Below are 72,089 nucleotides of genomic sequence, written 5' to 3' on the forward strand. Positions count from 1 at the left end.
CTTAAAGTTATATTTTGATATGTTTGAATTTTGTTTAGGTTCGTTTTTTTGGCTGTACCCCAAAACTGTAGTCCGTATAACCAAATTGGCTTTAGCAGTGATTTGTATATTAATAATTTAGTTTTTAAACTTGACCATTTATTATTTGTAATTAAATTTTTAAGTGAGCGGGAGCGAGAGTTTAAAATTAATCTTTTTGATTTGATATGTTGGTTCCAAGTTAGCCTTTTATCAAGTATGATGCCAAGATATTTTATTGAGTTGGACATAGGAATTGGTATATTGTCAACTGTGACAGGCGGACAAATACCATGTTTAAGAGAGAAGGTAGTGTGAACTGATTTACTGTGGTTGAGTTTGATTCTCCATTTGGTATACCATCGGGAGAGTAGATCAAGATGGGATTGCAAATTGGCTGAAGCTGTAACTGGATTTTCATGGATCGACATTATAGCTTTATCATCAGCATAATCGGCGACTAGGGTGTCTTGTGAAATGGGTTGATCGGAGTAGTATATATTGAAAAGAAGAGGCGATAAAATGGCTCCTTGGGGTACTCCTGCATTGATTGGGGCTAAATCGGAGGTGCACGAACCGAGGCGAATTTTGAAATATCTATCTGTTAAATACGATTTAATAAGAAGAAAAAGTGGCGAGGGGAGAAAATTTCGAAGCTTGAATAGAAGGCCATCGTGCCAGACGCGATCGAATGTCTGGGATATATCTAGGAATGCACAGGTACAGTATTGTTTGCGTTCGAGAGTTATTGAGATGGCATCAACTAGTCGATGTATTTGGTGGATTGTACTATGGTTGGTGCGGAAGCCGAACTGAGATGGAGGAAGGATGTTATTGGTGATAATATATGGGGAAATGCGCTGAAGTATGAGCCTTTCACAAATTTTTGAAAGGAACGGTAAAAGGCTTATAGGCCTGTAGGAGCCAGGAGAGTCAGGTGGTTTATTGGGTTTGGAGAACATAACGATGTGAGAGAATTTCCATAGTAAAGGGAAGTAAGAGAGTCTTAGAATTGCGTTGTAAATGTAAGTTAATAGTATGATTGCTTTTTTCGGTAGACACTTGACGACTTCTGCGGTTATTAGGTCGAAGCCAGGAGATTTTTTGTTAGAGTATTTTAAAATTGTGTTTTTCACCTCGTTAGGAGTGTAGTATTTTGTAGGAGGTCCTATTGATAAGGGGGAATCTAGAAATTTTTTAATGTTACACATGTGTTGGTTATCAACAATATCAGCGTGGGGTTGGAAAATATTTGAAAGGTGTGATTGAAACACTGCTGCTTTTTCTGGATCACTAATAGCTAAGGAGTTATCTTCTTTTCTGAGAGGGGTTGAGATAGATTTATAATTTAGTAACCTTTTGGTTTCACGCCAGAGACTGCCATCTACAGCCAACAAACTGTGTAATTTCTGTTCGAAAGTATTTGATTTATGTTTTGCAAGAACTTTTTTTAATGAGTTTGCAAGTTTATTATATTTTATTTTATGCGATGGGAGATGGGAGGCCTGGTACCTTGCTCTTGCCCTGCGTTTTTCGACAATCAGATTACGGATTTCTTCTGGGAGAAGGTGTGGCTTGGAATTTGAGTTTCTATTTTTGACGGGCTTGGTGGTTGCCCATGCTGTCGATTGAATGAGATTTGTTAGATTATAGACTACTTCGTCTATATCTGTGCTGGACTTAAGTTTAATATTTAAGTTTATTTTTTCATTAATTAGATCGTGGAATTGTTTACGATTAGTTAAGGGAGAGAATAGTTTGGGAGGCTCGATGTGAACTGACGGTATTGCAGAGATCGAAAGTAATACGGAGGAGTGGTCTGAGTGTAAGTCTTAAGTATTATAGGTAGATCAGTATAAGTTGCCCGGAATTTTAGCTGAGAAGATATCTAAAATATCTGGGCTTTTTTTAGGAGAGGTAGGCCAATAAGTAGGTCCAGTTGGTGATAAAATTTGGAAATGTCTTTCGTTGGCTAAGTTGTAAAGTACGGTGCCGCGAGGATTGTTGGCACGACAGCCCCAACTCTGGTGCTTGGCGTTGTAATCACCACCGACAATAAAATTATTTTTAATTGTATTTAAGTAATTTGACAGAATTTCTTTAGTGATCTTGTGACGAGGGGGAGAGTAAAATGCGCCAATAGTAAGTGGTTGTTTAATTTAATTTGGATAGAGCAGGATTGTATATGGTCGAAACTATAGTTAGGAAGTGGTTGATAAAATAAGGAAGTTTTAACTAGAATTGCTACACCACCGTGTGCGGTATTGTCTGGGTGGTTCGATTTTAAAGAAAAGTAACCTGGGATATTTATAAAGGAGTATTTTGTGAAATGGGTTTCTGTAATTAGTGCGATATCTACCCGTTTATTATATAAAACTGTTTGTAATTCATTGATATGGTTTTTGAGACCGTTGGCATTGAAGAGAAGAATTAGGAGTGAGTTATTTGTGGCATTATTATTCATTTTTTTTATCTAATAGACTTGAGATTACTTTTGTTAGTAGAGAGATTAGAGGATTAATTAAGGTTTTGAAATCATTCAGGAAACTTGTCATTAAGAGTGTGATATTGGATTCTCAAGGAGAAGAGGTATTAGGTGTTGAAGGTGGTAATTCATGGCGAGCTGTCTGGTTGGCTACTGCCTCTGCGTAGGATTGATTTTGCCCCTTGGGAGAATTAGTAGGAGTAGGACCTACAGGGTGATTATCTTGTACATAATTAGACTTAAAATTAGTATCTTTAGTATCGAAGAAAAATTTGTTATTATTAGAGTTTGATTTCTTACGGTGTTGAAGCTCTTTGTAAGTAGAACAACCGTTGTAGCTCGCCGGGTGGTTTCCGTGACAGAGTGCACAGCAAGGAGGTTCATCTCGAGATTTTGGACAGGAAGAAGAGAGGTGATCTTTTCCACAGCAGACGCAGCGAGGTGGGTGGCCACCATATGCCTTTGTGTGCCCATAGTCCAGACAATTAGTACATTGGGCGATCGTTTTGGTTTTGTAGGGTTCTTCAACCTTTACTTTAGTATGAAGAAGAGAATTGAGTTCGAATATTTCATTTGAGTGGGTCGTTGGTTCTAAATCCACAAAAAACAGTGGAAGCTGTTTTTTGTTTAGTCTGTGGAGTACCTGAGAGACTTGACGGACTTCAAAGAGACGTGTTTCCAGTTCACTTTTAATTAAACTAGTTGGTGTAGTTGGATGTAAGTTGCGGATCACCACGCGAGTTGGTTTATTCTCTTTTAATTGAAACGTGTGAAATTGTGCTTTAGCATCTCTTAAGTACCTGACTAGCGTTCTGTATGCTTCAGGATTTGATGTTTGGATTTTTAGTTGATCTGGCGTTGACTTGCACTGAAAATTATCAACACCAATTAGCCCGCAGAGTACGGTGCATAAACCAGGGAAATCCTCTACGCATTTCATGAATATAGGAGGGGGAGGTTTGATAGACGAGGGAGCGTCTGGTTCGAAATTTGTATCCTGCGAGACTTCAACGGGAGGTTCTGCCGTTTGTTCTAATGAACTAAAACTTCGTAACGATTATTCGTAATGAATAATTTTTTTTTAGTTTTAGCAGGGCGTAATTGTGGAGAGGTTGGTGAATCCGGATTAGAATAACTGGAATTGGAGTGATTCCTTTTCCTTTGGGTTGACCAGTCACTCGATGGTGTGACGTTAGACGAAGAAGCCATGTAATTAGAGTTTTTTGTATTTGTATTTACATTGAGTTTTTGTTTTGCAGGTTTGTTGGTCGGAGGCATATCAGCGTTGTTGTTTTTGTTCGTAGTTGTTGACATTTGTGGTCGATGCGGAGGTGGTTAATTAATTAGATTAAACGGTCCGTCGAAGACGGTCCGCAGATAAGGAGACGCCGATCGGCGTGTTACGTAATAGAACAGCAGTTGGACTATTTATGAATATAATTATTTTAAAACTGTGTAAAATAATATTCATTCGTACGTACGACTGTACGAATGCGTGGTAAAACAAAATATAAGTAATAACTAATAAAAAATAGGTTATTTTTGTTTATTTATATGTACGAGAGACATTAAAGAAGTTGCAGTATTACGTTAATATTTAATATTAAATGCGATGTTTAATTAAGCACTAATTGGCAGGCGAGGCACGACGACGTTGATAATATGCGTGTGTATCGAACTGCTGCCGCATCGGAACTGATAATATGAATATAAAATATATGAATATAAAATATTTTCATAATTTATATAACATAATTTCTTTTTGATAAAAAAAGTAAAAGAAAAACTTACTCTAATGATTTAAAATCATCTGAATTGTTACCACACTTCTGAATTATTTTGTTTTCTTCATTTAAAAGAATCTCACTATTTTTGGACCTAAAATATTAAAAACAAAGTAACATAATATAATTTAATTAAAAATGTTGTGTAATAGGCACTATAATAAGAATATAAAATATTTTCATAATTTATATAATATAATTTCTTTTTTATAAAAAAAGTTAAAGAAAAACCTACTGTAATGATATAAAATCTTCTGGATTTTCACCATGTTTTTAAAGTACCTCATTTTCATTATGCATCTGCATATTAGATGATGAACAATTGTTATTGGCTGAACCATCTGTGTAACTATCTATTAAATTCAAAATATTTCTTATAAAAGATATCAATAATTATTGAATTAGTATCAAAGGTAATAACATTATATTTACTTTTCACTGAGTTATTCAATTGATGAAACATTTTATCAACACTGTTGAAGTTTTTTATTGTTTTATCTAGCTTCTCTTTTATCTCTTTAGCTATCTTACGGTAATAAGCACCACTAGGTTTAATTCTTTTATGTATAGGTGCCATTATTAGAGGAGTATAATTTACCTGAATAAATATAAATTAAAGATTTCTTTTTTCATTAATATATGAATATTATAAACTATAGATATATATCACAAATGTCCAATAAACAATTTAAGAACCAATATTAATAAAAAAATAATATTTACCTATGTATAGGTATTGTGTGATTATACAATCTGTAGGTATATAATGTATTAATTATTATTACTATTTATACTAAACTAGTAACAACTACAAATAGTTTAAACCGTATAGGTAAAAATAATAAGACTTACCTTGTTATATAATATAATATAATATAAATGTAATATATTATATCAATTTACAATTATCGATGTATCAATTCATCACAATTTCATACTTTTTACAGGATACACGGTAAACACATGGAAAATAAGCATAACACAAGAGTACATAACAATTAAATATAAGTCATGGGCGTATAACGTATCAATAAAAATATATTAATACCACAGATTATATGAAAACAGATTGTGCACTTAAATGTAAACAAAAAACGGCCTGATATGATCACCGCAAGAATCAATGTGACCATTTCAACGAACTAAAAATATTTGAAACTTGTCATATACTGGTGGCTGTGATGGGGACAGTTGGGTCCCGTGATAAGAAATTATAATTGATAATCTTAATCAATAGGCTCACCTGATAGTGATAACAGAGTATATGACAAAAATTTATACATAATGGAAATAGTGTTAATCCAACTCCCATACAATTCATCTGGTCATTTAAACAAAATTTTTGTCTTAATTATTTTACTCACTCAGACAATGCCAATTGCATAACAGACTTGGATGAAATTTTATCTAAAATAAATACTGATTCTTTTAATGACGAAACCATAAAAATAATATTTCAAGATAAAAATCCATTTAAATTTAAAAATACACTTAAAATAGATACCCCAGATTATAGGAACTTATCGATGCCTGAGAAAAATGCTTTTATATATGTTTGTGGGTTTTTGATGAAAAAATGTTTTGAAAAACATAGTTGCGAAGTTTGTATTCATTATGCAAAATCACAAAAAAAATTGGATGACTCTTTTACTTTGTTATTTCAAAGTATATGAAAATTCAGAAAAATCAATGTTTGGCAATTTAATGATGCCACAACATGAATTTTATGTTTTTATAGATGAGTTAGAAAACATTTTTATAAATAGGTTTCCACAATTATCTATTGAAAATGAAGTAGGTATTAAGTTAAAGTTGAGCATGACTAATGTTGCATTTCGACATCCGTGTCCACTATTTAATAAAGAGTATTTAATTAATTATTTTATAAGATTTGGGATTCATGCTGCTATTAAATTTTTAAATAGGAATTTAATATCAGAAAAACAAAAAAAAAAATAGAAAATTGTGTATATTAAATATTTTATAAATAAATTAGAAAGAAAGCCATTTGTAATAACATTTTGTACTTAATTATTTTTATAATTTATAATATATTTAATTGTTTATAGTAAAAAGTATAAGGTATTTGTAATTTACCTACATTCTAAATTTTTTTAATTGTAAAAATATTGTTTGATATTGTGATAAATTTAAATTAATATATTTTTGGAGACAACGATTTGCATTTTTTACATTTCAATTACAATTACCAAAGTACAATATTATGAACATTGAGTAGCAATTGAAAAGTTCACTTAGCTTAATTCAATAATTCAAATATCAATATAATGGTATGTAAGTATATACAATAAATTAGCATTGGTATTTGTGGTCACACTGATTTGGGAGACAACCAATCAGAACACCTTATTCATTTTTTACATTGCAGCATAGGAAGTGCACAATCTGTTTTCATATAATCTGTGTTAATACTGTCGTCTATCACATATTAGTATTTACAATGCAATAACCATTGAATATCGATATCATTATACAATTATCATTGTTTTGATTTATTCGGTAAAATAGTTGACCAATTTCTAAAATTAGATTTTTTCTGAATATTTTTATCAATAGTATAGACTATAGGCAATAATCACGGACCAAGATTATACTATAATATATATAATATATTTTACTACATATTATCTTAGTTCGTAGCAATAATACAGCTATATAGTCAGTGGTTCTTAACATTTTTCTAAATTACAAATTACAAAAAATATTAAATAAAATGCAATTTTTTTTTCATAACATCAAAATATTAAAATGATATTTTGCCGCCCCTGAAACATGCCGCCCCGGGCATATGCCTACCCGTGCCCCCCCCTAAATTCGGCCCTGAATTACGTACTACTTGAAATTCTGTTTCTATATTAACATCATTAAATCTTAAAGTTATCTTAATTTGTCCTTTTGTTGACACTATCTTATCATTAATTCCTTTTAAATATATATTTCTGTTTTCTTGTACTTATGTGTCACCTGTCAAAGCACTAAATTTTATTAAGTTAACATAGCTTCCAGTATCTATGAGTAATTCTATAAATTCTTTTCTTACATTGACGGACTGACAAGTGACATGATTGTTGTTTAAGACTGATACGATGTGTAAACATCGTCGAAATCTTCCTCGACTGTGGCTATTAAATTTATCGGGTGAGTGCCACTCATGTCTCCCGATCTTTGCGAGTTTCCCGAATCATTATTATACCTATCATTATTCTGTTTCCTAAAACACTTAGTGACGTCATGTCCAGATTTTTTACAATACGTGCATATAATGTTTACCGGAGCGTTATAATTAGTAGGTTGTCGCGTGAAATTATTGTTAGTTGGACGCGAATTACTATTGTTATTAGTACAGTGGCGCACACGTTATGGGTCAAGGGGGTCAGTTGACCCCCTAAAAAAAATTGGGTGGTGGGTGGTGGTTGACCGTTATTATAGCCTTAAAGGGTGATGGTGAATATTATAGCTAGGATTTTGTAGACATCTTACTTCTGTAACCTACATTCTATCCTCTACAGTCTACAGCAACAACATAAAACCTGTTAATTTAAGTAATATAGTTCAACAATTTAGTAGTAAATTAGTAAGTCGAAAACATCAGTCTGTCGATGCAGACGGTTGTCGTCGGTCGTTTACAATGTACGAATGTATTAGGAAAACAGTAAGGAACACAGATAAGCTGGTTGGTTTCTAGAAATTCGCTCAACGACCACGATTGCTTATGCCCGCATGATAATATTATATTTTAATAATAATACCTAATATAGTCAATATAGAGCCCTTTGTGTCCCCACTGCCAACAATATTTTATACAAATTACAAAATGTTACAAAATCAAATAATCGATTGTGGTTTTGCGTGAACACTGAACAGTGAACATTATCACAGAGTTGTTTTTGTTATTAGTGATTTATTAATAGCAAACTGCGTGTTATCGTATTGCCCGTATTGGTAAATCCTGATATAGCGTACTGCTACAACTGATGTCTGCTGTCAACAACCGTTTAGTCAGTACGACTACAGATTTTTCTCATATTATAACTTATCAGTTACCAGTTTGAAGTTTTAAGTTTGCCTTGTGACTTTTGTCTTGCGGCTTGTGAGCACTCTGGATTTATAGTTGTATTTATTTTGATTTATTAATTATTAATCAACCATGCCTGTCATCGAAACATGTTTATGTGGAAAAAAAAAAATAATTTAAATTCGACAAATTGGGGAAGACATTTAAGTACGTGCAAATCGATAAAAAACAAAAATTCAACTTCAAAATATCTAACTACTTATTTCAAAAGAATTTCGGCATCTTCTAGCTCTACCGAGTATGATGCAAAAAAAATGAAAAAAACTGGTGAGTACTAAGTATTATGCTAATATGATATTATGATAATATTATGATCTATCATTTATTTTTAGAATTTAAATTTTATATTACCTTCCTATTTTATCTAGGTATATTCTATGTTAGATATTATTTACAATTCAGTTTATAAATGGCGTACCTAGCCACCTATTATTCTATTATTAGGTATTCAATCTGAAGAACATGCCAATTTCTAATCATTTTTTTATCTGTTCATATAAAATACTGTATATACGTATGTACTACAGCAGTTGAGCAGTACAGAATACACTATTGCAATAATCGATTAAATTTAAATGATTTATGGGTAACAATTTATTTTAGGTCAGATGTAACATTTTTTTTTCTTAGTAGGTATTAAGAAATTATTTATGATTATAGAAGGGCAAAATTTAATAACATTGGAAGATATTAATGCGAAGGAAATGGAAAATGAAAACAAGGAATCTGATATAATTATTCCAGTTCCAGATTTAAATAGTTCAATGGCCACTAAAGATATAAATGGTGAACATGACATATCTGGTAAATTATATTATTTATTTAAAAGTAATTAAATTAAATTAATAAACTATGACTTAAATAAATGTTTTTACAATCAAAAGATTTCTAAAAGTTTTTAGTTGATGTAAATATTGATGTCTTCTCAAATGATCCAGCTGAATTGACGTTGCTAGCTCCATTTTCTTACGAAAAAAGAAAATTAATTCTAAATAATGGTCCTTGTCAACCTCAAAAAATTGATATGCCAAATAGAAAATTTCCAGTACACAATAGTAGAAGTTTTCAATGTTCCTGGTATATGAAAACCATGCCAGATGGTTCAGCTACTAGAAGAGAATGGATTTCTTACTCTTGTAGTAAAGATAAAATATTTTGCATTTATTGCATATTAATCGGAAATGAAAAAAGTACTGTATGGACTAGCACAGGCTTCAGCAGTTGGAATAAAGCATCTGAGAGAATAGTGATGCACGAAACATCATCAAATCATATTGAAGCTTGTCTTAAAATTAAATTGGAAGATACATGTTTGCCTCTTTTGCCTAGTATGTTAAAAGCAAGAAATGAGTTTGTTGCAAAAAATCGTATGATTGTTGAAGCTATTATAGAAATAATTTTATACTTAGCTAGACATTCCCTTGCTTTTCGAGGACACCGAGTAAGTTGGTCAGACAATTTAAGAGGAAATTTTAAAGATCTAGTTTGCTTACTGGGCAAATATCATCCTACCTTAGCAATTTACATTGTTGGGCATCAAGAAAAAAATAAAAACAAGTATGATTTTATTTCATGGAGACGACAAAATCAAATTATAGAATCTTTAGCTAGTTATACTCGTGTTGTGATTTTGAAACAGATAAAAACTGCCAAATTGTTTAGTCTTACAATGGATGGTACCTTTGATAACTCTAGAAAAGAACAGTTAGCATTTGTGATAAGATATTTAAATGAAGATAGTGGAGAAATCAATGAAAGGTTAATTAACTTAAAAGAATGCAATAATACGTCTTCTGAACAATTGTTTAATATTTTTGAAAACATTTGTAATGACAATTCTTTAAATTGGAATGATTATTTAGTGGGACAGTCCTATGATGGGGCTAGTAATATGCGTGGTTCATATAATGGTCTTCAAGCTATAATTAGGCGTTCTAATACAGCTGCTATGTTATGCACACCGACTGAATTTGGTCCTTACCGATGCAGTTAGTTCCTCTGTGAATGCTGTTGATATGTTTGGAATTATAGAAACTGTACATGATTTTATTAATTCAAGTAAGAAAAGGGTTGCATTATTTGAACTACATCAAGAAAAATGTTATGGTAATAAACAACGTAAACGTCGATTTAAAAGGGTTCAGACAACAAGGTGGTGGTCCCATGATTTGGCATTAAACACAGTTTTGGATACATTTGATGCATTATGTGACATATTAGAAGAACTTCAAAAAAGTGAAAGTTCAAGTGATCGAAAAGGAGCCCACCAAGCAAAATGTTTAAAAGAAAATTTAATTTGTGACAAATTTTTGTTGACTGCATTTATTTACAAACAATTATTTGAAATTGTGACACCTTTAAGTAAAATGTTACAAACTGTAGACATAGACCTAATTGGAGTTATAGCTGTAGTCGATGACAAAATATGTGAACTAAAAAATGCCAGAAGTGATGAAAACTTTTTAAAATTACAGGAAAAAGTTGATAGGTTTAAAATGTGTTCATCTGTGGATAACGAAGATTTTAAACTATTGCCACTAAATCGTTCAAAGAGAGTTCCAAAAAAGTCTGCTGAAGAAACCCAAGATGAAGTAATCAATGATCCACTTCAACATTTTAAAATTCAAACTTTTTTTGTTGCATATGATACTGCAATTATACAGATTAAAGAAAGGTTCAGTGAAATCACCAAGGGTATTTACAAAGATTTGTCCTTATTTTCTCGGAGACGTTTGGAAGAAATTTCAAAAAATAATGATCTATTACCTAAAGATGCATTTGATGTGTTTTCTGATGTTTACAGTAAATTTATACTGAAAGATGATTTAAAAAGGGAATATTTGCAGTTTTCTAAAAGTTATTTCAATTTTGAACAAGTGAAATTATTGCCCTTGCAATTGCATAACTCTGAAATAGAAATTTATGATGACCTCAGTGGTTCATTGACTGATGAAGCATCAGAATCAGAAATAGAAGATAGTTTTGAGAACAATCACGATAGACAAGACAAAGAAGTACCAAAACTTCATAAAAATGGATGCAGTTTGTCAATTGTTTTAAAGGTTTTGCTAATCAGTGGCCTATCATCTACATTCCCAATGCTTACTACTGCCTTAAAAATTGCTGTTACTCTCCCAGTGGCCAGTACTACTCCAGAGAGAACATTCTCAAAGTTAAATATTGTGAAAAATAAATTACGTAGTACTATGGCAGAAGGTAGACTTGAAAGCTTAATGAACTTTCGTGTGAATCAGATATCAAAATTGAAACTGATCAAATAATCAACGATTTTTCCAGAAAAAGTGTATTGTTAGAAAAAGCATTATTGTCCTAATATAGTTATTTCAAATAATTGTATTTCCTCTCTTTAAAAATAATATACAACTTAATTTTAGTAAATTGTATTGCTCATTTAAGTAAAAATTACAATTTCAAGTTATTTTACTATCTCAGTCTTACTAAATTAACTTCGCTTTTATTTTAAATACCCATATTTGTAAAGGATCATGTATTAAAAATGGTAAAAACTATTTTTATTAATTTTGCCTTTAACATTTTGTCTATTTTTGAATAATTATATAATATGCTATAGTTTTGTCTTGTGTATGCTAGTTTAAAATTTTGATCTAAGTGTATAGGAATATAATTTGATTTGACAAAAAGTTTCCTTATTTACAAGTTACAAACTTAAATAAGTAATAAAAACAGTTCGCCTATATAGACAAAAAATGTACCTATGTAATAGTTTTTAAGTTTTATATTCATTATTATTATATAAAAAATAGTTTTTTGAATAAATTTAAAGTTAAATTATATTAAACTTCAATGAATTTAGGGGGGAGGACTAGAGTCTCAAGCATAGGCGGCAACTAGGGGGGGCATGAGGGTGCAGTTGCACCCACGACAATTTTTCTGGGGGGGGCAAAAGTATCATTTTGCACCCACACACAGACAATCACAACAGTAAAAATATTTTAATTATTTTTTTAATTAAAGAAGTGTTGAAACTTAACGGACTCAAAATTGAAGACATTCGAGGGCAATGCTATGATGGCGCTGCGTCAATGCGTGGGGCCTATAAAGGCGTTCAAGCAAGAATAAGGGCAGAAAATAGTTTAGCAGTTTATATACATTGTTATGCCATATCTTAAATTTATGTCTTGTAGATTTAGCAAAACAAATATCATGTGTTCGAAATATGTTTGGTACATTACAAACGTTATATAGTTTTATAGGAGCATCATCTAAAAGGTTTGCCGTTTTTGAACAGATGTTAAGTTCCGATGGAGGCCCTAAAACAATCAAGGCATTATGTGATACACGCTGGAGTTGCCGTTATGAAGCCTTAAGATCAGTGTTCCATAATTTAACTGCGATAGTTGATACATTGGCTGAAATAGCAGAAAGTGATAGAGAATTTGGATCTGATGCGGCTGCTTTATTAAAAAGCATTCAAACATTTGAATTTATATTTTCTCTAATTTTACTGGAAGATGTATTATTAAAAACAAATGTCCTATCCGAATATTTGCAATCATCAACATTAAATTATGGCCTAGTAAGTCAAATGGTAAAAGAAACTATAAGAAATTTTGAAGAATTGAGAACAGATGACAATTTTCAGAAAGTATGGGAAAAGGCTACTATTGTTTCAAAAAATAATGGTTGTAGTGAGCCTAACCTACCACGCATTAAATCAGTACCATTAAAATTAGGTGGTGGCAAAAAACAAACTATACAGACTGTTCAAGATCATATTCGTATAAATGTATTTTTTGGAATTATAGATACAGTAATGATGTGCATGAAGAGTAAATTTAAAGAAAATGATTTAAGTTTGTTAAATTCTATGAATAATGTCTTATTTAATAAAAACCCTACTAATCAGTCAATAGAGGAAGTTTGTAATACATACAAAATAGAATCAAACGATTTATCAAGTGAGATAAAAATAGTAAATAGATTATTTTTAAATCATGAATGTGATACAATTATAAAAAAAATAAATTATATTAGATCTTCAGATATTCAGACAGGATTCCCAAATTATACAAATATATTAAAGATTTTTTTAACTATTCCTACAAACACTGCATCTAATGAACGAAGTTTCTCAGCTTTACGGAAATTAAAAACATATTTAAGAGTCACAATGAGTCAAGAGCGATTGAGCAGTTTAGCAATCTTATACATACAAAAAGAATACCCTATAGATTTTGATAATATAATTGACAAGTTTGATGCTGAGGCTTCAATAAGAGGTCGTCGTTTGACACTGAAGTAGTGAAGTTGACAAATACCTAGTAATTATGTAACACAGTTAATTTTTTTTTTCATTATTATTTATGTCAAAATAAAAAGTTGTTTTTTAATAATATTTTTACATATTCATGTACATATTTGAAATACAGAGACCCAATTGGAATAGTTATTAATAAATAAATTTTTTTACCTACATTTGTTGTAGCAATAGTTATATATTAGGGGGTACTGGGGGGCAACTTCCCTATGGATTTGTGAATGTTATTACCATAAACGTTTGCACCCACATAGGTTTCTACCAAGTGCCGCCTATGGTCTCAAGTGCCCAGAGGGTCTATATTGGAGTTGCTTTGATAATGGTTGGTGGGTCGGTGGTCATCGATATTAATGTTCGACCCATGTTAGTAAGATTGAGTGTGCGCCACTGTATTAGTATGACGATTTTGAACACAGTCTCGAGCGAAACGATTACCTCCGCATTGGTAACATTGTATAGTGGCAATTGTGTGGTTATTATTCTGATAACTACGTATATAATTATTATTGCGATTGAAGTTATTATTACCTCGAGGCTGATATTGATTACTACTATTACCGTGATTTATATCAGGTCTATTAAAATTCGGATTTCGATTATATTGTGATCGATTAAAATTTCCTCTTGGATTGTAATTTTGTCTAGATAACTTATTACTGTTATAATTAGGTCTATTATTATTCGGAGCGTTGTAATTATTATTTTGCCCGTTAGAATTTCTGGTATTCGCGGGGGGGTTGTTTACTTGTCTACCTGAACTATTGCCTTCATAATATTGATATGCATAGGTTTCAGACTTAATCTCGGTCTCTTCGTCCTTAGCAACCTGGATAGCTAACTCTAAAGTGGGTGGTTTTTGGGATTTTACGATGGTCTTTAAGCTAGGTATTAACCCTTTAATAAAACTACCAGTGTCTGTTCTTTTAATTGATCGCGAATTGTATCAGCTTGGTCTGTAGTTTTTCCCTTAGTGCTTGCTACACATAGATTGAAATATAATTGTTCTACTCTACGCGCGTATGCACCTACGCCCTCATTGTTTCTCATTCGTACGGAATTTAATGCTACTTGCAATGAAGATGTCGATTGTTGTGGTTCAAATGCATCTAACAGAATTAACTTAATACCCTCCCAATCACTGGTGTCACTGGTAGGGCTACAATTTTGTAGGACTACAAAAAGCTTTAAAATTTAAAATTTTACACAGATAATACATTTTACATAGATAAAAGTTTACAATTTGTTTACATTATACATAATTCAATAGTAGGTACATAGATAAAATGGTTAATTATTGTCTTATCATGACAATTTACATGATAATAATTATTTGTTACATTTTTTTTTTCTCTTTTTTTTTTTTTTTTGATTATTGACTAGAGTATTACAATTGATTAGATTGACACAATTATATTTTTGTTAGTTAACATAATATATAATTTAAATACAATAAAATAGTTATTAGTAATTTGATTAAAATAATTTTACAATAGTTATACAATTTCAATATAATAATTTAATTCATGTTATTATACATAAAAATATCTTTGATTACAATAAATAATAATTAGTATTTAAAATCGCCAATGGTATCATAGACCAATATATATTTTTTATTTCCTTTATAATAAATTATGTTATATTAATTATCTTTCGTAAAACAGTAAATCATTTGCACTAGTGTACAATATTAATATATACATATGTGATTTACATCGGTTCTATTAAAATTCGGATTTCGATTATACTGTGGTCTATTAAAATTCAGATTCTGATTATATTGTGGCCTATTATATGTATTAGTACTCGGTCTATAATTATTATTATTTGGTGGGTTATAATTATTATTGTGGGTACGATTATCATTGTTAAAATAATTATTCCGCCTATTGAAATTATTGTGATTATAATTATTTGCTTGTCTACGACGGTTATCACCTCCGTAGTACTGGTATGCCTCCGATTCAGATTTGAGCTCGATCTCTTCATCCTTAGCAACCTGTAATTCTAAGGTGGGTGGCTTTTGAGGTTTTACTATATTCTTTAAACTATGTGTTAATCCTTTAATAAAAACTTCTAATGTCTGTTCTTTTAACTGATCGCGAATGGTAGTTGCCTGCTCTGTACTCTTATTCTTGGTACTAGCTATGCATAAATTGTAAAATGGATATGCACCTACGTCTTCGTTGTTCCTCATTCGGACGGAATTCAATGCTACTTGCAATGATGATGTCGACTGTTGCGGTTCGAATGCGTCTAATAAAATTAATTTTATAACTTCCCAATCACTAGTGTCCCTATATCGACACGCAGTTAACGCCTGGTCAAATAATTTAGTGTTAATATATTTCGTTAATATGAGCAGATCTTCTTTTTCTACGGCGGAACATGCTAAGTCACATGCCTTAAGAGTGCGTATCACCAAAAGTTTACGCGTGCAACAACCGAGAGGACGCGCTGTTAGGTGTTTTCACAATCCGCAAGCGCGCGGCGTTTAAGTCACGCCTACTATTCGCAATTCGCAACCGAAATAATGCTTCTAATGACGATGAAATTATAACTTCAATTGCTAAATGGCTAACAAGTGCAAAAGGAAGAATTGAGGGTAAATAATATATTTAGGTTTGTTATATTGTCATTCTTATTTTAAAAAATTAACTGTTTTCAAAGGTCACTATATAAACTGTAGTTTTTTTTTATATATTATACTTAACTATTATATACATCTATTAAATATAAAAAATTTTGTTATATTAAGTTTTTTTTATATTTATATTCTTATAAAAATTCATATTTTATTTCAATTTTTTTAAGTTTTAAAATGTTATAATTATTTAAAAAAATATAATTTACACTTGTATTATTTTCATTACATAATATGCGTGTACTATTATATCTATATTATAATTATTACTCTTTTGTTAAATTTGTATTAATTCTAAGAAATGTAAGAATTATTTAAAAAAAATAAACATATTACCTAATATTAGGTATTATATTATATTCACTAAAACTATTTTTCATTATTTCACAAAAATCCAAACGGTATAATAATAATATATAAGCAATATCTATTATATATAAACAAAAAGATATATAATAAATATCCTTGTATACATGTATAATGGATATATATTTTATAGATGTTGCAATTTTAATAACCAATCAATATTTTTTGGATATTTATCAGATATTTAAACATATTTAGAGGATATTCTACGCATATTGATAATCTGATGTTTGAATTAAGATATCCAAGGGATTACCATTTACCGTTCATAAGACATATAATGTATATCTCTTGTACATCAATAAATTTTCTATGGCATTATTTAAGATGTTATACAGATATACATATTTCATAATGGATATACAAGAAATATACATAGAATATTTCTCTGCTATATGGGTAGTTAGTTGTTAGTACTAATTACCATTGATCTATCAAGATAAATAATTTGTAAAAATTATTAATTAGGTATACTTATAATAGTGAATAGTAACCATATTTTAAGGATTATTATTTTTAGTATACACATTTTAATAATTCTGCGACTACATATTAGAATTTTGATTTAGATACATCTACATTTACAAGAACATCATCTGCTAAATAATTTGCAGTAAAAAAGGAAATTCTCATTGGGAAAATAGAAGTTTGTACAGCCACAGGACACCCTTTAATAGTAGTACAAAAAATATCAGGAATTTGAATATATGTATTTTTAAAGGAAAAAATTTGGTGAGCATTTTTCACCAAAATGTCAAGTAAATTTTGTATTTCATTATGGGGCCCCTTAAAAAACTGATCCTTGGGCCTTTGGTGTGCCACGGCGACACTGTACTTAACCATCCAGGTAATATTATATATATAAACATATACAAATTGTAATTTTAGGGTATAAGACATTTTAAATTTTTAACATAATATACAATATTTATTTTATTTTTAATATAATATTATATCATAGACCTATTATCTTAGTTTATATATACATGTGTATTATATACATTTTTATACAATAATATAATAATTCTTATTTAGTCAATCCCCGGTATAATACTAATGAGATATTTTATCCGCAATTTTTGCGACACTGTTCGTACCTACAATATTCGTACAAAATATAAATGGCTTAAATTATTGTATGCGTACGATAACTATCGAACTATTGTCGAATCTGTTATTTCGAGTTATCCAATCCGTTATTACGAGTTGTCGAATCCGTTATTACGAGTTATAATCTATAACATCTATTTTCCCAAATGGTTTGAAAAATAAAGAAAATTTTAGATTCTGAGCGAAGTAATGAATGTATTGGTTTTACAATGAGTATGTCAGTATGTGTGTTTTTTTTATATTTTTTATTTGTTTATTTTTGTTTCTATCATCAGTACTCATCACCGTTTGGGATAGTAGAACTCTAAAACAAATGATCGTAAATACAGGACATTTTCACTGAATGGTTATATCTTTTCTATACTTAATACAATTTTAGGTGCGTTACATTAGCACCACCATATTCGAAAATCATAAAATAAATTCTACTGACAATAATTGTTATTCCATTTGTACACATTTGTAATCCAAATTTCAATATTTGTACACCAACCCCAAAACTTCTAAAATCCTACACAATTTAGTATCCATACAATATTATAATAAATTCTTCAAAATGTAAATATTGAATATATTAAATGCTAATATAACTTCTTATACATAAATCCATATCGATTAACGACAGCTTTATAAAAAAAAATCTTTTTTTTTTTTAATAACACTAGGTAATTTAAATGATTATATATATATTTTTAGTATTAACAAACTATTGAATTTTTACGAACATTTTGATTTAATAATCTCTACATGACTACTATTGCAAGAAAATAGTATTTCGGTCGCCCAATTTTATGTAGGTACCTACTAATAGTATCTACGTAAATAATAATAATTATTATTGAATATAAGTGGCCTGCACGTGACTCATTTTAGTATGACGAATATAATGACGACAATATGCAAATTATTTTGTGTTAGGAATTCATAATTTTTTTTTTTACTTTTAAATCTAAGTTTTCAAAATGTAACACAAGATTCCTCATAAGTATGTCTACCTTTATAAAAAAAAAATGTCTACAAGAAATTCATATTACATTTTTATGAGCGTTTGAAGTTTATATTCTTACAACGTTGGATATTTAATACAAGGCTCCCAATACATCGTTACAATAGCAGTTGAACAATATTAAAAATACATAGGCAACATTTTATTTTTATAGGCATTTAAAGTTCAACATTTGTCAACATTTATCAAAATCTCGAACACTATTATCAATCATTAGAATTAAAAAATTATAAATTATTCAGTTTTTATAACTGAGGATTGAAAATGTAAAACAAAGATTCTCATAAATAGTTCATTCTGTAATCAAAAAATCTAAAAAATAAATTAATACAGTTATTTTGTACAGACATTTTATATTCAAATGTAGATTAAATTACATATTAAAACCCATAATAACGATTTTGGTGAATTTGTTATAACTTAAAAATATTATTCATGGATAGGTATATGAAACTTTTAGAGTATATTGTTATATTTTATACACACAATGAAATTTCTAAATGTAATATTTTGGTCAATATGTATTGTACTTATTATTATCATTATTATTATTCAGGCCATGAAGTGCAAAAAAAAATGGGCTAATTTACGGACTTGTTTTCGTAGAGAATTAAACGTCAAAAAAAAACACAAAATCAGGACAAGCTGCAACCAAGAGGCGTAAATATGTGTACTTTGAAAAATTATTTTTTTTACTTCTTTGTATGGAAAATCGGCGAACGGAAGGTAACCTGGAACCAAATGGTTCTCATGAAGACGAAGACGACAATAACGACCCTGGCCCTACCACTCAACACCTATTCCTCATAGGAAAAAGAGGACTAATGTATCGAAAGCAGACGAGTTGGACGAAGCATTGATAAAAGCATTAAATCAGCCGGTTGATGAAGATACAAATTTTCCTTTATCTCTTGTCCCATCACTCCAGAAATTAAACTCAGAAGAGAAACTCGATGCTAAAATTGGTATTCTTAACATTTTTAAACAAATAACACTAGCAAGGCGTTTTGAGACAAGTTCTCAATCAACAAGTAGCTACAATGTCTTACAGCGACCGTTTTCTTATCCTGTATATCATACAGAGAGTAACATCATGCCACCACCATAAATATCTCAGCATTCAAATTATACGTCCAGTTTTGCCACAACACACGGTCTGCCTACGTTCCAAGACATTCAAAATACTCCATCGCCAGAAAATTCTAATGATACAGTTCGTTCCCATTTTTCTAATTTTTCAGATGATACGGAAATATATGACTTATAAACAATGTAATAATATTATTCATTTATTTTTCAATATACTTAGTTTTGTGGTTTTTAACTTTAATAAAAGAGATTTAATAATTTTTCTGGTTTATCTTACCGTATCGTAACACTCAATCTTTCCTCCACAGTGTAGTAACCCGTCACTCTCACCTGATTGGTTACTGCACACTTCTTTTATGACGAAGGCACGTACACGTCGGTACTCTGGATCGGAAGACGATAGTGAGTTTGGATATAATAATACGTTAACACAATTATAATTTATGAAACCTTTGTTTATTACACAATTTTATATATTTAATTTACTACTTAAAAATTTGTCGGTAGAATGTTAATTCCGCCGGAGAGTAATTATGTTTTACACTATGACTGGGGATTAAGTACTTTAGCGTGGGCGGCGATGCGGCTGATACTAGTCCGCGACCCACAAGTACTGAAAGCTGGGATAACTACTTCTAAAGACTTTGTGAAACAGGGCCCCTATTTATATGAGACATGCCAGGAAAGAAGGAAAAGCTATTGACGTCATAGGAATGGCGTGATGCGTAGTTGATCGGCACCATCCAATGAGGTGTCGGCGTTAGTGGCCTATTCACACAGAAAAAAATATTTGGTTGCAGTAACCATAGAAATGGTTACTGTAACCATTAATTAATGTAGCTATACAGACAACATTTTAGCATAGTTGGGAATACCAAATGAAGAATGTTGGAATGATTGTGTTGCGACAACATAAATATTATGGTTAAATTATCAACTATATATTATGGTTGTCCTAGCATAATAATTAGGTTAGGTGTATTATTTTGTAGGGTCTCATATAGTGTATCTAACCATACAAAATAGTTACAGCTACATTGTACTATGGTTCTCCTAACATAATAATTAGGTTAGTTATATTATTTTATAGGGCCCCATATAGTGTATCTAACCATACAAAATAGTTACAGCTACAATGTATTATGGTTCTCCTAACATAATAATTAGGTTAGTTCTATTATTTTATAGGGTCTCATATAGTGTATCTAACAATACAAAATAGTTACAGCTTCAATATATTATGGTTGTCCTGACATAGTTATTATGTTGGTGGTTATTTTATTTTTATTATTATTAATATTATGTATCGGTAGAGGTGTAGTTTATGCACAACATAATATTCTGAAGACTATAGGTAGTATTATGCACCTACAGATGTTTCAGAATCAACAGGGACTAAGTCACCTATCATTACACCTAAATGCCGGCTAAAACACAACATTTCAATAGCAGACATTTTAAATTTTTTTTTTTTTTCAAAACATCAATGGAAATTAACTGGTTTATTTTGAATTTCAAGAGCACCATAATTATAACACTGAATGCGATTGTTTAAAGTTTCTAAAGAAAAATATTTAAAATTTAGAATAAATTCATATAATATATTAGAAATATCGTACGAACATACACCTTCCAAAACGTCGTGCATTAAATCTACAGAATAATTATAAACTGCATGAAACCCATTAATTTGATTCCATACACATGCCTCTCTAATGCCTGTTGCAGATACATTATCAGTTAACAAGTCTTGTAAATAATTTTCCTCATCTCTTAATTTACTGTTGTTACAAATTACTGAATAGTTACAATCAAATTTAGAACATTTACAGAACCGACATGGAAAATTTTCCATGAAACTCTCACTAAATCCTAAAATTGAATGTATACCCAAATTGTCACCAAGAATTAAGGCTAAACAGAAGAATACAGTTATACTTTTATTTTCAATAGTTAAATTTATACCGTTACTTTGTAAATAGTTAATTTCGGCAATTAATTGGTTAAAAATAATTTTGTTCCTAAATGTTTTCTTGTCATTAGCGTTAAAAAGTTGGGCAAGAAAAATATAGTTTAAGCATGAACTAAATTCTAGAGGGAATCATGATCCAAAATACACATAAACAGCTCCTATTTTTTTTTCCCAGCATGAGATCCAAGTGGGTTAGCAGTCTCATACTCATCAAAATATAAAAAGAAAGGTATAACTATTTTGCCAGGATTATTACGGCATTTCTCCTTCCAAACTTCACTTTGTATATAGCTAGAAATAATGTCTTCACTCTCAGACATCAAATCATCAAAATATTTCAAAATAGTTTTTAAAACATTAGATTGTTCAAAAAAAACTTTAAAGACAGATCTTAATGAAATAAAACAAATATTTACATTAACAGTTTCAACCAAAATATTACCATCCTTCATAACTTCTTTATATTTACTGCCAATAGTAATTTCAATAGGTATTATATAAAGGCCCATATTTTCTAACAATTGCATACGCTTATAATACTCGGATTGTAGGTTTATAAAGGGATTACTAACTACATCAAACATTTCAGATATTTTGATTAGTGAATTACAATCATTTTCATGGTTTTTTAGACTATGTAAGACTTTAGTTTTTAATGTTTGTAAGCAATTTTCATTAAAAGAATTTACATCATTAATAAGCGTTTGAACTTTGTTTCTTGGTACAACTGATTCATCATACCATTTTGACATTAATGTTATTGCATCCCCTGTGACTATTTTTTTAAACTTAGCTACAGTTATTTCCTGATCATCAGCTATTTCAGAATGGTCATCTAGCACACTAAAACTTAAACTATTATCATTATTAGTATTAAGATTCAAATTCAATGGTACATTATATGGTGCAGCTATATTATCCAATGGTTGTTGATGAACAAAATTATGACCTTTACAGTGTTTACTAAATGAATCAAATAAACTATAAATTCTATGACAGTTCACTTCTAAACACTTATACTCAGCTATTTTATCAAAACAATGAAATAACTTTATATGCCTCAATAAATCTATGGGGCAATTAAAATTATTAGAACAAACAAAACAATCAGGCATGATAGTAGTTTAAAAAATATTTAATAAAAACTGAATAATTTTTAACAAAACTTTAACAAAATAAAATGTTTGTATCTTAATTTTTAAATAACATATAAATAATTAAATAGAATAGTGAAAATAAAACTTGGATATGAACTAACAGTTATTTAAATCGTTGATCATACTATTGACAGATTGAACATTTTTGTCATATTTAGTTTCAATATTATACATATATTTTTGAATGAAGTCCCATATTTGTTCACATTCAGGGGTATAATTCAAATGAAATGAAAAAAAAAAAATTGAAGCAAATATCTACTGCTTTTAGCGCACTTTCGACCTTGTAAAAGTATTTGTTAATTACAACATAAAAAGAGATCACTTGCCCATCACCAGTTTCAACAAATGTCATGTATGGTTGCAATTTTTGTCCTATTTCATAGGCCCTATTTGATTTGGCATCATCAACTTCTTTTAACTGCTATACATTCTGTAAAAAACAAATTCATTTAATATTTTATGCATATATTATTTTTCATATAATTTTTATATATTTTTTTCTTACACTGATGTAGTATATAAATGACTGCTGTATTTCAAGTTTAGATGGTCTGAAATAACTTGTTTTTGAACTCCCAGTGTTTGTTCGTTTTGACACAGTAACTGGTTTAAATAACTGAACAAAAATTTTAAGAGCAGCAATAGTCACAACATTTCCTATAAACAATTTTTAAGTATAATATGTAATTAAATATTAGCATTGAAAATGCTATGATTTGTTTTAATTTTTATTAATTTAGTATAAACTTACCAAATTCAAAAGAGTTCTGGATTACATCAACTTGTTGGTCAACTTCCTTGATGTTACAAAACTTGGCAGTTTATTTTTGAATACTTCAAACTTATTGTACAATGCAAGGTTATTTCCTGGGTATATTTCTTCAAAATCCAATTCAATCTATAATTATGTAGGTACCTACTTAATTAATGTACAATATTATAATGTTAATAGGCCATTAGGTAGGTACCCTAAACGAACAATATTATTAAAATTATGAATACAATTATTTATATTTTATTCTAACCAAAGTGAACCCAAGTGAACTTTGAAGTGCAGGATAATCAGTTAGGTAAGAATTGTTTTCTACTCCGTTAACCAAAGAATTAAATCTTGTTTGAAATGTATTTTTCCATTTTGTATTCACTAGGTCCCATGGAGCAATATTATTCTTTAACCACAATATATCTTCTTCAAATAGCTTTAAGAATCAATATAAGAAAATAAAAACAAATATTCAGCAAGTTCAAATAGTAAGGAAATAAAATATGGTTTTTAACTTCAAAAAATTGTAAATAATTATTTCATTAAGTACCTAAATCTCAATCATACTAGTATGGATACCTTTATTGTTTATGGTTAACTGTTCTTGGCCTATTGTATTCAAATCATTTCTTATACCATCCGATTGCTTTGTGCTATTTCTGATTTCCCTTCGCATATTACAGTATTTATCCCATAATTTCCCACGAGCAGGAGTAAGTTTATTTGATAATTTTTTGTAGGCGGTATAATATGTTTCTTTAATTTCATTAGGGAAGAGGAATGCTATAGCTTGATATAACTTCTTTAATGTATCTGTCAATATTTTTTTTTCTGCATTGTTGCTAAAATAATGGTTAATTAGTAAATGACTTAATTTATTTCTCATGGAGCTATTAAGCTCATTATGACTTTCATAATTTTCTAAAATAATTGTTCCATCATGATATTTCATAAGAATATCTTTTAAGTCTTTTGCTTCGATGGCCTGATAACAAATAAAATATGTACCTATATTAAATTAAGAATTTTCTTATGACAGAAAGGTAAAATTCATACATTAGTATTATCCATAGTATTTGACTGGATTTGAGTTGTAACACTAGGAGTCACCATATTGTCTATTAATGATGAATTATGTCCAAAGTCCATATTATGAAGTATATTATTAGGAGTTGTATTTGCATTGATTACACTAACATGGTTATTGAAACTATTCGGTACAATTGGAAAATCATATATTTCAGTTGAACCAATGTTTAACATAGAATTTGTTAAGGCCTATTATTTAAAAAAAATGTTGATTATAAGTAGGTAAATAATTATAATTATTATAATATTCTCAAAGTTAAAGGAATTTTATAAGTGAGGTAATACTTGATCTGGATCTTGATCACTAAAAGTATTTTGTCCATTGTACAAATTTCTGCTAGTAGATTTTAATTCTTCAATTTTTTTAAAAATTTTAGAGCGTGATCCCATTTGAGGAACTAGTTCTTTGACCATAGATTCTGTCAAACTTTTGAAACTTTCTTCATCAATTAGTTGATCTATAATTCATTAAATATTTAAAATCAAATTTAACTTCTAGATCAGTACCTAGGACACACGGTAAATACGTCATGAAGTTCTATCAATGGAATACTATAGCGTAGCCTATGAAAACTAAAAATGGAGAATCAGATCAAGCAATCAATAGATTAAATATCTACCTATTACCTACCCAAACACGTGTTTAATAAAAGGTTTTCGGATTTTTTACCTACCTAAAAAATATGATAATTTAAATGCTTACCAAATTAAGTATAAAACTCACCTTTAAATTCTTGAATAATTTGTTCCGGTATATGTAAATCCGTTAAAATATCAAAAACGAATTGATCCATTTGTAACAGTACAATAGTATAGTGACTAGTCAGTAGATACAATTTTAAAACTATCACAAATTAATAACACAACACCAAATCATCAAAACTTCAATATCATATAAAAATATGTCGAGTGAAAACTTAAAACGTTAAACGGCTGTGACTATAATAATTATCGTATAGTTACTACGTACTCGTATACTCGAAACACTCGAACAGTTAAGTCGGTAATACAGGCATACAGCACGGCCGATGTTGTCACAACTCACTTGGCGCAATAATTCGTATGTATGATAATATTGTATCGTGACGAAGTGGGGTAGTGGCAGAGAAATCGGGTATTCCGCTTTGGGTTTCGTGTGTTGTTCAATTATTATCGCAGGTTATATTTAAACTTATATTGTCATAATAGTCAAGAATAGAAAAATTGGTTGTTCCAACATTATCTTATGGTTGACTCGGCAAAAGGTTAAAGTTGTACGAACCAAACAATGACAACCATTTTATATGGTTGTTCGAACACTTTATTATGGTTAGATTTTTTGTCTTACCATACACTATTGTTGTGCTAACCATATTAAGCCAACAATTTACTTTTAGCACTCCTAACCAATATGTTATGGGCAGTGTAACAATGTATGATGTTAGGCCACCTAAAATATTTCCAACTATTTACTATAACAAAATTATTTTTTTCCGTGTGCAGGTGGCGTGATGTTGATCTAGCCGCCTGGACTTTGGAACGCCGTTTTCCTGCTGAAACGGCGGTTTACTACATCCCTTCCTTGTAAGAATGATATTCCGTATCATAAAGATACGCTGGGTACACAGAATATGCCGTGCTCCTGGGTATTAACGTTTCATGCTGGATTTCGTTTCTCGGCGAATGTCTGGAACTGAGGGTTGCCTGTTGGTTCTCGGTTATCTCGGGTTGCTCGTAAATCGGAAGTCGGACAACTCCTGTTTCTTGTCCGAGACTGCTTGCGTGCGTTTGTGGTGTAGGGCGTGTGGGCGCACCAAGGTAATTGTTCTATGCAACTTGCCATGAACAGGATAAGACTGACAATCGTTATTGCACTAATTACATATAGTAAATAGTCATGTTTGGTTTTACTGTTTTTGATTTCTTCTGTTCCGACGTCCCGTGATATTTTTTCTTTTATCTCCGATGTAGATTTTGCCACTATATTTAAGTCGAACATTTGATTTGTTCGTACGTGTTTGTTTTTTAAAATGTTATTGGTTAAACCAATGTATGCTTCCATGGATTCCCTCATTTTGGCATTTGGTATGAAATCGACGTATTCGTTGTCCGTTTCCATCTTGTGTGGAATCAATATGTCTCAAGTTGCGTATGCTCCACACGTTTCGTTAATTGACAAAATTCCTATTCCCTCTAAGAAGTGATTCTTGCTTCACTTGTCGTGATCGCATGTCATAAATATGGTTTCACCTGGAGTAGCGCAAATCCATTCATTCTTGAATTTTAACTTATGAAATAGATTTGTTTGTAACTGGACATGCATTATCTCGCAACTTTCCGGAACTTCCTTCGGATCTTGTAGTAGAAGTACCTCGCATACAGGGCGTACGCTTCTAGGATGTAAAGGATATATTTCAGGACACATGAGGAAATCATTGGCATGTTTACATTGACTTCTATCGATTTCGTCATAAGTGGAATACAATTCTTTTGACCTACTTATTGCTAAATACTTATGATTAGGTTTTACATATAAACAATTATTTTGGTCACAAACTGGTATTGGTATAAGCTGAAAAAGAGTTAATTCATGTTGATATACTAAAGGTACAGTTATAATAAATACAATTTTTTCGTCTGAATAATATATTGTAATGTCTGAGAGAGGCATCATCTCTTCTACGTTATTTACATTTAGTTCCATGGGTAGATCCGTCCCACTGGGTAACCCTATTTTAATGACCATGAATTGTTTTAGTAGTTCCGGTGCACTCATTCGACTGGGATGAACTAACCCTACCTTAGCTGCTTGTATGACGTCGAACAACATAGTGGTCTCAGATAAATATAATTGTAAGACGAGGTTCGTCTGAAAAAAATGATAAGCTAAATAGCTCTTTATGTTCAGTTCGTTTGTGTCATATTCGCTAGCTGATGAATAGCATCGCTTAAATCAATTAAAACAGCTGGCCCCTTCTCATGCTCGTCCTCGAGCTTGATAATCCTTAGTTGTTTTCCTACGTCGTTTACTTCAGAGGTATTTGTATCTATAAGTTTTTTTACATTAGCGTTTTGGTGTAGAACGCAGAATTTGTCGCATAACCTGAACAGAATCTGGGCTGCCTTTGCTATCATTTTAAACGAGAAACCCCTTTTTGTGATACGTGAGCGGCCTATTGTTTCATATATTATATTTCTTTTTTCCTCTGCGATAAATGCAACTGATTTAGTTAATGAATAAATAGTCTCACAATTGGTTTGGATGATATTCCGGTATTTTAGATAAATACACAATTTATACGTTGCCCCCATATATTCGTCTATTACATTTTTCCTTTCGTAAAAGTGTGAAATATCGTAAGAAGCTACTATGTTCCACTGTGTTGTTATTATTTTCATCGGACCTTGATTTTCAAAATACAGGCCGGCTTGCGTAGTTAACATTTCGTTGGTATATTTTTCAACGCCGTGAGCGGAACATACGCCCATTAGTACATACATTAGTCTGAAAAAATGTATGTATTATAGGATTTGTGTTGTTTTTTTTTTTTTTTTTAATATAAACTACATGATTACTTGTAATTTACTCTTATATAAACGGTTACCTCATTATGCTTTTGCCTACACGCGCGCATTTATCTATCAAATAAACATTTAGTCAATATCACGTCCGTGCACGGGTCATGCGCGTATGTTATCGGGTGATCCCGATTACATACTAATTTGTGCGTCTCAGTTAGATTCAATAAACGGCCGCTTTTGTCGGCATAGCCTATCTCTTCTTGGACTATAATTTGTTTTGTACTCATTATTTTTAATTGAAGATAGAAAACGCGATTGTTATATACATCGAAACTTGTTAGTTCTAACATAGTATATTTTCCTAAACCTAGTCTTGTCATGACTTCTTTATCCGTACTACCGTTCCAAAATACTACTATTTGTTCTTCCTTCCCCTTATCTAAATACTTTTTTATACTTTTTATCGTTAAAGTAATTTTTTCGAATTTATGCTGTCCTTCATTGTTTTTAAAATTGAAAATAATAGTTCTTCTTTCTTCTTAAAGATTCTACATACTTCACGGATAGCTCTAATTACGTCTGTTTCGCTCATTGGCTTGACCTGTTGAGTTTTCGTAAGAAGTAAGGGTTTCCCTTCAATCTTGATTGTCCTAAACCGGTCTAGACTGTTCGACATTGCTCCAGAAACAAGTACAATGCTTGTCCTATCGAGCATCGAGAATTCGAAATCCACGATGATGAACTTTTTGTTTGTACTAAAACACCAAAAAAAAACTATACTCTAATAACGACTATTTTATGCTGTCGTATATTGCAGACAGTCGTCAAAATAATATTATTTAATATATATGTAATATAGGTGGGAATATTTTAAATTGTAAATTATTGACATAGGTCAGGCCAGCGAAGCAATAATGTGCTGAGGCGACAATAATATTTTCTATATAACACCGTCGTACTCGCAGGCAGGGCCGTAGCAAGAACCAGTAGCGCCCCTGGCAGAAAACCAAATTTGCACCCCCCCCCCCTCCACATTCAATTTTTTTTCAATTTTGAATTCTCAAATCACCTAAATTTGGATTCCCACCAGAAAAAGTCACTGAAGTTAAAAATCAAATTATTATTTTGAATACTTGTTGTGTACATAGACACAAATTAAAATAAAATAAAAACACATCATTGTAAAATCAATATATTAATTGCTCCACTCAGAATCTAAAATAATAAACCTAACCTTTTGCTAGACGATATCATTATATAATAAAAATGTTCATACCAGCTGCTGAAGCACTACTGGCTGTTAAAGATGACTTAGATTTTAAGTCTGCTGGTGTGTAGGTTTTCCAATCTTTTTTCGTAGATATGGATTTATTGTTTACTTCTTCACTGTTATATGGTTCTATTACAAAAGAACAATATTTCAAAATAATGCAGACAAATTTATTATGATCTATATTTGGTATTCTTATGAATTATATACCAATTGTTAATTTTTTAACAGTTCTAGTGTTACCTAACATGTTTTAATGTATAATTTATTAAAAAAATGCATACCCCCTGAAGCTGCAGAAGTACTAGTGGCTATTAAAGGTGGTGTAGATTTTAAATATGCTGATATATGCGGTGTGCATACTGATTCACTTTCCTCTGGGTCTATTTATAAATAATAATATTACAATATAATGAATACCACAATAATTGTATACACATAATATTATTCAAATTTATGTTTAATTGTTAATCTTATGAGTTATTAACCAAAGGTAAATGTTTTAATAACACTAGTGTTATTTAACATACCTTCAAAATTGACAGTTATAATTTGTTCATCATTAAAACAGTCATTGTTTTCATTTTCCATCAGATTAGTTTCCCACGTATCATTAACATAGTCTGAATCAAAAACTGTAGGTTCACCTGTCATCTTAGTTTGTAACATTTCTCCTACTGTCGTAGCAGTTGATGATTCAGGAAACAATCTAGTTGGTCCACCTCCAGTGCCCCGACGGAATACCCTTTCATCGGCACAATGCTTTTTTACTACTTGCTTGACGTTGTTATATTTATTTTTCAAGATTAGTGCCGTACGGAGATTTTCAATGGACTGGCTATTATACTCATCTTGAATAATGATCCATGCTTCTTTTTTCATTCTTTTCAAAATTAAAATAAAATAAGGTAATAGCAGTTTGAATATTATGCAATAATTAGATTAGAATATTGAAAGATAAATTAACAAAGTAGTATTTTAATAAATAATTGTATCCTCTTACTTTGCATTTACGGTATCGGTTTTCATACATTCTATTACTGATTTGTGCTTCTTCACAAGCGATACTAAAAAATCAGTTTCAGATGCCTAAAAGTTAGCTGAACGTTTCAGTTTACTTGAAGTGTCCATTTTATATTCGTAATGTACGTTATAATATGAATATACATTTTAAATAATATAATATAATAATATAATATTATTATTTATTATTTCATATTACAATGATAACATGATTATGATTGGTGATAAGACAGTGTACCGCATGAATGAGTACCAACTGTAATGAAAAATAATGAAAATATGGTATAAAAACAAGAACACCATGTTTTGATCAGTGATTAACTAATCACACCTAGATCGCCAACCGTACAACACTCGGAGATTTAATCAAGGATTAACATTTGATCGCCGATTAGCTAATCAATGTTTAAACACAGACCGGTACAACTTTACTGGCCCTGAGTGACATCCAATCAATGATAGATAAGGAAACGGATAGGCAGAGTGGAAATGCAGAAGATACTAAATATTATATGTCTTATGCTTTGTTAGGATTGATTTTATTTATATTAATTTTAATATTAGTAATATATATAATGTATCGTTACACTAATGTGTTGAAAAGACCCCGTACTAGTAGGGCAATACAAATAAATGAACCTATTAGTAAAAGTAAATTTTATACACAACAAATGTATGAAACAATAAACAGAGATAACCCACATTCATACGAGTTACAAGGACCGGTAATGCAATGTAAGTCGTATGAAGATAACGAGATAATTGAAAACAAAATTATGCTAAGTAAAGAAATAGCAGGTACAAGTAAATTAAATACAGGTACTAAATTACCATCAATAATAAATAATTGAAATTATTGATTTGAACAAGTATAACAAGTTATAATGTAATTAGTAAATAATTAATTAATGTAATTAATATAAAAATGTTCATGTTATATATAGAAAAAATACTCACAAATTCGTAATCATAGATTTCGAATTCACCAACATCCACAAGACTAGTATGGTACTGATATCAGGTGCTATCTCAAATAGTCTGGACCGTTTTAAAATAAGAAAATTGGAAGTAAGACCGTTATATTTACCAAAAGACCAGGAAATAAGACCAATGAGAGACAAGGAAATATTAGTGGCCCGAACAGCCTTAGCACGAATCTTTAGGACAAAAACGGAGATGAGAGACATCTGTATAGATCAACTCAATCAAAGTTTGAAAGCACCAGTATATAGCCTAAATGTAACATAAAGAACTATATAATGCGAGACAACAAGATTAATATAATAGTAGCATGGGGCGGGAGTTCGGACAAAATCATACTAAAAAGGTTAGGATTAACAGAATTTCCATTATTAAATTTGCGTTGTTACGACAAACATTTAAATCAACAATTCTATTTACAACTAGAAAGAGTAGAACCTAAGGAACTAATTTTCGAAGTAGAAGTAGGGTATTATGATAAATCGGGAAGGATACTTAACCTTACCGAAGGTCATAATTTGATATGTAAAAAGAAACATAAAGTAACTCATGCCCACGATCCACACACAGATGTCATATACACAAAATGTATTATCGACTATGTGGTTAGGATATACAAATATGAAAATCTAATTAGTCATTTTCCTGGTTAGCAAAAGGAATTATTTTACAGTCTATAAGTATATTCAAAGTTTGATTGAAGCATGGTTACTCGACCTTTAGTAAAACGGTAACCATGTGACATAAAAATGGATATTACTTATTCGTATTATAGTAATTTAACTAAGCACACTTATTATTGGTCTATAATGCTATAGGAGATTTTAAATATTATATCATTTGTTATATTATGATTAACAAACATTCATTCTAATTAATGAGTATCTAATCATAAACAATTTACTAATCATATCGAGCCCTATTAGGTAAAAGGTCGTAAGCGACATTTTCATTATTTTACAAGAACTAAAAAAAAACACTTTAAAAATCGAATTTCTGACGGATTTTCATTAAAATTATATGTGTAGTTATAAAAAAATTATTTCGAAAATACAATAACGAAATAAAAATAATATTTTTAATATTGTGTAACTTATGTCGCTTACAATAAAATAAATGTTCGAATATAGCTCAATGGTGCTTACACTTTTCACTTTCGGCGCTTACAAATAACTTTTTGTCGTGTTGATTAATGCATGGCGCTTACACTAGTCTTTTAACGCACTTCGTTGAAATGTTATATTATTATAGTTTCAAAGTTATTAAATGAGTTATTGTGTAACTCAATTAATTATAAGTAAATTTTTATTTTTCATAATATTCTTTATCTTTCATATCCCCCCCCCCTTCGTAAATATTAATATGATGGATATGATGGTTGTTTGTCTATTGACCATATTATTTGTATATAATTTGTATTATTTGTTACTTTTTGGTATTAATTACCCTCAACTTAGACAGATATGCAAAGGTAACCATAGCTTGGTATGTATTCATAATAATATTATGATCTTCTCTATTTTCTCAAAATATACTGAGAAATTCAAAAAATAACTTTGCTATTAAACTCTACTCTAATATTTACCTGTAATATAAAATCGGACATAGAATTTAAACATAATTAGGTATATTGTAAGAAATATAACAGGCTTCCAAGTCTTTTTGGTTTTATTTTTAAAGTAAGTAAAAGTAAAATACTAAAATAACAATATTATCACAATTAAAGTCTTTTTAGTAAGTTCATAATATTATTAATAGGAAATTAAATCTAATTAATACTTAGTTATAATATATATTTTGCAATTAAATACAATTGTACCTAACTAATACCAGTCTTTTGATTATATTATGTTAAAATGTGTAGTGAATTATATAAATCATCTGTAGGTCATGTAGGTATTATTAACACATTTAACTTATAAATATTATAGTAATATTAATAAAACAAAAATAACAATATCACAATTCAAAAGAGTAAACAGATTATACAGACATAAAATAAAAAGTACTTATTAGATTAGGGGATTAAAATATAAAATGTAATACTTAAAACTTAGTTTTAATAAATGAATTGCAATAAAACTGTATAACTGTAACATAAATCTATCATATTTTTTAATATTTTCTTATTTCAAAGTCAGTCTTTTTCTTCTAAAACATCATCTTCCTCATCAGTTTCTGTTAACATATCCAAAATATTTTTGTCATGGCTTAAATTTTTGTACTCATCATGGAACCTTGTTGGTATAATTTCTTGTTTACATTCTAGGAGAATGTTGAATCATAATATTTTCAAATTGTTCATCATAATCAAAAAACACCTGTATTCCTTCTCCTTTAGTGAACTGAACACTTTTCATTTTTGTGATTTTAACAACTTTTTTATTATCAGTCATTAAGGTCTTTCCCATAACTGAACTAGTAAATGTCTTCCAGTCAAAGAAATCATTGAACTTCATCACTTTTACTTCAAGTGGACCAGGATTTTTTCTTGAATTGGCTATCAGAGTAGGCCACTCTGATGGTGCCCAAACAGTTCTGTTTTTTAAAAAATTGTCAATAGTAGAATGAATCGCGTCAACAGGCATATAGGTATGCCCTGGTACCAAATAAGTGATTTTGACTGAAGTCACATAGTTTGCTGTATTAATAAATTTGTTCAACATTCCAATCATGACATGGTTCTTATTTTGACCACATCAGGAATCACAATAGAGTGCAATAGTTTTAATGGATTTTTTTTTGTCTATATCCATTAAGTAATCATACATACAAGTGGCTATTTCATTGCAACCTCTGTTAGCATCTCCTTCCCCCCAAAGATAACATACTACTCTTTTTGTAACAGATTCATATACTGTTAAATTATATTGAGAGTACTTACGGCTGTAATAAAAATTAATATTATTGCCATAAGGCGTATTTAAAACTTTTTCCAAATCAAAACTGATGCACAAAAAGCTCTTGTCTGACTCGGTTTTCTTCTGATCACTCAAAAACATAGCTTTAGCTTTTTCTTTTAAATTTATATGACTATTATATTTTTGAATCTCTTCTTCATTGTTATTTACATTTACATTTTCATTTTTTTTTTCACAAATCTTACATTTGTCTTTCTTTGGTAAATGGAAGCCAATAGAGTATTTAGTTTTAAAAAACCGACGAAAAACTAAAGATGAAATAGGAAATTCATTTTTTTTTGTACAATAGTCTTTATAAATTAAGTATAAATTTGCAATATTTCTAAACTCAGTTGGTAGGTATTTTTTGTTTGATTTATTGCGACAATAGTGTGATGAAACAGCAGGTAAACACCTGATAAATTTATCCACTATTTGTAACTGTTCAGGACTTGTTTTATTTCGAGGAGTATTATAACCACGTCTATCTTTTTTAGCAGTGTTCACAGGTGACTTATTCAAATGTGTATATCTTAAAAGTTTTTGAGGGACATCTAATGTCTTAAGAAGAAACTGCTGGCATACTTGAACTTCAATAGAATTATGTTTTAAAAAATATTCATAAGTCACTGATCTTCTACTTGCACCAATTGACCTTTTTCTTTTTATTTGTACTTGTTTCATACATGACAGTAAATAATCTCTTCTCCGTTCATGATCTAATTCCCAAAAAAATTTAAAAATATCCTCTTTGTGATTCATTAAACTTTTTTGAACATTTATTTTGACACAGTTTTGCACATGGGTTGGGTTTTAGACTTTTTCCTGTTCCATTTATTAAGTAGTTTTTTAAAACTTTTCTAGTAGTACCTTTTTTAGGTTTTTTACGGCCACTTCTTCCAACTACATTGTCATCACTAAAACTTTCATTAAATTCTATTTCATCTGGTTCATACGGGGCATCATGAGATTCAGATATTATAGAAACTTCATTCACAGTCATATTTTTCATTTGAAGATTTGAGTTGTTAATTATACTATTATAGTCTAATTCAGTCTGATCAATTTCATGAGTATTAATGCCAGTGCCTGATACTGGCACCATCAATGCAGTGTGATATAAATTATTACCTTCATTGGAAACACCATCATTCTGAATTTCCACAGTATCACCAAATGAGTCTAAATAGCGAAAATCCATGCTTTCAAGATCACTTATCATAAGTATTGGTCTATCCAGAGAATGATACATATTAGTAGGATAAAAAAGAGAGTTCTGGAACCCCAGCCTGCTGGCTCAACCCTATACCTGATGGCTCAACCCGCGAAACCCGTTTGCTCAACCCGTATACATCTATACACCTCTGCTCAACCCATGGGTTGAGCAGATCTATCACATACGTACACGACATTCCCCCCCCGCTACCCCGCTCTTAATAAACCCCCACCATCAATCACGCACTTGTACGATAATCCCCCCGCCACTCTTCCCTATCAATTAGCCGCGGAAAATAATTTAAAAATTTTTTTGCCGAACCGGGATTCGAACTCGAACCGGTCGCTTTCCATACGACAACCACACCACTGCGCAACTTACTCGCTTATGTTTTCAAGGTATATTCTATCTCATTTAACTGGTGTTTACGACAATCGTTCACATACGTACGAGATGTATAATTCCCCCCCCCCCCACCACCGCCACCACTATACCATACAAAGGGCCACCGCGAACGCGCGCGAGCCCGCCACCGCGTTATCATATCTATGTTATCAGTTATCACATCTATAAATACCTACTTACATACGCACTTATGTACAAACACACATACACATACATACATACATATATATATATATTCATACATACATACATACATATTATATACATACATACATACACACACGTTATACATCTTAAACAAACACATTCAAATATATTATAATATAGTCTACATATAATACATATACATAGGTACTTACATATATCTAAACAATTATACACACATCATTATCACAAACCCCTGAACATATTATTATACAATTAACCCTAACACACATTCAAATATATTATAATATAGTCTACATATAATATACATAGGTACTTACATATATATAAACAATTATACACACATCATTATCACAGTGACTTGAACATATTATATTCCACTGATATTTCTAACAATAAACATTCTATAATTTCCCCCCACCACCACCACCACCAACACCACCAACGCTACACCTTACAAAGGGCCGCCGCGAACGCGCACGAGCCCGCCACCGCGTTATCATATCTATGTTATCAGTTATCACATCTATACATACATACATACATATATACATACATACAAACACACACGTTATACATCTCAAACAAACACATTCAAATATATTATAATATAGTCTACATATAATACATATACATAGGTACTTACATATATCTAAACAATTATACACACATCATTATCACAAACCCCTGAACATATTATTATACAATTAACCCTAACAACACTTGATGTCCACGGGAACTTCCAGTTTACTTCCCGACTGGAAACAGCCCAGGTGGATCGCCTATGTATGTCCAATGAATATCCCTCAGATTACCAGATTTTCTTTTTTTTTTCCCGACCGGGAGTATCCTAATCACTTTTAATCAGAACTACATTGGACGTACACTGACCGTTCGAAATTTAATAATCAATGTATTATTAAATTGTACAATTATTGTACTAGCTGCTGCTACTTTGCGTTTAATGTTATCGATGAATTATATAATAATATAATAAAATATTTAAATATAATATATTGTTGGGTCTCCGAATTCGTGAGTAAGTGGTCTGACATTGAGTGTCGTAATTTCGAATAATTTTCTATTAATACAATATGCACGGGTATCCCGCGATCGCGCCGATAGTGGACGACGCGTTATTCATATTATTACGATAACATTTCCCTCACTTCACACGCCACCACAGTCCACAACAAAAATATTAGACATTAGTCCTGTCTCCTGTGTACCGCAACAGAGCACGTTATTACTTATTAATTGTGTTAATTGTTATTCATATTTCAAAAGCGTTATATTGTATAAAAAAGTGAAGCATTAATATGGACAATTTAAGGTAAGATAATGTGTTAAATATTATTATAGGTATTATGAGATATATTATTAATGTAGGTGCTAATGTGCTATGCTATGTAGTTCTTCTTCAGTTGTTCGTGCCGCACCATTTTTGTTACCGACGATTCACTTAAGGCAATACCGGGTCAGAGTCCAGCTAGATTACGACAGGTTTTTACGACCTTTGTCACTATCGTCGTCGTAATCGCAGCTTGGACTCGGACATTCGCGACACATATTATACGCGTCTACCAGTCTACGAAAAGTCTCGTCTCGCCTCCTGCGACCGGTGCGTGCACGATTGTTTTACGCCGGCCTTTTTTCACGCGTCGTCCTGTTCGGCCGATTTTGATTTCGTTGCACTCGTTCGTCGTGGGTGCGCCATTACGTGTTCGATTGGTGTGTCGGTGACTTATTTGTCATCGCCTTGTTTTGGCTCTCTTGTGTCGGGCGTTTGTGCTGTTCGCGCGGCCCTTCTGTGTCCGCGCAATTGCGTTGATCGTGCGAGTGGACGACATCGCCGTGTGTCAATGCGCTGTGCATCGGTCCGATTCTATATCACATTGATCGTGTGGAACTGACCACCGTGTGTCGTCGCCGTCCCGAAATTATATCGTTTGGCGAGGTGCGTATTGCCGGGTTTTGCACTAACGCAAGTTTCAATCCGGGAATCCCCGTTGGAGGCGTTTTCACGTCGAAATCATCACCATATTCGTGTTCCGGGTGGCAGCACTGCAGTCCACACCAGCGACCCGTCGAATCCGTTGTCAATACCGGGTGATCGATCATTTATATATTATTATCATTTATTATCATATTCCAATTATTATTGTTTTATATATCGATCAACTGATCGTACTATTATTTCATATTTTTATTATATGTTATTGTAACATTGGGCGCCCGTATTTATTATTATGTTATTGGTGTTTATATTTTTCAATACATTATTATTATTATTATTATAGCATACATTTTGTGTTACATTATATTCCGCAGTATTGGTCACCCATCTCGAAATTAGCTATGCGAGTCGGAGTAGTCGACTACAAATTCGTATGAATTATTCCGGCGCAACATCAGTTATTACAGACTTTAGGCTCATTGCGGAAATACCGTGAACAATATTCTTCCCCCTTTTTTTGTGGTTTCTTCTGTTATTCTTTCTTTACTCTATCTGCTCATCTTTGTCTAGCTAGGTCACCCTTTGGCCTTCGGGTATCTTTGTGTTAGGTTACCATGATGTAATTTGTCTAATTAGTCGCCTTATGATCTCTAAAGGTACATACCCAGCTCAACTTATATTCTCATACTTATCAAGGTTCCAACAATGTTAAGTTCTTTATATTACAGTTCTTTCCAGTATGGCGCACAGAGGTAGTTTAAAAAAGTTAGCCACCCACCCACCCAATTTTTGATTTATAGACATATTTTAATTATAATTCACTGTAATTTAAAAAAATTAATTATTATAGACTATAATTTATGCTATAAATTTATAAAATTCCTTGTGAAACCTGCAGTAATATACACCCACCCCCCTCGAGAACACATGCATGCAGTTGCTTACTTGCTAACCTGCCTGGGCGCCACTGGTTCTTTCAAATTTTCATTGTTTTGTAATTTAACTCTACTTCATTGTTTCTCTTTGGGTAAACATTTTACTCAATAGCTTCTTCACAAACAATATAGTAATTGAAAATAGTTATAAACTAAATAATTGTAATTATCTACCTAAATATAACAGGGTTTTGAGATTGGTCTGTTTGTGAAATTTATATAGCAATAATAATTTGATCAATTTTCAGAATACATTAATAATATACGTTAATAAAATATGTAACATGTCTTACCTATGGCCTATTTAAATACCTATATGATAAAAGACTGAATTTAAATCAAATATTTATTTGGAGACTTTTTTTCCATGAGACTTTCTTACCGGAAACTTTTTTTCCTAATATCGATTCAACCTTAGAGATTGTTATCTAGGCATTGGTACTATAATACATTTTTTTTTTTAACTTAAAAATTATTTCATCTGGCTATACTTTTTGTTTTGATTTGTTAACCCACTATACACCTACATACCAATTTAATTTTTCATCAACAAATTTTTGTAAAAATGAATTGAAGTATATATTATAGTTCATTCAGCAATTTAGCATATGGAGGGAATTTTTCATTAAATATTAAAGATTTTTATTATAAATATCATAATTAAAAAAAAATGACATAGCCTTTATAGTGAAATATTATAAATACTTTAAAGCACAATATAATATTTCCATTTTAATCATTTATAAACTAATAAATTACAGCACAATTATATTATATTTTGTTAGGATGTATAAACCCTGTATTTTGGATGAGTGTATTACAAATCACTATACAAGACACTGTATGTCTGAAACTAGTAATTATAAATTGGTAGTTTTTGATTCAGAAACATTAAGAAATAATAAATTTTTAGTAAAATTAATTTTTGTACAAGAAAATTATATTCCTTTTGAGTACTTACAGTTACAGGCTTATACATCAAATAAAAATATAACTTTGTACCTATCTTCTTCTTATTTAATTTATGGATTGTATTTTATATTATTTTTCAATAGTATTGTATGGTATTTTATATTTTATAACTAATTGTTAAAATAATTTTGAAGTTTTCAATTACTTATCACAACCATTTCTATAAATCAAACCCAACATAATATTATGATAATATAGATCTGGTTGGATCATTATTTTTATTGTATCAGTTAGGTACTCATATTATAATAGAAATTTAATGTATAGGTATATACATTCATTTTCTAAAGTTTGGCTATATTACGTGTTGATATCTGTGATTTTTTTATGTTGAATTTTTTTTAAATTGTAGGAATAACTCTTACCGTAAACATTTGAATAAACTATCTACAAGGCAGTTAAGACGACGAATAGTCAATATCCAACAAAATATTGTAAATGAATGCAATGCTCGCAACAGTTTTGAAACTGAAATAAGTATTGGTGAAACAAATGTGCAGCAAAAGGGTACAAAAGAAGTCACTTACCAAAATATAAATAATAAAATATGTATAAATGACAAAGGAGATGATGAATTGTCACTTGTTAATAATTCTTCCAATGCAGATAATACTCTTAGTCTTGGTAATTTAGAATTCCAGATGGCTAATATGAGTAATCATAAGTGTAATGATAATACAAAGCAAAATGAAGTACAAAGCAAAAATTTAAAAGATGAATTGTCTGAGTGGGCTGTTCAAAACAATATAAGATTAAACGCATTATCTCGGCTTCTAAAAATAGTTAAACCCCATGTGTCAGAAACATTACCACTTGATGCTAGAACATTACTTAAAACACCTAGGCAAACTTTAATAAGAGAAGTTTTACCTGGTGAATATTATCATTTTGGGGTGTACAAAGGTATCATGCAATTTTTGAAATCACATAGTAGATTTGCATCTATCAAAAGTGATGTAGAAATTATGGTAAACATTGATGGTTTACCAATATCAGCTTCATCCAATAGTCAGTTATGGCCAATATTATGTTCTGTTTTTCAATATAACCATGTTTTTATGGTTGGTTTATGTTGCGTACGCGGTATATTTGTACATATTATATAATTGGTAAATACCGTAAAGATATCTATATAGAGTATAAATGTATAATATTATTATTTAGTGTAAGATAAGATACGTCCGATATAGCGGTCTTCGATGACGGGCGATCGGTCGTTGATTAGTCGTAATAAAACCGTACCTATGTAACGTACGCGTCGTAGCCGTTCAATATATTAACTAGCGAATAAAACAAATAATATTAATAAAGTGTTATTGGTTTATATAAATTAAAAAATGAGCTATCGTATTCATTGGTCCTTCGTCCGGGATTCAAATCGTAAGTCGTAAATTAGTGCGAATTAAGTATTATTAATATTCGATCAAGCGTTATTGGGTCAATCAGTTACTGGTATAAAAAAAAAAAAAAAAAGGCCATAAGGGTATTGATCAGCGAAAAGTGTGAAAGATCGTGCGAAAATACAGTCCACAGAAGTAAAGTTCGTCCACAGAAGTAAAGTTCGTCCACAGAAGTAAAGTTAGTCCACAGAAGTAAAGTTCGTCCACAGAAGTAAAGTTCACCCACGGGAATATAAGGTAAGGCGTTTTCCATTTTATTCCTAAATTAATCCTAGGTGGTTTCACCCGAGTATATATATTTATACGGAAATAAAGTACAGATAAGTATTAGGTCATAGTACAGTATAGTCTCTCTCTTGCGTTCTCTCTCCCTCTCTATCTATCTCTGAGATCGCATAGTTGAACATTGGTCTCGAAGATGGGGGGACAAGAAAACATGATAACGAGAAGAGGACAATTGAAAGCGTCGATAACAAGATTTTCAAATTATCTACAAGCGCAAAATGTTGATTCGACAGAGGTAAAAGTGCGGCGTGAAAAAGTAGAAGAGTCATGGGCAGAATATGAACAGGTTCAAGCGGCCATAGAAATGGAAGAGGGAATCAGTATCGATGCACAAAATAAGTATAGAATGGAATTTGAAGACTTATACTTTAAAACTATTGCTGCAGCAGAGAAAATCATGATAGCAGCAGGCTCAACTGTATCGCAAGACGAGAGTAGAAATAAAAATTCTGACACCGATATGCCTAATGCGTGTATGAATAAAGTATTGTCGACGGTAAAGTTGTCGTCGTTGAGCGTACCGAAATTTACCGGTAATTTACAAGAATGGGCAAATACGTCGTTAACAGTGATAGAAAAGTTTTTTTATTTACGCGAATCGTTATCAGGCGAGGCGTTGAGTTCGATAAAATGTTTGGAAACAACATCTAATAATTATACCGTAGCATGGCAATCGTTAATCACGCGGTACAATAATAAAAGGGTGTTGGTTCAAGCACATGTAAAAGCGATATATGATCTCGAAACGGTGGGCGGCGACTCGGCGAAAAAATTAAGACAGTTTACGGATGCACTGAATGGACATATGCGTGCGTTAGAGGCGCTAGGTCAAGAACCCACAAATTGGGGACCACTCCTAATACATGTAATATTAATTAAATTAGATAAGACTACACTAAAAGAGTGGGAATCGAGAGCGCACGGTACTGAAGTGCCAAAATTATTAGAATTAATTACATTTTTAGAGTCAAGGTATAAAATTTTGGAATCAATTGAAACCGTAAAAAATATAAGTATTAAAGGTAGCACAATTACGACATCAAACGAAAAAAAATATATCGAAAAAAGAGGAACGTCACAATTATTCGCGTCGACTTCAAATTTAGAATGCTATGTTTGTAAATCGACACATACGATTTATAAATGTCCTACATTTTATAATTTGACCGTACCAGAGCGAATAAAACGCGTAACAGAGTTGAAGTTATGTAAAATTTGTTTACGCCAACACGAAAGTAAAAAATGCAATGCAAAATTCTGTTTTAAATGCGCAAAAGCGCATAATACGCTATTGCACCTACCAGGAGGGAGAAATACAGTAATCGAAGATAATACGGCAGGTCAGTCAACAGTCGCAAATGTATCGACAAGTGAAGTAGTTGAAGCATCAACATCGTTAAGCGCACATACATCGGTTATACAGGACGACAAGGTATTACTGTCGACGGCAATGGTGTCATTGCGCAGCGAATCAGGGCAATGGGTTCCGGGACGCGTACTTTTAGATTCTGGGTCCCAAAGTAATTTGATAACAGAGCAAATGGTACAGCTTTTAAAGTTAAAAAAGAAGCATGTGAAGCATGATCTATGCGGAATAGGCGGTAGCACACAAAAGGCATCGTCGGCGGTGGTTGCAACAATGGCGGCCGAGGACAGAAAATTTACATTAACAGCCACGTGTTTGGTAGTGAAGCGTATAACTAATAATTTGCCGTCAAAATTAATAAAAAATAATATTTTGATTCCTCGTGATATCAAATTGGCTGACCCATGGTTTAATACACCACGAAGAATTGACTTGTTAATTGGTGCGGGTTACTTTTTCGAATTATTACGTACGGGACAATTAAAACCGATAGCAGGTGGACCGATATTCCAAGAAACTCGTTTTGGATGGGTAGTCTCGGGTCCAGCAGATAACGTAATTAATTCAGGTAAATGGGCAGCGAGTGCGGTAAATCTATCGATAACCGAGAATAAAGAAACAAATTTAGAACAATCGATTACAAAATTTTGGAAATTGGAAGAGTATGAACCAAAATCAGTGTATACAAAAGAAGAAAAGGAATGCGAGGCACATTTTAACAAAAATATAAGTCGGAGTGAATGCGGTCGATTTATAGTTCAACTTCCGTTTAAAGCAAATGCGCCAAAATTGGGCAAGTCGTACAATAGTGCTGAACGGCGATTTTTATTATTGGAAAAACGATTACAAAAAGATACACAGTTAAAACGAGATTATGTAAAATTTATGTCAGAATACGAAGCATTGGGACATATGGAACGAATCGATAAGGAAATCGAAAATAAAGACGAAGAAGGCAAATATTATATTCCACACCACGCCGTGCGTAACGACAGTAGTACGACGACAAAACTACGGGTCGTATTTGACGCGTCATGCAAAACTGATACGGGCGTTAGTCTCAACGATATATTACTTAAAGGTCCGTCTATTCAAGACGATTTAATATATATATTAATACGCTTTCGTACTTATAATTACGTATTTACGGCAGATATCACAAAAATGTATCGCCAATTTTTAGTTGTTGAGGATCAGCGAGATTTTCAACGTGTGTTATGGCGACCTGAACCGACACAACCGATCCATGTATATCGACTTAATACACTTACCTATGGTACCGTGCCGGCGTCATACTTGGCAACAGCATGTCTCGAAAATTTGGCAAAAACGGAATGCGACAATTGCCCGGAGGTGGGCGAATCAATTACTAGAGATTTCTATATGGACGACTATCTAGGTGGTGCAATGTCCAAAACCGGTGCGATAAAATTACGAGATAATCTAATTTCAATTATGAGTAAAGCCGGTTTAGAACTGCGTAAATGGTTATCTAATGACCCGCAGTTAATAGCCGACGTGCATTCCGACAACAATAGCATAAGAGCTATGGGCGAACTAATGACAAAAATACTAGGCTTGCATTGGAAATCAGATGATGATATGTTATTCTACACGGTACAGCAGGTAGAGGTCAATGCCCCGATAACTAAACGGAAAATATTATCCGAAATCGCAACAATATTTGATCCGTTAGGATTACTCGGACCTGTTATTATAATCGCCAAAATTATTATGCAAAGTTTATGGCAATTAAAGATTAATTGGGATGACGTATTACCCGATAATATTTGTGCAGAATGGCAAAGATACCGAGGTGGGTTACCATCGTTAAATAATTTAAGAATACCACGAAAAATAATTTCAACCGAAATAGTAGTTAGTGCGGAAATACACGGTTTCGCGGATGCGTCCGAGAAGGCTTATGGCGCATGTTTATACTTAAGAACCACTGGTGGACACGGAGAAACGGACGTAAACTTAATATGCGCCAAGTCGAAGGTTGCTCCGCTAAAAATAGTGTCTTTGCCGCGGTTAGAACTGTGCGCCGCCTTGCTGTTAGCCCGACTGAGTAATAAACTAATACCAAAATTAAATTTAAAAATTGATCGACGTCGATTTTGGACCGATTCTAAAGTGGTCTTGGCTTGGATAACGTCGCCATCAGGTCGATGGAAGACATTTGTCGCACACCGCGTTGGTGAAATACAAGAGTTAACCGCGTGCAGCGAATGGTCACACGTCCCCACTCACGACAACCCGGCGGACGTAATTTCGCGCGGATGCAATGCCGAGGACATCGAAAAAAAATCAATTTGGTGGTGCGGCCCGGAATGGTTGATTAAAGACGCCAGTATGTGGCCAAAACCGACAAATGTTGATAAATCCGAAGTAAAAAAAATGCCCGAAGAAAGGAGTCACACAATGTCAAATACGCATAATTTCATATGTACGTTATCGTTGGATTTTCCATTGTTGACTACTCGTTCGTCATTAAAACAGATTATCCGAATAACGGCGTATTGTTTACGTTGGCGAAATAACGGACTAAAGAGTCGCACAAGACGTGTCGTCGGGCAGTTTGACGTAAATGAATTAGAATACGCAAATTTGGCATTAATTAAAATGATACAAAAAAACATTTTCAAAAAGAAATAAATGAACTTAAATCACAGACGGCGCAAGTAGCTGGCAACAGTGTGCTTATACGATTACGACCCTTTTGTGACGAGAAAGGTCTATTACGCGTAGGAGGACGTTTGGCAAATGCGATTGAGTTAAGTGAATTTCAGCGACACCCAATTGTGCTTCCTCGTGACAGTACATATACGCGATTATTATTCCAAAGTGAGCACGTAAATTTATTACATAGTGGTCCACAGGCCCTCGTGGCAGCCATTCGGCAACGATATTGGCCCTTAGGAGCACGCAGTATAGCACGGAAGATTGTGCATAGTTGCATTACGTGTTTTAAACAAAAACCTATAATAGTACAGCCAATAATGGGTAACTTACCACGCGATCGAATTACGTGCAGCCGGCCATTCTCGCGATGTGGAGTCGATTTTGCCGGTCCCATACTGATAAAGTCAAGTTTACGGCGAAACGCACCGTGCGATAAAGGTTATATATCTATATTTGTGTGTTTTGCTACTAAAGCGATACATATAGAGTTAGTCAGTGATCTAACGACAAAGACGTTTTTGCAAACGTTAAACCGGTTTTTCGACCGTCGCGGAAGGTGTGCGGTCATATACTCAGACAACGCGACAAACTTCGTGGGCGCCCGCAGACAGCTTCGAGATGTATATAATTTATTTCAATCCGATCAACATCAAAACACAGTTTGTGCAACACTCGCGGAGAAAGGGGTAGAGTGGAAGTTAATACCACCCCGATCTCCACATTTCGGTGGCCTGTGGGAGGCGGCGGTTAAGTCGATGAAAAATTTGTTATCTAAGGTGTTAGGTGAATCTCGTCTAACTTACGAAGAGATGAGTACTGTACTGACTCGGGTTGAAGCATGCTTAAACTCTCGTCCCATTACCTCCCTGTCTTCCGACCCATCCGATCTTTCCTATTTAACGCCTGGTCATTTTCTAATTGGTGATGCTATTACCGCCGTACCCGAAAGGGATGAAACGACTACTTCTGTGACGCCGTTGGAGCGTTGGAGAAGAGTTACCCAATATTCACAACTACTTTGGAAGCGCTGGAGTACAGAGTATCTGGGTCAACTACAGGAGCGTGTAAAATGGACTCAATCAAAGGGGCCAAATTTAAAGGTAGGATCTGTGGTGTTAATACGAGACACAAATTTGCCCCCTTTGCAGTGGCGTCTCGGTCGGGTCCTCCAAATCCATGCAGGAAGGGACGGAATAAGTCGGTCGGCGTCCGTAAAGACGAATTTTGGGGAAATTACAAGGGCAGTTCGTCTCCTTTGTCCGTTACCAATCAACAACAATCAATAAAAAACTTTTATATGTTTTATTCATTTATTTATTCAGTAACATTAAATTATATTTGTTCAATTATTACCGTATCAGGTTGTTATTATTAGTCAATTTATTATTATATTTTGTTTATTCTTTTTTTATAAATTATTTGTAATGTATATTAATTATTCTATTATCGAATTTGTATTTTTTATTGTTTAATTTGTTGAAATATTATTTATATTTCAAGGTGGGCGGCTATGTTGCGTACGCGGTATATTTGTACATATTATATAATTGGTAAATACCGTAAAGATATCTATATAGAGTATAAATGTATAATATTATTATTTAGTGTAAGATAAGATACGTCCGATATAGCGGTCTTCGATGACGGGCGATCGGTCGTTGATTAGTCGTAATAAAACCGTACCTATGTAACGTACGCGTCGTAGCCGTTCAATATATTAACTAGCGAATAAAACAAATAATATTAATAAAGTGTTATTGGTTTATATAAATTAAAAAATGAGCTATCGTATTCAGTTTATATCATGGAAAGAACAAAAAACCTGAAAGCTCCAATGACTTTTTATCAGATTTTATTCATGAAATTTGTGATATGACTATAAACGGAATATTTTATGATGGGAAAACATATGGTTTCAAGATTAAAGGCTTCTCGGTAGATTGCCCAGCAAAAAGCTTTATGCTGTGTATAAAGGGTCATGGAGGTTATTCCAGTTGCACAAAATGTATGACTGAAGGGGAATATGTTGAACATCGTATTTGTTTCCCTAATAATAATGCTAGCTTTAGAACTGATGAGCAATTTAAAAATCAAGAGGATGAGGAATATCATACAGGTGAAACTTCCTTACTTGAAATACCAAATTTAGGACTGGTGACTTGTGTACCATTTGACTACCAACATTTAATTTGCTTAGGAGTCACCAAAAAGCTATTGACCTTATGGCTAACTGGTAGTCTTCGGGTGAGGCTGTCTTTTAAAAAACATGAGGCTATTTCTACAGATATAAAAAAATATATTTTACCTTATGTACCACTAGAGTTTCAGAGGAAGCCACGTTCATTAAATATGTTTAGGCAATGGAAATCAACTGAACTAAGGATGTTTTTGTTATATATTGGTGCTGTTATACTGAAAAATCATTTAAAAAATGATGTATTTAACAATTTTTTATGTTTACATGTTGCCATTCGATTGCTGTGTTCAAGCAAATATTGTAACATACCTGAGTATTTGGAATATTGCAATAGTTTATTGGGCCATTTTGTAGAAACGTTCAAAGATATCTATGGGATTCACCATGTTTCCCATAATATACATGCTCTTGTCCATTTGACAAAATATGTAAAAAAATATGGTTTGTTAGATAACTTTTCTACATTTCAGTTTGAGAATTATATGCAACAAATTAAAAAAATGATTAGAAAAGATGACAGGCCTTTGCAGCAAATTGTTCGAAGAGTAAATGAAAAGAATTCTTGTTTTGTAAATATGAATTGTGATTGTGATACAACTATAGATTATACATACGGAAAACAACATTATGAGGGACCTTTACTCTTGACTTCAAAGAATCCACAGTATTCAAGTATAAAGTGCAAAGCTTTCACTCTAATTTGTAATGATCCTAAAAATTACTGCTGTACTTTATACAATGGTGACATTATAATTATAAATAATATTGCTCATCATAAAGAAAATAATAATAAAGTCTTAATTGGAAGAAAATTTTTAAGGTTAAATAATATGTTTGAAATACCATGCAAATCTTCTTTATTGGATATTTACATAGTAGAAAATCTTTCTGAAGAACTATTTTGGCCAATATAAGAAATTCAACATAAAAAATAAAAATTGTCTTTTTGCAATACCCGGAAAATTTGGTTCTTTCGCATCAATTCCTCTAATGCATTCAGACATATAATATAAAAAAATTTCAACAATGTATATTAACTGTAAATATGTACCTATATACAACATAGGTACACACTTTTAAAAATATTATATTTTCAAATTAACAAATTTGTCATTATTTTTTAGGATATTAATGATAATTGTATTATTGCGTTGTTTTCAGAAATTTTATAATCGTAGAATTTGAGGATGGACTTCAAATTGTTTCCAAAAATTGGAAAAAAAATAATGATATCTTTTATCCTGATGGTATAACTAATAAAAACAAATACTACAAATTAGTTTCAAAAATGGTTTCTCCAGGCTACCAACCAGAAAAATGTAAATGGTCACTACACTCTATCATAAAAATCTATGGCTCTGATGGTTAGTATTGTTTTTTTTACATTAATATGTTTTATGTCTGCGGGTCAAAAAAAAAAATGCAACAGTTTTTCTGACCGTAACTAAGCAGTGTGAAATAATATTTTTATATATTGTATTTTAAATTTTTTAAATATTTTAAAAAAAAATGAACGGTTTTGCAGACGTATTTGAAAAGGCTGTAAAAAAATTACAAATTGCAGAAAACTACAGTGATGTAAATACCGATACTGATGTAATTAATGCCAAAAGTCAACGTCGCATGAGGGCAAAAATAAAGTATGATTCTGACTCAAGCTCTGAATCTCCGACAAAACTTAATTATCCAGTAAAAGTGACATCTTCAAAGCGTTTGAAGTATCCAAATCCTCCTGAACCTATTGGTATGAATAATTTTATATTGTATTTATCAATTAGTAATGATATTACTAATAGCTACTCATAAATATATTGTTATATTTACATTAGTTAAACATTTGAAATTATATAACTATGAAACTCTTAAATTCTTATGTTTCAGCATCATCAAGTACATTTAAAATGAAAACTCAAATAACACCAACATTGGACAATCCTGCTACATCAACTCAACGTATGATGACAAAATGTAAATAATTGAAACTTTAATATGTTTATTAAATATAATAATATATATGTCAAATATATTTTAACTAAAGTTAATATTGCACAATATATTATGTAAACACATTTTACTTCAGCACCAGATATGTTTGGCGACCTAGATTTATTGAACCTCAGTAGTATTTCTAATTCAAGTGAACTCAACAAAAGTAATTTTTTTATTACAATTTTTGGTAGTATAATCATTGCATAATATAACAGTAATTTATGTATCAGTTCCAGATTTAACCAAAACCGATGAGCATTTAGATGATAGCTTACTTTCCAATTTAAGCATGGAATTAAGTAAAATTGATTCACTATTTCCAACACAATCCATACAGAAGATTTCTAATCAGCGTACCACTATAAAAAGTAATTTATTATAACTATTACGACTTAAGTGTTTTTGATATAATATCTATATAGCATTATAATATAATACTACATAGTATTAGGGTTTGTGAATGTATGCATTGACATACAGTTTTAGTAGTTGAAGCGCTCGGCCGAATAACGGGACAAGAGCCACTGAGCGCATTTTACAATAGACGCGTTTAAAATATTACGGACCATTTCTGTCCGTGTTGGTTGAACATTGCACGTAGCTCGTTGTTCCATCCATCTTCTCTTAATCAACTTACCTTAATGTAATAATATCCATTGAGTCTACTAATACGTTATTCCACCGATAAACGCAATAATGCCGAGACTGGCGCTTGTCCCGTTGTTCGGCCGAGCGCTTCAGTTCTTGTAGTCCTTGTTCCTATGAATCTTATATATATATATAAACAGAATTATGATATCTCTATTATTTAATAGATATTGCAATGGGTAAATTATCATAGGAAATCTGTATTTAATTATTTAAATATAGGTACTGCTATTATTATGTATTTAAAAAAAAAATTTTTTTTTTGTAGGTTCTGATATAATGGATAGTGAAGGAAATGATAATTTTGAATTTGATGATGTAATAAAGAATAAACCATTTTCATCAAAAAACAAAAGTAAAAAAATGATCGAAACTAGCAGTCAGTGTAAACGTATGTTTAATATAAATTATAACAATAATAACACCTTAGCATGTCCAACCATGTATTATAGATTTATAAGAAAAATGGTGTTCCAAGGGGGGAAATTTGTAAGATTCTATTTTTACTGAGATGCTCATTTTCAAATAATTATTTTATTATAATGTATTATTTTAATGAGTATACTTTTTTTAAATCATGTTTTCAGATGATTTATCTGTTCTTGAAGATCTAGCCGAAGTGAAGGTAAAGGTTCAAAAACTGTTGTTGAATCAAAATACAATACTAAACAAGTTGGACAAATTACTAGCAAATAATGATCGTTCAGTTGATAACTGCCTGCAAAATATTACATCAACACAAATTAATGAATTTGAAATACACTTCAATGACAATTTTCCACTAAAAGAATTAACAAAATTTCATCATATTAATGACATTTTAAACAATAAAGCATACTACAGTCTTATGGTAAATAATATTTTGTATGCAAACAGTGTTCATGCACAATATAATATAACATATAACATGTGTTCATAAAAAAATTAGCTAAGATTTAATCAATTTTCAGAAAAAGAAACTATTAATGTATGGTGGATCAAGCATTAATGATGTTACACGCCACATTCTTATAAAACTTTTAACCAATGAAATATCAAAACTTATTACACTTACTGGTCATAAAGGAAAAAAAACATGTTTTGCCAGTACAAACTATTTTAAAGTATTACTAGGTATGCTTATTAATCTATCTAAAATAAATTATACTAACCCTATTACATTCCATACATTAAGTAAAAAATATGCTCTGTTTAATCAAATAGCAGCAACTGAAACTGATTTTTCAGATTCCCTCAATCTCATTACTCGAGTATTATAATACATTGCTATAGACATTAGTAGCACCTATACTGTCAACCAGTCCTACATATTTAACTTTTACTGCTTATAAGTTATAACGATGTTGTATGCTAAACTTATTTTATAGAATATTGTACTTCTAAGATATAAAAATTACATTTGCATATGTACATATATATATGTGTGAATTATTTTTATTAATCTTTTTTTATTTTGTTTACATACAGAAGTTGTCCGAGTCTTTTATGAATCAGCCACTGAGAATGATGTCAAACCGGCTATTCAAAGCTGGTTTAAACATGCACCTGACCGTTTAACTACTACACAGCATAAAAACAATGGACCCACCAATTCAAATGATCAAAATACATAATGTAACTAGGTATAATAAGAATTTATTATACCTATTTTAAACAGCCATTGATTTTTTTATATATATATATTATTTATTCTTATAAGAAATAAACTGTTCAAATTAGATGTAAGTATTTGAAGTGTATTATGTTTACATAATATTATATTAAGTTTATTAAAGTGAAGATTTAAAAAAAAAATAAAAATATTATGAGTTCAATTAGGTACCTACTAATTAAATTGACAATATTGTACATGGTGAATGGTTATTTAATAAATAATATGAAACCTAATTATATAATCTTGTTATCATTTTTAAGCCCGGACAATTTTAAAAACTATATATGGCACAGATATATAATCGTTATAATAATTATAATTGATTTAGTGATTAAAAAATTTGAAATAATCAAACATTAAAAAAATTATAATTCTGGTAGTTCAGACTAGACTACATAGCTCATTAATATTTTAGTTGTAGTTGACTATTAATAGCAATACATTACTTATATATTATATATACTTCTAATAATAAGTATGATACTTATATATATATAATATAACATATATAAATTATAATTGAATGCTGACTGGCATATATTGTGTGCCTAGTTAAAAAATTGATTTTTTGTTTATAGGTACCTATACCTAGGTACTAATTACAATTATAATTATATAACTAAAGTTATATTATACATAATTAAATTAAATATAGTTAAATTATTACAATAAAAGTTTTAGACCTATTCTGGAAGCCTACTGGCCCAATAATGGTGTAGTTCCTATTCAAGTCATTTCAGGAACTCCCTAGGAAGCAGACATTCGTAATTACAATTAATAGCCTGTGGACGTCCCATTTAAAGCTTATGACTCAGAATGGCTCAGCCTAGGAAGTTCCCTTAGTTCCTGAAGGAATATCCTAAATACGTCCATAGAACTTCCTTATGTTGTTAGGGAATATACTTATTACTTACATATCAATAAAACGCATCATATAAATATGATATAACCATACACATACAAACTATAATATACTATTAAACATTATACAGTACTCTTCAGTTTTCATTCTGAACTTATATATACATACATACAAACACACATACGCACTTACATACAAACACACATACATACATACACACATACACATACATGCATACATACATACATACATACATACATACCCACATACACATACATACATACATATATACGAACATACGTTATGCTCATAATATAATATAAGGTACCTACAACATCACACATTCACACATACCTATATACAAATATTATACCATAATATTATATACTTATTACTTACATATCAATAAAACGCATAGGTATATTTATTCATATAAATATGATATAACCATACACATACAAACTATAATATAGTATTACACACCATACAGTACTCATCAGTTTTCATTCTGAACTTATATGATAATATTTACAACACACACAAGCTCAACATATATATTATATACCTTATCATACATAGGTACACGCATGCATGCATAGATACATACATTCATATCACATCACATCACACACACACACACACACACACACACACACACACACACACACACACACACACACGCGATTCCAGTATTCCATATAGTATACAAACAAGCCGCCCAGTCCTTCGTTATACATGAGAATAAATCTCAAACACACACAGACATAAACTCGTAAAAATATTTATTTTCAAAATATACACGTCGGAATATAGGTACATTCGCTTGCATTCACACATTCCTCTCCCCGACAACATACGGAAATATTAATTATAATATATATATATGTATATATGGTGAATCGTTTAATCGTTTACAGATGATGATGAGTTTTATTCACACATTTCTCTAGCACAACACACTTACACTCATATACCCATAGGATAGTTCATACATATTTAGATACTTACATAGTCGCATATTATATACATACATACACACATTCATCAGGTATCACAAACACCCAAACATATTATAATATATATGTATATGCAGTATTCATATATATTTAGTTTATGTACATATATTCACACATACAACATCACAAACACACACACAACCAAACATATTATACAGCTTAGGTACATATCAATATATTAAGACACAAAAGTCATACTTACAAAAAACATAGTCGCAATTACGTAGATGCATTTAAACATTCCAATCCATCCACCCTAGAAAGTATTTTCACCCCCGCCATCCCTCGTTAATTACGACTACAAAATTGTAATTCCTATTAAAATACATAGATCTAACTATTTTATACAGCTCAAAGGATTACTCGACAACATACACAAAATTATATATTTATGACACACAATATTATGAATTTGTGTAACTAGTAGGTATACTGACTAAGGAGAATAGAGGATATCGACTCTGAGGGTCTTGGACGTCGTCTTTGAGTACATAGTTTGGTCACTAAATGCAAAAATTATAGTATCCTATTTCGACTTCACCGTTTATATACCTACTACATTTATTTTAATGTTTGAAATAATACAACATTTAATCTAATATATTTGAATTAAACACAAATATGCTTATACTTTGTAATGAGAAAAAAAAGTGCCCAATTCATAAGTGGCGCACTCTAGTTTTCATCATTACCAGTGCACTATCGACCGCCGCCTAGAAACATGGATTCACCGACGGAACGCAACCGCCGCTCATAACTACAGATAGCGCCGGCCGACGCACGGTAATCCGAACGCGCGCCGCCCGCGGGAAAAACTGAGATTTCCTTATGAAAATCACAAACTACAAGTACAAAAAGTACATATTCATAATCAGCGCATTTCAAACTATAAGATGGATCGTCTCGAACACTTCAAATCTGTAGCTGCATCACAAAACACAGAAAAGTGTCACACGATATTCCAATCGAGACCGGCAAGCATTGTACTATATAAATACAGGCCGCCGACCGCCGTATAATCATCATTCTCCCCGCTGAGAAAAAGCGAATAGTGAGCCGGACGGTATTTTAATACCGCCACGAACGGACATTCTACAGTTTGTCCCGGCATATACCCTCCACCACCACCGCAGTGAGTCGCGAGGTATACATATTGTCGTTACGTGTCCACCGTTACTGAGCGCCGCCGTCCGAGCCGAGTCAGCCAGTTCCATCCGACCAACGTACGACCACTAACGGAACAGATTGTAGAAGGTCCAACACCGTTCGCCGTTTTTTCATCAGCATACTGCCATCCGAGCCAAGTCACTGCTGAAGCCGCCCAGCTGTTCACGCCGGTAATAATTATATTACCGTGCTACTGATCCCGTCATTAATGAATACCCGACCAAAAACCGTGAGTTTTATGTTCACGCTTTCCCCCCATGTTTTATGTGATCCTTTATTAAACTATTTTATCTGTACACTCGTAAGAGTATAATTAATTAATTCAAAAGAAATACTGTACAACAAATTATTAAAATTGTGTCTGTATGAAAAATAATAAGTTTTTGAGAATAAACGCAAAATTAATTCAACCAAAAACATCCTGCGTTTAAATTTTCATTACATTTGGCGCCCAACTGCAGTGCTCGAGTAAGAAAACAATTCTACATCGAACCCACGACATTAAGAAAACTACATCGATTTGCATAGAAGAAAAACTACATCGTGAACATGGCTCCAAAGAAAAACGTCACAGAAGAAGCGTTTAACGCGTTCAAGGAAGAAGTTGAACGAAACAGCCAATATTTGGTAAATCAATTATTACAAAAAATTGAAAACCTCAAAGATGACTACGTAAGGAAGATAGAAGATATTGAAGAAAATTGGTCAAGGAAATTAAGTGAACTTGAACAAAAATATGAACGTCAGGAACAACGACCATCACCACCACCAGCGCATAACTGTGTAACAAATAATAATAATCTACATCACACAGATATTGCACGACCTAAATTTTTCGGAAATGGACGGGACATGAGATTATGACATCACCCACGAGATTTCTTAAATCGACTCGAAGAATATTTCGCGATTAAACAAACGTATGTGGGAGAAAAAATTATTGTCGTGGGAGACTGTTTAAAATCAAACGCGTATAGTTGGTTTTCCACGGTGCGGTTTCAATTATGTAACTACGAAGATTTCAAGAGAGCATTTATCGATGAGTACTGGTCCAGGGAAATTCAAATTCAAGTCTGGAGCCAATGCTTAAACGTAAATCAGGTAACAGCAAATTACCGAGAACATTTTGCGACCTGGGCCACAAAATTACGACACCTAGAGGTACCAAGACTGTTGGAACCAGAAATCGTAAAGCACATTGCCAAACATTATCCTGGCTACTTAAGAGCGATACTTGTATCATTACCAGAGAGAAAAATAATAGCTGCCATGAAGATTCTGGGAGAAGAAGAAAACACTAAAGAAAAACCAGAACAACCAGCGACTGACAGAGGTAATAATAACCAACAAAAAAGCAATAATTGGAACAACCAACGAAATAATGGTTGGAAAAATATACCGCAGCGCAACAATCGGTGGAACAATAACCAACCATATAGACCAAATGACAACAGTAAACGTGGAGAAGCACAACAAAATAGCACACCACAAACTGAACAAATAAATCAAGTATTAATACATACAGATCAACAGGCAGGACCAAGTTATAGTGAAAAACACGCAATAAACTCACTAAGTACTACAAATGCATCAATAAGTCCATACTTGAAGTGCGAGATTGAAGGAGAAGAAATATTATTACTTGTAGACACTGGAGCTACAGTAAGCGTACTTACCAAGGAGGTGATTGATGTAATCACGCAGAAAAATCACAGAATCCCACAACTACCAGTCACGGGAATACAAATAAGCAACGCCGTAGGGAAAAAAGTATGCAAAGTGTCTAAACAAATATTTTGTGAGTGCAAAATAGATAACGTTTATCTACAGACTAATTTTATTCAAGTCGAAGGCCTCAACGAACAAGGAATAATTGGAGCTGACATATTGGACAAATATTCGGCACAAATAAAATTCAACAAACAAACTGTACAATTCAGCGTCAACGATGTACCAGTCACCGTACCATTTGCCAACCGAGAACCAAAGCTAATCAAAGAACATCTTCTCAACATAGAAATCAACGAAAATTCAGATGAAGACCAGATAACACTAACTGATCAAGAAAGTCAAACGTTTGCGTCATTAATAAACAAATATGAGCACATTTTTTCTGAACAACCCGGGAAAATCACTGAATTTCAATGTCAGATACGTGTCAAACCAGGGGACCCAATTTATCAGTGACCATATCCAATACCAATGTCAAGGATACCTAAGGTTGACGCCGAAATACAAAGGATGCTAGACTTACAAATAATCGAAAAATCAAAGTCACCATGGTCATCACCGATCGTGTGCATCGAGAAGAAAAATGGAGATATTCGACTGTGCCTAGATGCCAGGAAAATAAATACTGTCATTATACCAGATCGAGAGTGTCCAACCAACATGGACGACACCCTCATAAAATTTCAGGGAATGAAATACCTGAGTTCAATTGATCTAACTGCAGGTTATTGGCAGTGCCCATTAAAAACAGAGTGTCGGGAGATTACTGCGTTCTTACACAAAGGCCGTAATTACCAATTTAAAGTATTACCATTCGGATTAATTAATTCAGTTGCAGAATTCCAAAAGATCCTAGACCAAGTGTTAGGACCAGAAATTCTACAATTCGCTGCAATTTATGTCGACGACATACACATCACGTCCACCAGCTTCAAAGAGCATATGCACCACCTGGAGCAAATATTTCAGAAACTCGCCCAACACAACATAACCATCAACTGGAAGAAGTCGCAGTTCTTGAAGAACCAAGTTGTTTTTCTAGGTCACATCATTAGTGAAAAAGGAATATCCATGGACCCAGACAAAATACAAACAATCAAAAACTTCCAACCTCCTAAGACCAGAAAGCAGGTACAAGCTTTCATAGGATTTATCAACTTTTATCGCAAATTCATCAGGGACCTGTCGCAAGACACAGGGCACCTCAGCAAACTTACCAAAAAAGACACAAAGTGGAGATGGGGAGCCACCCAGCAACAAGCCTTCGAAAACATAAAACAAAAGTTCCTCGAGGACATAATAATTCAATTCCCCGATTTCAATAGAGAATTTCATCTCAACACCGATGCATCAACTACACATCTGGGAGCCGAACTCTATCAAATTAACGAAGAGGGGCAGCACCAGACACTGAGTTTTGCCAGCCGGACTCTAAAACCAGCTGAACGAAATTATAACACAACTGAGTTAGAATTACTCGCAATAGTATTTGCGTGTAAAAAGTTCAGGAATTATTTGCTTGGAAACAAAACTAAAGTACTGACAGATCACCACGCACTTACATTCCTACATACTTGTAAACTACTCAATTCTAGACTGATCAGGTGGGCAACTTTTCTTCAGGAATTCCAGCTAGAAATATCACACATTCCGGGGAAAGAAAACATAGGGGCCGACACCTTAACCCGGTATCCGCAATCACCAACCGACGATACAACAACTAGAACAAGAACAATCGTGATAAACAAGCTAGCACTGTTAGATTACAGCAGGGAATTAAGAGAACATTTCAAGAACCTAGAGGTGCTACAGCAAGAAGATGAGCATATCAAGAAGTTAAAACAACGGATGACACAACGGACAGATCACAATCTAATAATACATCAAAACGTGTTATTCCGTCAAGCACACACCGGAGAATATCAAATCGTGGCACCGGAAGCCATAGTAAAACCTCTGGTAGAGGAAACGCACCGAATCTATGGACATTGTGGAACATACAAAACATATAAACTGTTGCATCAAAATCATCAGTTCAAGAGCATGTACCATACGGTCAAACGAATAGTTAAAATATGTGATTTGTGCCAGAAAGCAAAAATTAATAATATTATTGCTAGGGGACCGACTTTGAGCCTCCTACCAAAAGGACCACACCAGATGGTATCCGCCGACCTAATGGGACCTTTGCCTAGGGGACAAGGAGGATGCAAATATATCTTGGCAATACTAGATATTTTTTCAAAATACATCAAGTTATACCCGTTGAAAAGAGCCACTACAGACACCATCATCAAACGTATTGTAAGTGACTACATACCTACCGTTGGACTATTTCAGAAGATACTGACAGACAATGGGACACAATTCACCAGTGCCAAATGGGAGAAGATTATGAATGGATTGAAAATTAAAATCATTCACACCACTGCATACCATCCAGAAAGCAATCCGGTAGAAAGGGCCAACCGTGAGATTGGACGCCTACTCCGAACTTACTGTCACAAGCAGCACACAAACTGGTTGAAATGGTTGGATAACATTGAACATTGGATTAATCACACAACTCATACCACCACTGGCTACACACCAAATTATATAATGTTTGGAGAAAAGACCAAACTATCACTGACTAAATTAGTAGCGTTTCCTAAATATGATGGGACGGAAAAACCGCCTGACATAGTGCAAATAGTTATGAAACGTACTAAAGAAAAATCGGAGCTCAGAAACGCCTTCAAGGATAAGGAGAAGAAATTTCCCCAATACAAGGTTGGAGACAAAGTTCTGATCAAAGAACACCGTCTGTCATCAGCGGAAGATAGGGAAACACACAAATTGTTTTTGATCTATCATGGGCCTTATGAAGTGCAAGAAGTGCACAGCAACAATACGGTAACCATCCAAAATAGTGGAAATTATCGCACATTTAACTTTAAAAATATTAAGAAATATTATGAAGATAAACCAACACCAGGTGTATCTCATACAGACGAATAAAAAAAAAAGATAAAAAAAAAAAAAAAAAAAAAAAAAAAAAATGTAAATAAAAATGTAAATGTGAAGGTAATATACAAGCGATTCCATGATTATTTTACAAAGTAAGCATATAGAATACCTAATACATGAAAAGTATCAGTGATAAGCATCCATGTAGTATAGATATAACTGTATAAATAATAATAAACTCCTATTATTTTGCTGGGCCATCTGTGTAAGATATGCGTTAAAAATAATTGAAATATATATGGTTTACTATATGATATCATAAGTGAAAGATTATCACAGCTTGACGTAGGTACATTTTATTTTGTTTTTGCTAATATGTGATGAAAATAACTATAATATAATATTATCTTTCTCATTATCGAATACCATGGAATTTAAATATGATTTTGTAGGTATTATATTACATTTAATTGTAGTATTAGTATGCACAGCGACGTTGTGATATATTTCATGGATCTACTGTAAATATATAATAATTAATATATGTTTAAGAATTCAGGTATTAAATAAAATAGGTATATATCGAAAGTATTTTATATAAATTATTATTTGAAATAATCAATCGCGTCTATATGTATGCACGAATGCTGTTTAAGTAAATATGTATGCAAATGTATGTACGTGTGTATGTGTGTGCATGTATGTATGTATTAACTATTATATTATAGTGCAACGATATGTTTCGGATGTTGAGACTTGTAATAATGACTCGTTATAGTGATGGTCATGCATTTAGATACATTTAATAACTAAACTGTATATAATATGCCTTTGATGGTAATAAACTAGACATGGGTATGATATTTTTTATAATATTTTTTATAATATTACATATTATTTAATGAAATTATGATATTTTTGCCCATTTTTTACTAAAATATTGTGATGTTTCCATAATATGCTTTATTAAAATTTTGATATTTTTACTTATTTTAGCAAGATTTCTGTATTTACACACAGACAGCAATGTTTTTTTTTTTTTTTTTTATCAAAATCAGTACATTTTAATGTGTATTCACATTGTTGAGTATATTTTTAGGTTTCTGCATAAATTCTACCTACGTATTTAACGAAAAAATGAGTAAATTATAATATATGATCAGGTATTATATTGCATTTAATTGTTGTATATTGGATATCGTTACATCAGTATCCACGGCGACGTTGTGATATATTTCATGTACCTATCTAATGTAAATATATAATAATTAATATATGTTAAAGAATCCAGGTATTGAATAAATTATATACCGAAAATATTTTATGTGAATTATTATTTGAAATGATCGAGTCTATGTATGTATGTATGTATGTATGAATACTGTTTAAATATATAAGAATATCAAATATGTAAGGATATAGGTATACAAGTGTGTGCTTACTATGTAAGTAATATATGTGTATGCCTATATTATGTAGATGACTTATTGATGTGTACCTATATATATATGAATGTTAATATGTATATATAGTTATGTTAACTATAAAATATGTTTAGGCGTTTGTAATATCGAATATGTATAATGTATATATGATTTAATGTGGGTTTTCATAATATCATACTAGGTATCGCGTATTCATGTAGGTAACTATAGAACTAAGTGATGGGTTGATAATAGTTTTTAGTATTATTTTTTTTTTTACTTATTGTTATATATAATATATATATATATATATATATATTATAATTCTCACTACACTTGACGAATAATAATAACAATAATAACAGTTAAAGAGATTTATTTTTTCTCGTATATACCTATAATCCGTGTATGTATATATAAGCTATGATTTTAGTCTAATGTAATCTCATACAATATTTCAATGTATGTATGATTGATTAAAAATATAAGTATCTGTAATATTATTCAGGATAGGTTAGCCTGATAGTATTGTGTATATAAACATACAATAACAAGAATGTATGTATGTTCCCACATGTATGCACATTGTAGCATGAGCCTGTATGGAAAATGACTAATAATATGAAAATTTTTAATTGTTAAATTGATAAAGATGTTGGTAAGATAGGTACTACAGATGTGACGTTAATTATTGTATATTTCTAAATTTAGGTAATAAACCGCATAAAGTATCTGCTGAAATGAGAGATATTGTTAATAGTTCTTAATTTTCCGATATTATAACTTATACAATAATATATGGCGGTGGTGTTATATGCCTGTGTGTATGCACACGGTAAAATAAAAATATTATACAAGTGATATGACTGTTGTACGTATGTGCTGATAAAATATACGCATCGGCCACTTGAGTGATATGTAAGTTGTTGATGTGCAAGCACACATGCGTTTTCTCATATGTAAGCGTGAAAAAATATGTTTTCGAGAGTGTTTCGTTGGTGGTGACTGTGACTGGTAATGGTGTGTGTGTTTTCCCGTGTACATGCATGAATTAATATATATATATGTCGGTCAGGTTATTGATAATATGTAAGTTGTTGTATGCGCTAGCTAAGCACTGACAAATAATAATAATACTCGCAAATATAATATTCCTAAGCTATGTTCTATTATAATATGTGACTGTATCGTAGTCATACATAGTCGTAGTGTGTATTGAGATATGAGGTGTATAGTGAACTGCTTTACTAATCCATGGTGTGTTTTGGTCATAGCCCTTGCAATTATGTGTGTGTGTTTTAATATTAATGTATCGATCAGCAGTTAATCGTACATAAGGTAGAGTTCGTATTATATACATAAGTGTTATGAAACATATAAATATGTTATATTATTATATTTATAATTGTTACAACTTGTTTTTAAATATCACGGTTGTTTTTATTTTACACAAAAATTAAAATATTAAAATGAAAAGTAAGTATAAGCATATTTGTGTTTAATTCAAATATATTAGATTAAATGTTGTATTATTTCAAACATTAAAATAAATGTAGTAGGTATATAAACGATGAAGTCGAAATAGGATACTATAATTTTTGCATTTAGTGACCAAACTATATACTCAAAGACGACGTCCAAGAACCTTTAGAGTCGATATCCTCTATTCTCCTTAGTCAGTATACCTACTAGTTACACAAATTCATAATATTGTGTGTCATAAATATATAATTTTGTGTATGTTGTCGAGTAATCCTTTGAGCTGTATAAAATAGTTAGATCTATGTATTTTAATAGGAATTACAATTTTGTAGTCGTAATTGACGAGGGATGGCGGGGGTGAAAATACTTTCTAGGGTGGATGGATTGGAATGTTTAAATGCATCTACGTAATTGCGACTATGTTTTTTGTTAGTATGACTTTTGTGTCTTAATATATTGATATGTACCTAAGCTGTATAATATGTTTGGTTGTGTGTGTGTTTGTGATGTTGTATGTGTGAATATATGTACATAAACTAAATATATATGAATACTGTATATACATATATATTATAATATGTTTGGGTGTTTGTGATACCTGATGAATGTGTGTATGTATGTATATAATATGCGACTATGTAAGTATCTAAATATGTATGAACTATCCTATGGGTATATGAGTGTAAGTGTGTTGTGCTAGAGAAATGTGTGAATGAAACTCATCATTATCTGTAAACGATTAAACGATTCACCATATATACATATATATATATTATAATTAATATTTCCGTATGTTGTCGGGGAGAGGAATGTGTGAATGCAAGCGAATGTACCTATATTCCGACGTGTATATTTTGAAAATAAATATTTTTACGAGTTTATGTCTGTGTGTGTGTGTGTTTGAGATTTATTCTCATGTATAACGAAGGACTGGGCGGCTTGTTTGTATACTATATGGAATACTGGAATCGCGCGTGTGTGTGTGTGTGTGTGTGTGTGTGTGTGATGTGATGTGATATGAATGTATGTATCTATGCATGCATGCGTGTACCTATGTATGATAAGGTATATAATATATATGTTGAGCTTGTGTGTGTTGTAAATATTATTATATAAGTTCAGAATGAAAACTGATGAGTACTGTATGGTGTGTAATACTATATTATAGTTTGTATGTGTATGGTTATATCATATTTATATGAATAAATATACCTATGCGTTTTATTGATATGTAAGTAATAAGTATATAATATTTGTATATAGGTATGTGTGAATGTGTGATGTTGTAGGTACCTTATATTATATTATGAGCATAACGTATGTTCGTATATATGTATGTATGTATGTATGTATGCATGTATGTGTATATGTATGTATGTGTGTTTGTATGTATGTATATATAAGTTCAGAATGAAAACTGAAGAGTACTGTATAATGTTTAATAGTATATTATAGTTTGTATGTGTATGGTTATATCATATTTATATGATGCGTTTTATTGATATGTAAGTAATAAGTATATAAATTGTATAATAATATGTTCAGGGGTTTGTGATAATGATGTGTGTATAATTGTTTAGATATATGTAAGTACCTATGTATATTATATGTAGACTATATTATGATATATTTGAATGTGTGTTTGTTTGAGATGTATAACGTGTGTGTATGTATGTATGTATATATGTATGTATGTATGTATGTATATATATATATATATATGTATGTATGTATGTGTATGTGTGTTTGTACATAAGTGCGTATGTAAGTAGGTATTTATAGATGTGATAACTGATAACATAGATATGATAACGCGTTGGCGGGCTCGCGCGCGTTCGCGGCGGCCCTTTGTAAGGTATAGTGGTTGTGGTGGTGGGGGGAAATTATACATCTCGTACGTATGCAAACGATTGTCGTAAACACCAGTTAAATGAGATAGAATATACCTTTTAATCATAAGCGAGTAAGTTGCGCAGCGGTGTGGTTGTCGTATGGAAAGCGACCGGTTCGAGTTCGAATACGGTTCGGCAAAAAAATTTTTAAATTATTTTCCGCGGCTAATTGATAGGGAAGAGCGGCGGGGGGATTATCGTACAATTGCGTGATTGATGGTGGGGGTATAGGAAGAGCGGGGTAGCGGGGGGAATGTCGTGTACGTATGTGATAGATCTGCTCAACCCATGGGTTGAGCAGAGATGTATAGATGTATACGGGTTGAGCAACGGGTTTCGCGGGTTGAGCCATCAGGTATAGGGTTGAGCCAGCAGGTTGAGGTTCCAGAAATCTCTTTTTTATCCTACTTCTTTTGATTTTTACTTTTGTAACATGTTTTTAATGTTTTATTATTTTTCCTTAAATGTAATTTGTTATATTCTAATATTACAATAGTTTAGTTAGTATAAAAACTGCTAATGTCTTGCTATTGATTTTACTAATCGCGTCGCCGGGTGTTTGATTTGTGGCTATATTTTTGAGCGATGTGTCGCGACTTGCAACGTGTTGGTTTCGACAGGCATGTTCAATGGTAGTACCGATATTGGAAATTTAATATAGAGTGTCCTGCAACGAGCAGTCGATTATAATTATTCACGCAGTTATAATTCAGAATTCAAATAGAACCAGCGGTTTTTTGAAATATACAAAATAAAAATAAATTATATTTTATTAATTTTCGTGAGTATTACGTCATTTTTTTGAAGTGATGTTACTAGAACAGCTAATAGAGGAAGTACGCAAGTATCCTTGTCTCTGGAAGAAAAATCTGGACAAATATCGAAACCAAAACATACGTGACAATGCATGGGTCAACATTTCAAAAGAATTGAAAAAGCCAGGTAGATAATATGTATTTACTATTTTATAATGTATTTATAAAAATGTATGATTAAGTATTCAGATGTAAAATATTAATATAAAATATACTTTAGTACTATAGTAGAATATAATTAATATAATATAGTAATTTAATCATAATAATAGTAATTGAATAGTTTTTAACTATTTTAAGCTGTACGATTCACAATTCTTTGCTGCCATTCAACGCGACCTTCATTGGAAATAAAATATTCTTTGAATAAATTTCGGACATTTAAAGCTTCTCTACTTGAATTCGATGAGGTACCAATTCGTATTGGTATAAACACGTTAGTTTCGTTGGTTTGTTCTTCAACAATCGCTAGATTGGTTTTAGTAGTTAATTGACGTGTGTAATTGTGGAGAACAACAGTAGCTAAAATGACTTTATCTGCGAGTTCAATTCGACATTCTAATGGGCTATGATATACTCTCCAAGTGTTTGCAAGGATACCAAAAGTATTTTCCACAGTATTTCTGCTTCTTGAGAGCCTGTAGTTGAAAATACGTTCATCCTCGCTAAGTCGCCGGGCACTTCTGCGATAAGGTCTCATGAGATATTTTTTAAGAGGAAATGCCTCGTCACCAACTATTACATGGTTCCATGTCATAATATCTTCGAAATAATATCTTCGGTCAAAATATCTTGGTCAAAATATCTTTTGTGAAAATATCTTATGACAAAAATTTCTTTGGTTAAAATATCTATTAAATTGATTTTTTTAATAAATAAATATAAAAATAAATATAAAATTAAATATAAAAAACATCATAGTTAAAAAATTAATTATTTAAATTAAAATTAGTGATTAATACTGAACATTTTAAGATAAACCTCTTAAATATTGAACTGTTGGTATTTCAGAGTAATTTTCCACGATTACTTTTATTTTTTTATCATGATCTCTGTACTTTCTACGACGTGTTGGACTTGCTTCTCCCGATAAACGTTTTTCCAATCGAACTTGATATTAATTATGTAATTAAATAAATAAATTAAATAAGATGAAATATAAATTAAATATTTAAATACTAACCTCTTGTAACAGTTGCTCATGTTTTAAGAAGCGTATGAATTTCCATATTGAAACGTGATTTGCTCCGAGTGCTGCATTGAATGCATGATGCCATCCTTCTACCGAATTATTCGTACGTGGAAGATCTTGTATTACCGATTCATAGCAATTCCACATATTGACACTAAACATTGGCGGGCGTCGACCATTTCGACGGTTTGGACGTCCGATCCACGTGTCTTCAAAATAGTTAATCATCGGAGATAAAATATTTTCATTTTCAACATAATAATTTGATTCAATTAAATCATTAAAATATTGTACACTTTTATCCATTGGAACAAAAGCAAGTGCACATAGATGTCGAATTTGTAATGAGAATTCTGCATCTTCCGCGTACATATTTTGTAGTCCATTTTCTTGTATTTTACGCCAGATACATTGTTGGAAATGGAAAAAACATCCTTTTATTTCCGAATTGGGAAACACGTCTTTAAATGCTAATATAAATGGTTGTTCGAAATCCATCATAATGCTGCTTGGATTCAAATCCGGTTCAAATCTCTTTAAAACATTTAAAATTTCTATATACGATTGTTTTGTACGATCAGTCATTAATACGTAAACAACTGGATAAGTTGTTTGGTTATAACAGACGTGTATGGTATATAACTGTGAAAACAATTTTGGAACCGTCCGAAATGTCCCATCTGCCATCCAAATATTACAGTTTTTAAGTATTTTTAAATTATCAATCGTCGAAAAAATCAAAATTCTTTTTTCGTTTTTATTGTCGTAAAGTAAAAATTGTTTGTTATTAACTAACTGGTATTCGAGTGGTATATTTAAATCGTTAACTGTTAATGGGTTTTGAGGACAAACTTCAACTTTGGATCTTACTCTACGGGTTGTTCGAGAAATCAGTGATTGACTTGGTAATTGAGCAGCAACAACCAGTGGAACTGTAGTAACAGCTTCACTAATTAAATTCCTTGTGGACACTTGATTACGTTTTGCATCACCTTTAATTTTTTCCAACATTTCTCTAACTTGAATTTTGGCACCATTTGGCGCATGATAATGACAGGATTCCTTTAGTATTGTGTCTATAAATAATATAATATAAATTAATATACTTCGTCAATTTATTATAATATTTATATAAAATAATAATCAATAATTTTGAAATAAATATTTAAATCACTAATTACCTGTTTCATTTTTGCTACTTGTAAAACACGAACTGCATTTATATTTGTTATACTCGGTACACCGCCAAATATATTTGTTTTTACCATTACTATAAAAAATATGGAGATATCCATTTTGTAGTAATAAGTTATTACCTTTTTGGCTTTTAATAAAAGTAAGAGTCATATTTAAGAAAGAAAATCAAAAGCAAGGTACATCAGTTGACAAGTAATACTGTTATGACAAAACTATTACACATAAACCTGCTAAAATGTATATAAGCTGATAAGCTTTCTACCATTTTTATCATAATGGCATAATATGTATACGTAGTCAATACCAATAGTCTATAATAGTGACGCTTTGACGGGGATTACCGGCCAGTTTTCGCAATAAGTAGACTAGCAGTTATAAAGATATAAAATGTCGATCGGAGATAATATAATAATAATACCTATGTAATACAACGGTTCACACGGCGATAGAACCGATATCCGATATATATGACGTATATTTGATTATATAGAGATAAATAAATTATATGAATATAAACTAAAAAATTAGTTTAAAAAATATTTTGACCAAAAACATTTTTGCCATGAGATATTTTGCCATAAGATATTTTGACTAAGATATTTTGACCAAAGATATTATTTCGAAGATATTTTGACCGGTCACCTATTACATAGGGTAAATTTCTTCCTGCTAAATCTTCATCTGGAGGTATACCCATATTTAAGCTTGTTAAACGCTTTCCAATAGTGCTGTTACTATACACACTTGCATCACTAACTCTTCCATATTGCCCAACATCAACACAAATGATTTTTTTATTTCCATCTACTAGTGCTAGCAAAACAACCGAGTGATATTTTTTATAGTTGAAAAATTCTGAACCTTTATGAGCCGGTGCCTTAATACGAACATGCTCCCCATCGATTGCAGCAACACAATGAGGGAAGTTCCATTTTTCTTTAAACACTTTTTCTGAAGCTCTCCATATTTCTTCATTAGGATCAGGCATTACGATAGGCTGAAGGTTTTTCCATAGGGCTTCGCAGACTTCTTCGACTATGTTACTTATTGTAGACCTGCCCATGCGATAATTGAAAGCTAATGACCGAAATGAATTTCCAGTGGCTAGAAACCTAAGAATAAAATAAACAAAAAACGAAAATTTATATTTATATTTGGTTTAGTGGATGAACTAAAAGGTGAATGGAAGAAGCTACAGGATTCTCACAGACAAGCTACATTAAGAAGGAAGGCAAAAAGTGGACAGGCTGCTAAGAAAATGAAACCTTGGAAATACGAAGAAGTTATGTCTTTTCTTTTATCCGAGTCAACTCCACGTGTGTAAGTATAACTTCTAAATTGTCCTCAGGTCTTTGACCGTAGACACTGTAGACTGTAGACACTTACTACAGTATTATTATTTTTTTACAGAACTTACACTAACGTCAATAATTATGATGGCAATGATACTGTCGCGGACTTGACAGATGAAGAAAATCAAATAATTGAAGAACATAGCCAAAATGAAGAAAACGTGGAATTAACATTGTCAAATAATATAGAAAGTGAAACTCAAAAGAAGAAACATAATTTTGTTGCAAGCAAAAAGAATGTAGGCAAAGAAAGTGATGTTGACAAGATAATATCATTCATTGGAAACAAAAATCAAGTGAAAAAACAGCCAGGAGAACTAGATTTTTTCTTTGCTAGTGCATGTGAGAGTACAAAACGACTTCCTCGACGTTTGCAACTGAGAATTAAGCAAGACGTTATGCGGGCAATTATAAATGCAGAAACTGAGTTCTTGGACCAACCGTCTGCTACTCCAACATCCTTTATCGTTAGTACTGAAACACCTGGTCGTGGCACAGTGGTTAGGTTAGACACACCTTCACCGGTCAGTCAAATAATACCTGCTCCTAGTCAGACATTCTTTCACCCATCAACTTCAAATCAAGTACAAGAAAGTGCATCGAATGTGATGTATGAAAACGCGAATTTTTGTGGTGACTCGCAACAACAGAGTTATTATTTAATTTAATTGATTAAAGATTGGGCTCAAGTATTATAGTAATTATGACCATAAACTTAATTACTAATTAATTATTATTATAAGGCTACCTATTAAAAATTAAAAGTATTATTATTTTAAAAAGTGTTAAATTACTTACCTTAAACAAACGGCTAATCGTTCCTCGGCTGTAATACTTTCCCTGAGATTTAATTCCTTTTTCTCGATGTCCTTTTTAATAATTGATAAAAGTTGATCAACTTGTTTCATACTCATACGAAAATATTCTTTAAATTTTAATTCGTCTTTTTGTATTTGTTTTAAAAGATGATGAAATTCACCAAACTTTTTACGTTCCATGTTTACTTCATGGACCCATTTCCTTTTTTGTTTATTATTATTATTTAACGAAAATAATAACAAAGCTTCATCATCACTACTATCACTTTCCCAAGGCAGCAACCTACCTGACAACATCTTGAACATGACTGATAACTGTTCAGTGTGACTCGTAGTAAATCTAGTACGTAGTATACGTAGCTTGCTCTAAGTTGCCGCACCGTATAGTGAACATAGCGTACAAAGCAAACATAGTATAAATAGCATACGTAGCGTAGCGTTCTGTGTGGCCTCAGCATAATAGTTGTAACGTTTCCTCTTCACCTGGGCTCTTACCCGTTCCGGTGTCGCTCTGTTTATATTAACGAGGTCTCGGAGACTCGACCTCGGTGTGTGATATTATTACTAGGGATCAGGGTTACCTTATGTGAAGCAAGTACTCAACGTAATGTATATATATATATATATATATATATCTGTTATTGATGTATTATTATTATTTACTACAAGTTACAACATTGAAAGTATACTTATAAATTATAACTCCGGGCTACCGATCGGGCCATGGTGTGTCGTGGGTGCCGATGTCCAAATGTGGGTTGAGCTGGTCGTCCGCAGGTCCTCTTCAGGTCGTTGTCAGCCCTCGAGTTCCACTATCGACCACCGACTTGTTCTATCGACTACCTCACCGTAGACTCTATCATAACTGACTCCCGCCAGGCGTCCAGGTCGGTTATTTACACGATGTGAGCTAAACATCGCGTCAGCATAATATATATTTCATATATATATATACACATTTGTCATTACTAACACTAAGCATATTAGCCATGCTCAACGTAGGGAGTAATGTACGATGTCTATTACGATAATCGTTACATAGTAATAGTAATAGCGTATGCGCTGCGTGTGTAGTAGTACAACGAATATCGAGCGCGTGACCATGGACGGCGTGCGTCAATATGTATATGACTACCAGGTTAGTGCCACTCCTAATGAACAAAATGTTCCATTGTAGTTTCATATTGCAGTCCCCGGGAGCGCTGTTGTCCTACCAGGTGGCGGTCGGCACACGCGCAGTCGCGCACTGCGCCATTCGGCACTTGTACATTTGAACATTTCCCGCTCACTGGTTTTCACTTTTCGGTAATCTTTTATCTATGGTTTACGGTTTTACGCACGTGTTTACAAATCTAACGTTCAGCATCAAATTTTTTTTGTTTAAGCGGTCATTTTCGGTAGCATACTTGGCACTTGCATATATCACACTATTTAATTATTATTTTATACTTTACGTTCAGTGCTCATTACGTTAAATTTGTATGCTATGTAATTATACTGTACATCAATTCTTTTTTTTATATTTATTTGTTGACTATTTGTAATTGTATATTACACTGTATTTTAAAATTTACTTGAATAAAATATTGGTCAAAATAATAAATGTGCATTAGTCAATTTTATTTCAGTTTTTTTGTAAGTTCAATAAACTACATAACAATACTATTTATATTTGTCAACACATTTAAATGCCATTAGTTGCATTAATATTATAGTAACAACATTGATGGTAGAATACAATTGAATAAAATTAATTGTTGTA

The 72,089-nt window shown here is 31.8% G+C and overlaps 2 protein-coding genes and 2 pseudogenes across 2 annotated transcripts; 3 read left to right on the forward strand and 1 right to left on the reverse strand.

Moving 5' to 3' along the window:
• The first annotated feature begins 5,813 nt into the window (after positions 1 to 5,813).
• Positions 5,814 to 6,274, forward strand: LOC132934126 (uncharacterized; annotated as a pseudogene).
• Positions 6,275 to 29,793: 23,519 nt separating this feature from the next.
• LOC132937390 (uncharacterized) lies at positions 29,794 to 30,765 on the reverse strand. The gene is made up of 3 exons (XM_061004209.1): positions 30,656 to 30,765; positions 30,183 to 30,535; positions 29,794 to 30,035 (listed from the first exon to the last, which is right to left on the reverse strand). Exons 1-3 carry the CDS (start codon positions 30,679 to 30,681, stop codon positions 29,896 to 29,898), a joined length of 519 nt encoding a protein of 172 aa, XP_060860192.1. The 5' UTR covers positions 30,682 to 30,765; the 3' UTR covers positions 29,794 to 29,895.
• Positions 30,766 to 30,883: 118 nt separating this feature from the next.
• Positions 30,884 to 32,309, forward strand: LOC132932853 (uncharacterized; annotated as a pseudogene).
• Positions 32,310 to 49,121: 16,812 nt separating this feature from the next.
• Positions 49,122 to 52,389, forward strand: LOC132932854 (uncharacterized). Its single transcript, XM_060999207.1, has 10 exons — positions 49,122 to 49,205; positions 49,301 to 49,503; positions 49,665 to 49,883; positions 50,021 to 50,107; positions 50,220 to 50,291; positions 50,359 to 50,496; positions 51,045 to 51,167; positions 51,364 to 51,626; positions 51,727 to 51,889; positions 52,244 to 52,389. The coding sequence occupies exons 2-10, from the start codon at positions 49,428 to 49,430 to the stop codon at positions 52,387 to 52,389; spliced, it is 1,287 nt and encodes a 428-aa protein (XP_060855190.1). The 5' UTR covers positions 49,122 to 49,205; positions 49,301 to 49,427.
• Positions 52,390 to 72,089: the final 19,700 nt, after the last annotated feature.

Source organism: Metopolophium dirhodum, chromosome 1 (assembly GCF_019925205.1).
Source record: "Metopolophium dirhodum isolate CAU chromosome 1, ASM1992520v1, whole genome shotgun sequence".
Lineage (NCBI taxonomy): Eukaryota > Metazoa > Arthropoda > Insecta > Hemiptera > Aphididae > Metopolophium > Metopolophium dirhodum.

Bases quoted from the DNA above. Each gene is read 5' to 3' on its own strand.
- LOC132937390 (XM_061004209.1), bottom strand. From the start codon at position 30,681: ATGAAAACCGATACCGTAAATGCAAA. The intron at 30,536-30,655 runs GTAAGAGGATAC...AATTTTGAAAAG, and splicing joins ACCGATACCGTAAATGCAAA to AATGAAAAAAGAAGCATGGA. The intron at 30,036-30,182 runs GTATGTTAAATA...ATTTATAAATAG, and splicing joins TATAACTGTCAATTTTGAAG to ACCCAGAGGAAAGTGAATCA.
- LOC132932854 (XM_060999207.1), top strand. From the start codon at position 49,428: ATGGTTTCTCCAGGCTACCAACCAGAAAAATGTAAATGGTCACTACAC. The intron at 50,292-50,358 runs GTAATTTTTTTA...TTTATGTATCAG, and splicing joins TTCAAGTGAACTCAACAAAA to TTCCAGATTTAACCAAAACC. The intron at 51,627-51,726 runs GTAAATAATATT...ATCAATTTTCAG, and splicing joins AAGCATACTACAGTCTTATG to AAAAAGAAACTATTAATGTA.